At 47.9% G+C, this 72,089-nt stretch overlaps 2 pseudogenes; both read right to left on the reverse strand.

Moving 5' to 3' along the window:
• Positions 1-43,550: 43,550 nt before the first annotated feature.
• LOC111302143 (aminoaldehyde dehydrogenase 1, peroxisomal pseudogene) lies at positions 43,551-44,407 on the reverse strand (annotated as a pseudogene).
• A 6,851-nt stretch (positions 44,408-51,258) lies between these two features.
• LOC149517986 (aminoaldehyde dehydrogenase 1, peroxisomal pseudogene) lies at positions 51,259-52,423 on the reverse strand (annotated as a pseudogene).
• Positions 52,424-72,089: the final 19,666 nt, after the last annotated feature.

Genomic DNA, 72,089 nt, shown 5'->3' on the forward strand with positions numbered 1-72,089 from the left:
GCTTTAATGGCTACTGGCAGCAAACCTATAAAATCTCAAATGCTCTTTAAGGGGGTGTGAGTTCTCGAGGTTTGATGAGGGATAAGGGGCCAATATAAGGGCCAAGTACCAGCACCCATTGCACATCATGTGCGCACACCCCCTCGGCCCCCCCAATCACCGAAACCCCCAATGCCGTCGATTAGGCTCTCCGGTGATGCTCCAACGATGGTGCCCTAGGTGAAAAAAATGCAGCACCAGCACATGCATGAGCCCAGTGTGTGCACCGTGGCTCAAACTCTTAGACTGGGAATGAACTCCATATGCCTAAGCCAACCCACGAAATGAACATGCGGGCGCTCAGCCGGCAAGATCCCCCTCTGCGTACTGCCGGTCCCACTGCCACAACCTTGGATCCGGTGGGGCTTAGACATGGAATGAATTCCCTATGCCTAAGCCAACCCACGAAATGGGCATGCGGGTGCTCAGCTGGCCGGAGAGGCAAATGTGCAAGCCGGGGATCGGCCCGGTCCCCCTTGCGTGCTATCAATCTTGTTGTCGCAACCCTCTGTCCAGTCTGATCTTAGACTGGGAATGAACTCCGTATGCTTAGACTAGGGATGAACTCCGTATGCCCAAGTCAACCCGCGAAATGAGCGTGCGGACGCTCAGCCGACTAGAGAGGCATGATGCGAAAGTTGGGGATCGAACGGGTGGTAAGTGGGTTCAAGCACATCTTCATATTTCTACCATGCCAATGCCATTTTTATGGCTTGTAAATTCATACAATGGTTCCCTACGCCTTCATGTGAAGTTTCGTGGTGAGACGATCCGTTTTCTATTTTTCACGATTTTCAAAACTTTTTACGGTTTGGGATTTTTTAAAATGTTTTTAGAAAGAGTTTTGTCCCCAAATTTGGTAGAGGTGATCCTTGTATTTTTGTTGGCATGCACAAAAACATTCAGCTAAAAACTCAAAGCGGAGAAGATTTTGTGATCGTTTGAAAAAAGTATCCCCATTTCAGACACTTTAATGGATACTGGCAGCAAACCTATAAAATCTCAAATGCTCTTTAAGGGGGTGTGAGTTCTCGAGGTTTGATGAGGAATAAGGGGCCAATATAAGGGCCAAGTACTAGCACCCATCGCACATCATGTGCGCACACCCCCTCGGCCCCCTAATCGTCGGAACCCCCAATGCCACCGGTTAGGCTCTCCGACGATGCTCTGGCGATGCTCCGATGATGGCACCCCGGGTGAAAGAAATGCAGCACCAGCACATGCCCGAGCCCAGCATGTGCACCGTGGCTCAAACTCTTAGACTGGGAATGAACTCCGTATGCTTAGACATGGAATGAACTCCGTATGCCTAAGCCCACCCACGAAACGAGTGTACGAGCGCTCAGCCGGTCGGAGAGTTAGAATGCGCAAGCCGGGGATCGGGTCGGTCCCCCTCTGCATACTGCCAGTCTCGCTGCCACAACCCTCGATCCGGCTGGGGCTTACACATGGAATGAACTCCCTATGCCTAAGCCAACCCACGAAACGGACGTGCAGGCGCTCAGCCGGCTGGAGAGACAGAATGCGCATGTCGGGGATCTGCTCGGTCCCCCTTGCGTGCTGGCGATCCTGCTACCGCAACCCTCGGTCCAGTCTAATCTTAGACTGGGAATGAACTCTGTATGTTTAGACTAGGGATGAACTCCGTATGCCTAAGTCAACCTGTGAAACGAGAGTACGGACGCTCAGTCGACCAGAGAGGCAGGATGCGCAAGTCGAGGATCGAACGGGTGGTAAGTGGGTTCAAGCACATCTTTATATTTCTGCCATGCCAATGCCATTTTTATCACTTGTAAATTCATACAATGGTTGCCTATGCCTTCATGTGAAGTTTCCTGGCGAGACGACCCATTTTTTATTTTTCACGATTTTTGAAACTTTTTACGGTTTGGGATTTTTTAAAATGTTTTTAGAAAGAGTTTTGTCCCCAAATTTAGTAGAGGTGATCCTTGTATTTTTGTTGGCATGAACAAAAATATTCAGCTAAAAACTCAAAGTGGAGAAGATTTTGTGACCATTTGAAAAAAGTGCCCCCATTTCAGACACTTTAATGGCTACTGGCACCAAACCTATAAAATCTCAAATGCTCTTTAAGGGGGTGTGAGTTCTCGAGGTTTGATGAGGGATAAGGGACCAATATAAGGGCCAAGTACTAGCACCCATCGCACATTATGTGCGCACACCCCCTCGGCCCCCCAATCACCAGAACCCCCAATGCCACCGGTTCGGCTCTCCGGTGATGCTCTGGCGATGCTCCGACGATGGTGCCATAGGTGAAAAAAATGTAGCACCAGCACATGCCCGAGCCCAGCATGTGCACCATGGCTCAAACTCTTAGACTGGGAATGAACTTCGTATGCTTAGACATGGAATGAACTCCGTATGCCTAAGGCAACCCACGAAACGAGCGTACGGGCGCTTAGCCGACCGGAGAGGCAGAATGCGCAAGCTGGCAATCGGGTCGATCCCTCTCTGTGTACTGTCAGTCTCACTACTAGAACCCTTGATCCGACTGGGGTTTAGATATGGAATGAACTCCCTATGCCTAAGCCAACCCACGAAATGGACGTGCGGGTGCTCAGCCGGTCGGAAAGGCGAAATGCGCATGCCGGGGATCGGCCCGATCCCCTCTGTGTGCTGTCGATCCTGCTACCGTAACCCTCGATCCGGTCCAATCTTATACTGGGAATGAACTCTGTATGCTTAGACTGGGGATGAACTCCGCATGCCTAAGTCAACCCGTAAAACGAGCGTACGGACGCTCAGCTGACCAACGAGGCAGGATGCGCAAGCCGGGGATCGAACGGGTGGTAAGTGGGTTCAAGCACATCTTCATATTTCTGGCATGCCAATGCCATTTTTCTGGCTTGTAAATTCATACAATGATCCCCTACGCCTTCATGTGAAGTTTCGTGGCGAGACGACCCGTTTTCTATTTTTCATGATTTTTGAAACTTTTTACAATTTCAGATTTTTAAAAATGTTTTTAGAAAGATTTTGTCCCCAAATTTGGTAGAGGTGATCCTTGTATTTTTGTTGGCATGTACAAAAAAATTCAGCTAAAAACTCAAAGTTGAGAAGATTTTGTGACCGTTTGAAAAAATTATCCCCATTTCAGACAATTTAATGGCTACTGGCAGCAAACCTATAAAATCTCAGATGCTCCTTAAGGGGGTGTGAATTCTTGAGGTTTGATGAGGGATAGGGGGCCAATATAAGGGCCAAGTACCAGCACCCATCGCACATCATGTGTGCACACCCCCCGGCCCCCCCAATCGTCGGAACCCCCAATGCCACCGGTTAGGCTCTCCGACGATGCTCCGACGATGATCCAGCGATGGTGCCTCGAGCAAAACTTTGCATGCTAAGACATGTAATGAACTCTGCATGCCTAATCCAACCCATGGAATGAGTGTGCTGGCGCTCAACAGGTCGGAAAGACAGAATGCGTAACCTAGGGACCGGCCCGATCCCCCCTACATGCTGTCGATCCTACTGTCGCAACCCTCGGTCCAGTCCAATCTTAGACTGGGAATGAACTTCGTATGCCTAAGTCAACCCACGAAACAAGTGCTCGGGCACTGAGTCGACCGGAGAGCCATAATGCGCAAGCCGGGGATTGGCCCGGTCCCCCTCTGCGTGCTGCCGGTCTCGCTACCACAAGCCTCGATCCGGTTGGGGCTTAGACATGGAATGAACTCCCTATGCCTAAGCCAACCCACGAAATGGGTGTGCGGGCACTCAGCGGTCGGAGAGGCAGAATGCACAAGCCGAGGATTGGCCCGGTGCCCCCTACGTGCTATCGCAACCCTCGATCTGGTCCGATCTTAGACTGGGACTGAACTCAGTATGCTTAGACATGGAATGAACTCTGTATACCTAAGCCAACCCACTAAATGAGCCTACGGGCGGTCAACTTGCCGCAGAGACAGAATGCACAAGTCAAGGACCAGCCCGGTCCCCCCCTACATGCCGTCGATCGTACTGTCGCAACCCTCAGTCTTGTCCGATCCTAGACTGGGAATGAACTCTGTATGCATAAGTCAACCCATGAAATAAGCATGCGGGCACTGAGTCGATCGGAGAGGCATAATGCGCAAGCTGGGGATCGACCCGATCCCCTTTTGTGTGCTGCCGGTCGCGCTGCCACAACCCTCGGTCCGGCTGGGGCTTAGACATGGAATGAACTCCCTATGCCTAAGCCAACCCATGAAACGGGTGTGCGGGTGCTCAACCGGTCGGAGAGGCAGAATGCGTAAGCTGGGGATCGACCTGGTCCCCCCTACGTGCTGCCGATCCTGCTGCCATAACCCTCGGTCCGGTCCAATCTTAGAATGGGAATGAACTCCATATGCTTAGACTGGGGATGAACTCCATATGCCTAAGTCAACCCATGAAACGAGCGTGCGGACGTTCAGTCGACCATAGAGGCAGGATACGCAAGCCAGGGATCGAACGGGTGGTAGGTGGGTTCAAGCACATCTTCATATTTCTACTGTGCCAATGGCATTTTTATGGCTTTTAAATTCATACAATGGTCCCCTACGCGTTCATGTGAAGTTTCATGGCAAGCCGACCCGTTTTCTATTTTTTCAGTTTGGGATTTTTTAAAATTTCTTTAGAAAGAGTTTTGTCCCCAAATTTGGTAGAGGTGATCCTTGTATTTTTGTTGGCATGGATAAAAAAATTCAGCTAAAAACTCGAAGTGGAGAAGATTTTGTGACCGTTTGAAAAAAGTGTCCCCATTTCAGACGCTTTAATGGCTACTGGCAGCAAACCTATAAAATCTCAAATGCTCTTTAAGGGGGTGTGAGTTCTCGAGGTTTGATGAGGGATAGGGGGCCAATATAAGGGCCAAGTACCAGCACCCATCGCACATCATGTGCGCACACCCCGACCCCCCCAATCGCTGGAATCCCCAATGCCGTCGACTAGGCTCTCTGATGATGCTCCGACAATGGTACCCCGGGCAAAAAAAGTGCGGGACCAGCACATGCCCGAGCCCAGCATGTGCACTGTGGCTAAAACTCTTAGACTGGGAATGAACTCCGTATGCTTAGACATAGAATGAACTCCGTATGCCTAAGCCAACCCACGAAATGAGCGTACGGGTGCTCAGCCGGCCGGAGAGTCAAATGCGCAAGTTGGGGATCGGCCCGATCCCCCTCTGCGTGCTGCTGTCCCGTTGGCACAACCCTCGATCCGGTTGGGTCTTAGACTTGGAATGAACTCCCTATGCCTAAGCCAACCCACGAAACGGGCGTGCAGGTGCTCAGCCAGCCGGAGAGGTAGAATGCGCAAGCCGGGGATCAGCCTGGTCCCTCCTGCGTGCTGTCGATCCTACTACTACAACCCTCTATCCGGTTCGATCTTAGACTGGGAACAAACTTCGTATGCTTAGACTGAGGATGAACTCCGTATGCCGAAGTCAACCCATCAAACGAGCGTTCGGGTGCTCACCCGACCGAAGAGGCCAGTCGGAGAGGCAAAATACGCAAGTTGAGGATCGGCCTGATCCCCTCTTGCGTGCTGCCGATCCTGCTACTAGTCCTGCTTCCGCAACCCTCGGTCCGATCCGATCTTAGACATTGAATGAACTCCGTATGCTTAGACATGGAATGAACTCTGTATGCCTAAGCCAACCCACGAAACAAGCGTGCAGGTGCTCAACCGGTCGAAGAGGTAGAATGCATAAGCTAGGGATCGACCCGGTCCTCCTTTGCATGTTGTCGGTCCCGCTGCCACAACCCTCGATCCAGTTGGGGCTTAGACATGGAATGAACTCCCTATGCCTAAGCCAACCCACGAAACGGGCGTGTGGGTGCTCAACCAATCGGAGAGGTAGAATGAGCAAGCTGGGGATCGGTCCGATCTGCGTGCTGTCGATCCTACTACCGCAACCCTTGGTTCGGTTCGATCTTAGACTGGAAATGAACTCCGTATGCTTAGACTAGGGATGAACTCCGTATGCCTAAGTCAACCCACGAAACGAGCATACGACTGCTCAGCCGGCCGGAGAGGTCAGCCGGAGAGGCAGAATGTGCAAGCCAGGGATCGACCCGATCCCTCCTTTATGATGCAGATCATACTGCTGGTCCTACTGCTGTAGCCTTCAGTCCGGTCCAATCTTAGACTGGGAATGAACTCCGTATGCTTAGACATGGAATGAACTTCGAATGCCTAAGCCAACCTATGAAACGAGCGTACGGGCGCTTAACCGGCCGAAGAGGTAGAATGCGCAAGTCGAGGATCATCCTGGTCCCCTTCTGCGTGCTGCTGGTCCCGCTGCCACAACCTTCAGTCCGACTGGGGCTTAGACATAGAATGAACTCCCTATGCCTAAGCCAACCCATGAAATGGGCGTGGGGGTGCTCAGTCGATCGGAGAGGCATAATGCCCAAGCCGGCGATCAGCTCGGTCCCCCTCTACGTGCTGTCGGTCCCGCTGCCACAACCCTCGGTTCGGTTGGGGTTTAGAGATGGAATGAACTCCCTATGCCTAAGCAAACCCACGAAACGGGCGTACGGGCGCTCAGTCACCCGGAGAGGCAGAATGCGCAAGCCGGGGATCGACTCGATCCCCCCTGCGTGCTGTCGATCTTGCTGCTGCAACCCTCGGTCTGATCTGATCTTAGACTGGGAATGAACTCCGTATGCTTAGACTAGGGATGAACTCCGTATGCCTAAGGCAACCCACGAAACGAGCATCCGGGCGCTCAACCGACCAGAGAGGCAGGATGCGCAAGCCAGGGATCGAACGGGTGGTAGGTGGGTTCAAGCACATCTTCATATTTCTACCATGCCAATGCCATTTTTATGGCTTGTAAATTCATACAATGGTCCCCTAAGCCTTCATGTGAAGTTTCATGGCAAGACGACCCGTTTTCTATTTTTCACGATTTTTGAAACTTTTTACGGTTTGTGATTTTTTAAAATTTTTCTAGAAAAAGTTTTGTCCCTAAATTTGGTAGAGGTGATCCTTGTATTTTTGTTGGCATGGACAAAACAATTCAGCTAAAAACTCAAAGTGGAGAAGATTTTGTGACCGTTTGAAAAAAGTGTCCCCATTTCAGACACTTTAATGGATACTGGCAGCAAACCTATAAAATCTCAAATGCTCTTTAAGGGGGTGTGACTTCTCGAGGTTTGATGAGGGATAGAGGGCCAATATAAAGGCCAAGTACCAGCACCCATCGCACGTCATGTGCGCACACCCCCCGGCCACCCCAATCGTCGAAACCCCCAATGCCGCCGATTAGGCTCTCCGACGATGCTCCAGCGATAGTGCCCCGAGCAAAAAAATGCAGCACCAGCACATGCCTGAGCCCAGCATGTGCACCATGGCTCAAAATCTTAGACTGGGAATGAACTCCGTATGCTTAGACATGGATTGAACTCCATATGCCTAAACCAACCCATAAAACGAGCGTGCGGGTGCTCAGCCAGCCGGAGAGGCAGAATGCACAAGCCGGGGATCGACCTAGTCCCCCCTACGTGCTGTCGATCCTGCTATCACAACCCTCAGTCTGGTCTGATCTTAGACTAGGAATGAACTCCGTATGCATAAGTGAACCCATGAAATGAGCGTGCGGGCGTTGAGCTGGCCGAAGAGGCATAATGCGCAAGCCGGGGATCGGCCCGATCCCCCTTTACGTGCTGCTTGTCCCACTGCCAAAACCCTCAGTCCGACTGGGGCTTAGACATGGAATGAAGTCCCTATGCCTAAGCCAACCCGCGAAACGGGCGTGCGGGTGTTCAACCGGCCGGAGAGGCAGAATGTGCAAGTCGGGGATCGACTCGGTCCCCCCTGCGTGCTGTCGATCCTGCTACCGCAACCCTCGATCTAGTCCGATCTTAGACTGGGAATGAACTTTGTATGCTTAGACTGGGGATGAACTCCGTATGCCAAAGTCAACCCACGAAACGAGCGTGCGGATGCTCAGTCGACCAGAGAGGCAGGATGCGTAAGCCGGGGATCGAACGGGTGGTAGGTGGGTTCAAGCACATCTTCATATTTCTGCCATGCCAATGCCATTTTTATGGCTTGTAAATTCATACAATGGTCCCCTAAGCCTTCATGTGAAGTTTCGTGGCAAGACGACCCATTTTCTATTTTTCATGATTTTTGAAACTTTTTAAGGTTTGGGATTTTTAAAATTTTTCTAGAAAGCGTTTTGTCCCCAAATTTGGTAGAGGTGATCCTTGTATTTTTATTGGCATGCACAAAACAATTCAGCTAAAAATTCAAAAGTGGAGAAGATTTTGTGATCGTTTGAAAAAAGTATCCCCATTTCAGACACTTTAATGGATACTGGCAGCAAACCTATAAAATCTCAAATGCTCTTTCAGGGGGTGTGAGTTCTCGAGGTTTGATGAGGGATAGGGGGCCAATATAAGGGCCAAGTACCAACACCCATCGCACATCATGTGCGCACACCCCTCCAGCCACCCTAATCGTCGGAACCTCCAATGCCTTCGGTTAGGCTCTCCGGCGATGCTGCAGAGATGGTGCCCCGGGCAAAAAAATGCAGCACCAGAAAATGTTTGAGCCCAGCATGTGCCTCATGGCTCAAAATATTAGACTGGGAATGAACTCTGTATGCTTAGACATGGATTGAACTCCGTATGCCTAAGCCAACCCATGAAACGAGCGTACGAGTGCTCAGCCAGTCGAAAAGGCAGAATGCACAAGTCGGGGATCGGCCCGGTCCCCCCTGCGTGCTGTCGATCCTGCTATCACAACCGTCAGTCTGGTCTGATCTTAGACTAGGAATGAATCCGTATGCATAAGTGAACCCATGAAACGAGCGTACGGGCGCTGAACTGGCCGAAGAGGCATAATGCGCAAACCGAGGACTGGCCCGATCCCCCTCTGCGTGCTGCTGGTCCCGCTACTACAACCCCCAGTCCGACTGGGGCTTAGACATGGAATGAGCTCCCTATGCCTAAGCCAACCCACGAAACGGACGTGCGGGCGCTCAACCGACCGAAGAGGCAAAATGCGCAAGTCGGGGATCGGCCCGGCCCCCCCTGCGTGCTGCCGATCCTGCTACCGCCACCCTCGATCCAGTCCGATCTTAGACTGGGAATGCACTTCTATGTTAGACTGGGGATGAACTCCGTATGCCTAAGTCAACCCATGAAACGAGCGTGTGGACGCTCAGCCGACCAGAGAGGCAGGATGCGCAAGCCGGGGATCGAACGGGTGGTAGGTGGGTTCAAGCACATCTTCATATTTCTACAACGCCAATGCCATTTTTTTGGCTTGAAAATTCATACAATGGTCCCCTAAGCCTTCATGTGAAGTTTCGTGGCAAGACGATCCGTTTTCTATTTTTCACGATTTTCAAAACTTTTTACAGTTCGGGATTTTTTAAAATTTTTTTAGAAAGGGTTTTGCCCCCAAATTTGGTTGAGGTGATCCTTGTATTTTTTTTGGCTTGAACAAAACAATTCAGCTAAAAACTCGAAGTGAAGAAGATTTTGTGACCGTTTGAAAAAAGTGTTCCCATTTCAGACACTTTAATGGCTACTGGCAGCAAACCTATAAAATCTCAAATGCTCTTTAAAGGGGTGTGAGTTCTCAAGGTTTGATGAGGGATAGGGGGCCAATATAAGGGCCAAGTACCAGCACCTATCGCACATCATGTGCGCACACCCCCCGGCCCCCCCAATCACAAAAACTTCCAATGCCGCGGGTTAGGCTCTCCGACGATGCTCCGGCGATGGTGCCTCGGGCGAAAAAAATACGGCACCAGCACATGCCTGAGCCCAGCATGTGCACCATGGCTCAAACTCTTAGACTGGAATGTACTCCGTATGCTTAGACATGGAATGAACTCTGTATGCCTAAGCTAACCCACAAAACGAGCGTGCGGGCACTCAGCCGGTCAGAGAGGCAGAATGTGCAAGTCAGGGATCGGCTCGATCCTTCTCTACGTACTGCCAGTCCCGCTGCCACAACCCTCGGTCCGGCTGGGGCTTAGACATGGAATGAACTCCCTATGCCTAAGCCAACCCACGAAACAGGCGTGCGGGCGCTCAGTCGAATGGAGAGGCAGAATGCGTAAGCTGGGGATCGACCCGATCCCCCCTGCGTGCTGCTGATCCTGCTGCCGCAACCCTCGGTCTGGTTCGATCTTAGACTGGGAATGAACTCCGTATGCTTAAACTAGGGATGAACTCTGTATACCTAAGTCAACCCATGAAACGAGCGTTCGGGCACTGAGTTGGCCGGAGAGGCATAATAAGTAAGTCGAGGATCAGCCCGGTCCCTCTCTGTGTGTGTCGATCCCGCTGCCATAGCCCTCGGTCCGGCTGGGGCTTAGACATGGAATGAACTCCCTATGCCTAAGCCAACCCACGAAACGGGTGTGCGGGCGTTCAGCCGGCCGGAGAGGTAGAATGCGCAAGCCAGGGATCGGCTCGGTCCTCCCTGCGTGCTACCAATCCTGCTTCTGGTCCTGCTACCGCAACCCTCGGTCCAATCCGATCTTAGACTGGGAATGAACTCCATATGCTTAGACATGGAATGAGCTACGTATGCCTAAGCCAACCAATGAAATGAGCGTGTGGGTGCTCAGCCGACTGGAGCGGCCGGTTGAAGAGGCAGAATGCATAAGCCAGGGATCGACTCGATCCCCCCTGTGCTATCGATCCTGCTACTGGTCCTGCTGCCACAACCCTCGATCCGGTTGAATCTGAGACTGGGAATGAACTCCATATGCTTAGACATGGAATGAACTCTGTATGCCTAAGCCAACCTACAAAACGAGCGTACGGGCGCTTAGCCGGTCGGAGAGGTAGAATGCACAAGCTGGGGATCGACCCGGTCCTCCCATGCATGCTGTCAATCCTGCTATCGTAACCCTCGGTCTGATCTGATCTTAGACAGGGAATGAACTCCGTATGCCTAAGTCAACCCACGAAACAAACGTGCGGGTGCTGAGCGAGTCGAAAAGGCATAATAGGCAAGCCGGGGATCGGCCCGGTCCCACTCTGCGTGTTGTCGGTCCCGCTGCCACAACCCTCGGTCTGACTGGGGCTTAGACATGGAATTAACTCCTTGTGCCTAAGCCAACCCATGAAACGGGCGTGCGGGCGCTCAGTCGGCCAAGAGGCAGAATGCGCAAGCCGAGGATCGGCCCGGTCCCCCCTGCATGCTGCCGATCTTACTATTGCAACCCTCGATCCGGTCTGATCTTAGACTGGGAATGAACTCCGTATGCTTAGCCGACAAGAGAGGCAGGATGCGTAAGCCGAGAATCGACCAGGATGAGTGTGCGGCATATCTTCATATTTTTGCCATGCCAATGCCATTTTTATGGCTTGTAAATTCATACAATGATCCTACTGCTGTCATTTTTTATTTTTCATGATTTTTGAAACTTTTTACGATTCGAGATTTTTTAAAATTTTTTTAGAAAGAGTTTTGTCCCCAAATTTGGTAGACATGGAATGAACTCCGTATGCCTAAGCCAACCCACGAAACGGGCGTGCAGGCGCCCAACCGGTCGGAGAGACAGAATGCGCAAGCCGAGGATCGGCCTAATCCCCCCTGCGTGCTACCGATCTTGCTACCGTAACCCTCAGTTCGGTCTGATCTTAGATTGGGAATGAACTCCGTATGCCTAAGTCAACCCACAAAACAAGCGTTCCGGCGCTGAGCCAACCGGAGAGGCATAATGTGCAAACCGGGGATCGGCCTGGTCCCACTCTACGTGCTGTCGGTCCCGCTACCATAACCCTCAATCCGGCTAGGGCTTAGGCATGGAATGAACTCCCTATGCCTAAGCCAACCCACGAAACGGACGTGCGGGCGCTCAACCGATCGGAGAGGCAGAATGCGCAAGCCGGGGATCAGCCTGATCCCCCCTGCGTGCGGTTGATCCTGCTGTCACAACCCTCAGTCTGATCCGATCTTAGACTGGGAATGAACTTCGTATGCTTAGACATCGAATGAACTCCGTATGCCTAAGCCAACGCATGAAATGAACGTGTGGGCGCTCAGCCAATCGGAGAGGTAGAATGCGTAAGCTGGGGATTGGGCCGATCCCGCCCTACGTGCTGTCTATCCTACTATCGCAACCCTCGGTCTGGTCCAATCTTAGACTGGGAATGAACTTCGTATGCCTAAGTCAACCCACGAAACAAACGTTCAGGCGCTGAGCCGACCGGAGAGCCATAATGCGCAAGTCAGGGATCGGCCTGGTCCCCCTCTATTTGCTGCCGATCTCGCTACCACAAGCCTCGATCCGACTGGGGCTTAGACATGGAATGAACTCCCTATGCCTAAGCCAACCCATGTAATGGGTGTGCGGGCGCTCAGCGGCCGGAGAGGTAGAATGCACAAGCCAAGGATCAGCCCGGTCCCCCCTACGTGCTGTCGATCCTGCTGCCACAACCCTCTACCCGGTTTGATCTTAGACTGGGAATGAACTCCGTATGCTTAGTCTCGGGATGAACTCCATATGCCTAAGTCAACCAACAAAACGAACGTACGGGCGCCCAGCCGATCGAAGAGGCAGAATGCATAACCCGAGGATTAGCTTGATCCCCCCTATGTGCTGCCTATCCCGCTACTGCTCCTGTTATCACAACCCTCGATCTGGTCCGATCTTAGACTGGGAATGAACTCCGTATGCTTAGACTGGGGATGAACTCTGTATGCCTAAGTCAACCCATGAAACGAGCATGGGGGCACTCAGTCGACCGGAGGGGCATAATGCATAAGCCGAGGATCAGCTCGGTCCCCCTCTGCATGCTGTCGATCCCGCTGTCGGTCCTGCTACCATAACCCTCGGTCTGGCTGGGGCTTAGACATGGAATGAACTCCGTATGCCTAAGCCAACCTACGAAATGAGCGTACAGGTGCTCAGCCGATCGGAGAGGCAGAATGCGTAAGCCGAGGACCGACCCAGTCCCCCCTGCGTGCTGTTGATCTTGCTACCGTAGCACTTGGTCTGGTTCGATCTTAGACTGGGAATGAACTCCGTATGCCTAAGTCAACCCATGTAACCAGCATTCGGGCATTGAGCTGACCGTACAGGCATAATGCACAAGTCGGGGATCGACCCGATCCCCCTCTGTGTACTGTCGATCCCGCTGCCACAACCCTCGATCTGTCTGGGGCTTAGACATGGAATGAACTCCCTATGCCTAAGCCAACCCACGAAACGGGCATGCGGGCGCTCAGCCGGTCGCAGAGGCAGAATGCGCAAGCTGGGGATCGGCCCGGTGCACCCTACGTGCTGCTGATCCTGCTGCCGCAACCCTCAGTTCGGTCCGATCTTAGACTAGGAATGAACTCCATATGCTTAAACTGGGGATGAACTCCATATGCCTAAGTCAACCCATGAAACGAGCGTGCGGACGCTCAGCCGACTAGAGAGGCAGGATGCGCAAGCTGGGGATCGAACGGGTGGTAGGTGGGTTTAAGCACATCTTCATATTTCTGTCATGCCAATGCCATTTTTATGGCTTGTAAATTCATACAATGGTCCCCTAAGCCTTCATGTGAAGTTTTGTGGCAAGACGACCCGTTTTCTATTTTTCACGATTTTTGAAAGTTTTTATGGTTTGAGATTTTTTGAAAATATTTTTAGAAAGAGTTTTGTCCCCAAATTTGGTTGAGGTGATCCTTGTATTTTTGTTGGCAACCACAAAAAAATTCAGCTAAAAACTCGAAATGGAGAAGATTTTGTGATCGTTTGAAAAAAGTGTCCCCATTTCAGACACTTTAATGGCTACTAGCAGCAAACCTATAAAATCTCAAATGCTCTTTATGGGGGTGTGAGTTTTCAAGGTTTGATGAGGAATAAGGGGCCAATATAAGGGCCAAGTACCAGCACCCATCACACCTCATGTGCGCACAACCCCCCGGCCCCCCCAATCGCCGGAACCCTCAATGCCGCCGGTTAGGCTCTCCGGTGATGCTCTGACGGTGCTCCGACGATGGTGCCCCGGGCGAAAAAAATATGGTACCAGCACATGCCTGAGCCCAGCATGCACACCGTCACTCAAAATCATAGACTGGGAATGAACTCCATATGCTTAGACATGGAATGAACTCCGTATGCCTAAGCAAACCCACGAAACGAGCGTGCGGGTGCTCAGCCGGTCGGAGAGGCAAAATGCGCAAGCCGGGGATGGCTCGGTCCCCCCCTGCGTGCTGTCGATCCTACTGCCGTAATGCTCAGTTCAGTCTGATCTTAGATTGGGAATGAACTCCGTATGCTTAGACTAGGGATGAACTCCGTATGCCTAAGTCAACTCACGAAATGAGCGTACGGGTGCTCAGTCGACTGGAGAGGCCGGTCAGAGAGGCATAATGTGCAAGCCAGGGATCAGCCCAATCCCCCTCTATGTGCTGCTGATCCCACTGCCAGTCCTGCTACCACAACCCTCGGTCCGGCTGGGGCTTAGACATGGAATGAACTCCGTATGCCTAAGCCAACCCACAAAATGAGCGTTCGGGTGTCACGGGCTCCGACCTTAGACTCAGAAACCGTGCGGCCTTAGGCTTGGAATCTTCTCCTTTATGCCTAAGTCAGCCTAAAACACAAGCGTACGGGCACTAGAATAATGGGAAGGGCTGATTACGCAAGTTAAAGAGAAATAGGATAAGAAGACAGAATTCTGGAAATGCTCTTGTATTCACTGAAACAGAAGTGTTTGATGGTGTACAAATGAGGGTGGAGCTGCCCTTTATTTATAGTTGAGGCTCTAGCTACAACTTAATGGCATATCCCTAGAATAAAGGCTAAAATCATGGGATTATACAGATTACAATCAATCAAGATGCTAACTCTTGATTTTCAAGGGCAACCAAATCTGCCAGGATGCTCCAGCTGATCCTGCCTGCTTCCAAAAGCTTCCCTTACGTGTCTAGCACCTTGGGCCCTTTTGGATAAGGTGCGGGCAGCTTGTATGCTAGGCCTTGGTCTCACAGGCTGGCCTGCAAGTTGGGCGGGCGTTCTAAACTCGTTTACTAGGCTTTGCGCATAGATACCCGCCAACACGCTTGGTCTGCGGGCCTTAACCTCTGGCTCGCCTGCTCAGCCGATCAGAGAGGTAGAATGTGCAAGCTGGGGATTGGCCCAGTCCCCCCCTGTGTGCTGCTGATCCTACGCTGGTCCTGCTGCCACAACCCTTGGTCCGATCCAATCTTAGACTGGGAATGAACTCCGTATGCCTAACTCGACCCATGAAACGAGTGTGCGGGCGCTGAGTCAGCCGGAGAGGCATAATGCATAAGTTGGGGATCGGCCCAGTCCCTTTCTACGTGCTACCGGTCTCGCTGCCACAACCCTCAATTCGGTTGGGGCTTAGACATGGAATCAACTCCGTATGCCTAAGCCAACCTACGAAATGAGCATGCGGGCGCTCAGCCAGCTGGAGAGGCAGAATGCGTAAGCCAGGGATCGGCCCAGTCCCTCCTGCATGCTGTCGATCCTGCTGTCACAACCCTCGGTCTGGTCCGATCTTAGACTGGGAATGAACTCCGTATGCATATGTCAACCCACGAAACGAGCGTGTGGGTGCTGAGCGGGCCAAAGAGGCATAATGCGCAAACCGGGGATTGGCCCGGTCCCCCTCTTCGTGCTGTCGGTCCCGCTGCCACAACCCTCGGTCCGGCTGGGGCTTAGACATGAAATGATCTCCCTATGCCTAAGCCAACCCAGGAAATGAGCGTACAGGTGCTCAATCAGTCGAAGAGGCAGAATATGCAAGTCGGGGATCGACCCGGTCCCCCCTGTGTGTTGTCGATCCCGCTGCACAACCCTCGATCCGACTGGGGCTTAGACATGGAATGAACTCCCTATGCCTAAGCCAACCCATGAAACAGGCGTGTAGAGCACTCAGTCGACCGGAGAGGCAGAATGTACAAGCCAGGGATTAGCCCGATCCCCCCTGCGTGCTACCGATCCTACTGTTGTAACCCTCGGTCCGATCCGATCTTAGACTGGGAATGAACTCCGTATGCTTAGATTGGAGATAAATTTCGTATGCCTAAGTCAACCCATGAAACGAGCGTGCGGGCACTCAGCCGATCGGAGAGGTCGTCCGAAAAGGCATAATGCACAAACTGAGGATCAGCTTGGTCCCCCTTTACGTGCTGTCGATCTCGCTGCCAGTCCTACTGCCATAACCCTCGGTCCGACTGGGGCTTAGACATTGAATGAACTCTGTATGCCTAACCCAACCCATGAAACGAGCGTACGGGCGCTCAGCCGGTCGAAGAGGCAGAATGCGCAAGCCGGGGATCGGCCTGGTCCCCCTTGCGTGCTACCAATCTTGCTGCTGGTCCTACTGCTGCAACCCTTGGTCCAGTCTGATCTTAGACTGGGAATGAACTCTGTATGCTTAGACATGGAATGAACTCCGTATGCCTAGGCCAACCCACAAAACGAGTGTGTGGGCGCTCAACTGGCCAAAGAGGCAGAATGTGCAAGCCGGGGATCGGCCCGATCCTCCTTGCGTGCTATCGATCCTACTGGCGCAACACTCGGTCCGGTCGGATCTTAGACTAGGAATGAACTGCGTATGCCTAAGTCAACCCACAAAACGAGCGTGTGGGCGCTGAGCCGGCCGAAAAGGCATAATGCACAATCGAGGATCGGCTTGGTCCCCCTCTGCTTGTTGCCGATCCCACTGCCACAACCCTCGGTCCGGCTGGGGCTTAGACATGGAATGAAACTCCCTATGCCTAAGCCAACCCACGAAACAGGCGTGCGGGCGCTAGGCAGGTCGGAGAGGTAGAATGCGCAAGCTGGGGATTGGCCCGGTCCCCCTTGCGTGCTATCGATCCTGCTACCGCAACCTTCGGTCCGGTCTGATCTTAGAATAGGAATGAACTCCGTATGCTTAGACTAGGAATGAACTTCGTATGCCTAAGTCAACCCACAAAACGAGCGTGCGGGCGCTCAGCCGACCAGAGAGGCAGGATACGCAAGTCGGGGATCGAACGGGTGGTAGGTGGGTTCAAGCACATCTTCATATTTCTGCCATGCCAATGCCATTTTTATGGCTTCTAAATTCATACAATTTTCCCCTAAGCCTTCATGTGAAGTTTCGTGGCAAGACGACCCGTTTTCTATTTTTCATGATTTTCAAAACTTTTTACGATTCAGGATTTTTTAAAATTTTTTTAGAAAGAGTTTTGTCCCCAAATTTGGTAGAGGTGACCCTTGTATTTTTGTTGGCATGCACAAAACAATTCAGCTAAAAACTCAAAGTGGAGAAGATTTTGTGACCGTTTGAAAAAAGTGTCCCCATTTCAGACACCTAAATGGCTACTGGCAGCAAACCTATAAAATCTGAAATGCTCTTTAAGGGGGTGTGAGTCTCAAGGTTTGATGAGGGATAAGTGGCCAATATAAGGGCCAAGTGTCACGCCCTGGGCGGGCACGCCAGGCACATCAAGTGCACCAGCAAGCCAGCCAGAGGTTGAGGCCCGTAGACCAGGCGTGCTAGTGGGTATCTGTGCGCAAAGCCTAGCAAACGAGTTCAAAACGCAAGCCCAACTTGCAGGCCAACCTGTGAGACCAAGGCCTGGCATACAAGCTGCCTGCACCACATTCGAAAGGGCCCAAGGTGCTAGACATGCAAGGGAAGCTTCTGGAAGCAGGTAGGATCAGCAGCAGCATCCTGGCAGATTTGGTTGACCCTGAAAATTAGGAGTTAGCATCCTGATTGATTGTAATATGTATAATCCCATGATTTTAGCCTTTATTCTAGGGATATTGCCTTTAAGTGTTTGCTGGAGCCTCAACTATAAATAGAAGGCTGCTCCTCCCTCATTTGTACACCATTAAACACTTCTGTTTCAGTGAATATAAGAGCATTTCCAGAATTCTACCTTCTTATCCTGTTTCTCTTTAACTTGCGTAATCAGCCCTTCCTGTTGTTCTAGTGCCCGTACGCTTGTGTTTTAGGCTGACTTAGGCATAAAGGAGGAGATTCCAAGCCTAAGGCCGCACAGTTTCTGAGTCTAAGGTCGGAGCCCGTGACAGTTGGTATCAGAGCAAGTTTGATTCTACGTGTTTGTGTTGTGCAGGTTAGAGGAGATGGCATCCCAAAGTGACGCTGCTAACCAACAACCAGAGGCCCACGAGCATGGGCGTGGAAGAAGGAGGAAAGCCAGTTCTAGAGATATCTGGTCTACCATGGAAGGTAGGTTGGCCAAGGTGAAGGTGACCATGGGCGACATGGGGGAGAAGCTTGAGGGGGTAGAGACTCACATTGCATCGCTAGACTCCATGGGGGAGGAGATCCAAAGTGAGCTGCAAGCTGCTCTTAACAAAGGCTTGGATGTGTTCACCCAAAAGAAACAAACCTTGGAGGCTGAAGTGCTGACCTTTAGCGATGGCATGGAGGCCATGCACCAGCGGATGGAGGAGCTTACCAGTGAGCTTGTTGCTTGCAAGACTACCATTGGGAATGGCATGTTTGCTGGAGTGTCCAAGTCCAGATTGGATGTCCCCAAGCCTAAAGAGTTCAAGGGGACTAGGGCAGCCAAGGAAGTAGATAACTACCTTTGGGGTATGGAGCAATACTTCCAGGCCATGGGCATACAAGACGAGGCAATAAAGGTAAGTACCGCTGCTATGTATCTCATTGATGTAGCCTTATTGTGGTAGAGGCACAGGTGTGATGATGTCAGGCATGGGAGCGCCAAGATTGGAACCTTGGCAGAGTTCCAAAAGGAGTTTAGATAACAATTTTACCCGGAGTATGTCGATGATGAGGCACAGGCAAAGTTGCACAGGCTGAGCTAGCAAGGGGACATAAGGGAGTATGTCCAAAAATTCTCTGAACTGATGCTACAGATCCCAGATCTAGTTGAGAAGGATGCCTTATTTGCTTTCATGGATGGGCTGAAGCCATGGGTGAAGCATGAGCTACAAAGGATAGGAGTTCATGACTTGGCTAAAGCCATGACTACTGCTGAGGCCTTGATAGAGTTCAAACCTTTGAACAAGTTCGAGTCTACCAAGCCCAAGGGTAAGGGCAAAGACGATAGGGATCGAAAGAAGCAATCCAAGGGGAAGGGTCATGATCGGAAGTCCAAAGATGGAGATCGAGACCATTCAACCAAGGATGATGAGAGGAAGCCACCAGCAGGCAAGTGGAAAGCAAAGGGGGACCAAGAGCCACTAGCATGCTACCTATGTGGAGGGAGCCACATAGCGTGCAATTACCCACAGAAGGGCAAGCTGGCTGCTGTAGACAAGGAGTCTGAAGAGGAGCCAGAGTCAGGGGCAGTAAAGCTTAGGTCATTAATGCTCAATGCTATCCAGAGTAAGGGGAGCCGCAAGCCAAAAGGCTTGATGTTTGCGGATCTGATGGTTACGGGTCAAAAGGTGAGTGCATTGGTGGACACATGTGCCTCACATCTTTTTATTTCAGGTGATAGAGCCCGGAAGCTCGATCTAAAGGTGCAGAAGGGATTGGTACCATCAAAACAGTGAACTCCAAGGAAGTTCCAGCCATTGGAGTAGCGCGGGGAGTGGAGTTGCAGCTTGGAGACTGGAAAGGCAAGGACACCATTGAGGTAATACCCCTTGACGATTATGAGTTTGTGATTGGGTTAGATTTCCTTGTTCAGATTAACGCCCTCCTTATGCATTTTACCGATTGTGTTTGCATCTTGGATGCACAGTGCCAATGCCTAGTGCCATTGAAAAGAGGGTATGAAGTTGGGTCGTGGGTGGTGTTAGCCATCCAATTTGCCAAAGTGGTAAGCAAATAAGAAGACACCTTCTTGGCAGCCCTGAAATATGATGAGCCAAGGGAGAAGGAGACCGAGTCACCCTTAGAGGTGCTAAAGGTGCTGAAGACCTTTAGTGATGTGAAGCCCGCAAAGCTACCTAGCAAGCTACCACCTAAGAGAGAGGTGGACCATAAGATCGAGCTGGTGTCTGAGGCCAAGTCACCAGCTAGAGCCTCTTACCGAATGTCTCCACCAGAGTTGGAGGAGTTGAGGAAGCAGCTCAAAGAGTTAGTTGATGCTGGCTTTATCAGGCCATTGAAGGTACCCTATGGTGCACCGGTTCTATTTCAGCGTAAGCATGATGGGTTGTTGTGGCTGTGCATAGACTATCGGGCTTTGAACAAGCTGACCATCAAGAACAAGTACCCCATCCCACTCATTGCGGACTTGTTCGATCAACATGGGAGCGTAAGGTGGTTCACCAAGCTGGATTTGAAGTCAGGCTACTATCAAGTCAGGATCACATAAGGAGATGAGCTAAAGACAGCATGTGTCACTCGGTATGGTTCATATGAGTTCTTGGTGATGCCTTTCAGACTCACGAACGCCCCAGCAACATTCTGCACCCTTATGAACAAGGTTCTTCAGTCATTCCTTAATCGGTTTGTTGTGGTTTATTTGGATGACATTGTGATCTACAGCCAGACTTTGGGAGAGCATGTAGACCACTTGAGGTAGGTGTTCGAGGTGTTGCGGGCACACATGCTGTTTGTCAAGAGCGAGAAGTGCTCATTCGCCCAACAGGAGATCTCGTTCCTTGGCCATATAGTGGGAGGTGGCAGGATATGCACGGATGAAGGCAAGATACACGCCATGCTGGAGTGGCAACCACTAGCCAAGGTCACTGAGTTGAGATCGTTCCTTGGGCTGGTCAACTACTACAGCTGCTTCATCAAAGGTCACTCAGCAATAGCCACACCATTGACTGACTTGCTCAAGAAAGGGAAAGCATGGGAGTGGAGCGCAGGGTGCCAGGAAGCCTTTGACAAGTTGAAGTGGGCTATGATCGAGGAGCCAGTCTTGGCCTTGCCAGACCATGCCAAGCCATATGAGGTGTATACGGATGCATCAGACTTTGCCATAGAGGGTGTGTTGATGCAGGAGGGATGTCCAGTCATATTCGAGAGCAAGAAGCTGAACGAGACTGAGCACAAGTACACGGTCCAAGAGAAGGAGATGACTGCAGTGGTGCACTGCTTGTGCACTTAGTGCCATTACCTGTTGGGGTCGAGGTTCGTGGTTAGGACGGACAATGTGGCGACCAGCTACTTCCAAACGCAAAAGAAGCTGTCCCCTAAGCAGGCGAGATGGCAAGATTTTCTCGTGGAATTTGATTTCCATATGGAGTACAAGCCGGGACGGGTGAACCTAGTGGCAGACGCCTTGAGCAGGAAGGCTAACCTTGCTGCCATTAGCCAACCAAAAGGGTCACTGGTGCCGCACATCAAAGAGGGACTTGTGCATGATCCTACACCCAAGGTTTTGATAGAGTACGCCCAGTAAGGTAAGACTAGGCGGTTTTGGTTGCAGGATGGCTTGCTATACACCAGGGGAAGTAGATTATTTATGCCGCAGCACGGGAAGCTCCGCAAGGAAGTTTTGCAAGAATGCCATGATTCAAGGTGGGCTGGACACCCCGGAGTGAGCTGTACCTTGGCGTTGATCGAGGACTGGTACTACTGGCCACACATGAGAGATGATGTGGAGGCCTATGTAAAGACTTGTCTTGTGTGCCAACAGGACAAGGTGGAGCTCAAGAAACCAGACGGTCTCTTGGAGCCATTGCCAATGCCAGAGCGACCATGGGAGAGTGTTTCTCTGGACTTTATAGTCGGTCTACCCAAAGCAAAAGGGTTTGGAAGCATCATGGTAGTGGTGGATAGGTTTTCCAAGTATGGAATTTTCATTCCAGTAACCAAGGAGTGCCCAGTCGAGGAGGCAGCTCCATTGTTCCTGAAGAACATGGTTAAGTATTGAGAAGTGCCGAGGACCATTGTTAGTGATCGAGACGGGCTTTTCACGGGCAGGTTCTGGACTGAGTTGTTCAAGTTGTTGGGGTCAGACTTAAACTTTTCCACCAGCATGCATCTGCAGACCGATGGGTAGACAGAATGAGTGAATGGACTATTAGAGGTCTACCTCAGGCACTATGTGAGTGCCACACAAAAAGACTGGCCAAAGCTGCTAGATATTGTGCAGTTTTCCTAAAACTTGCAAAGGAATGAGGTAACAAACTAGAGCCCATTTCAGGTTGTGACAGGGCAACAACCACTAACACCTAATTCGATTGCTGCAGGTTATACAGGGCTGAATCCAGTAGCATACAAGTTTGCCAAGGCATGGCAGGAGCAAACTAACTTGGCTAGAATTTGTCTACACAAGGTGACCAAGAGGTCGAAGAAGTGGGCAGACTAGAATAGGCGGGACGTGCAGTTCCAGGTTGGAGACTTGGTATTGGTGAAGCTGCATCCCATTGTGCACCATAGGGGGCTACACAAAGGCCTAGTTTGGAGGTATGAGGGACCTTTCTGAGTAGTCAAAAGGGTAGGCAAGGTTGCCTAGAAGCTGGATATGCCACCCAAGCTGAGGGTACACCCGGTGTTCCATGTGAGCATGTTCAAGCCGTTCCATGAGGATGAGAGAGATCCAGGATGGGCAGAGTCAAAGCGTGCACAATTGGGAGCAAGGGCCTCATATGAGAAGGAGGTCCACAGCATCATAGCTGATCGAGAGGTAAGACGAAAGAACCATCAACCAAGACAAGAGTACTTGGTGCGCTAGAAGGGACTTCCAGACAGTGAGGCGAGCTGGGAACCAGCAGATGACTTATGGTAGTTCAGGGACCAGATCAGGTAGTACCATGCAAAAGACACAATGAGGGCATTGTGCAATCAAGTGGGGGAGAATGTCATACCCTGGGCGGGCACGCCAGGCACATCAGGTGCACCAACAAGTGAGCCAGAGGTTGAGGTCCGTAGACCAGGCGTGCTGGTAGGTATCTGCGTGCAAAGCCTAGCAAACGAGTTCAAAATGCCTGCCCAACTTGCAGGCCAGCCCGTGAGACCAAGGCCTAGCATACAAGCTGCCTGCACCACATCCAAATGGGCCCAAGGTGCTGGACACGCAAGGGAAGCTTCTAGAAGCAGGCACGATCAGCAGTAGCATCCTGGCAGATTTGGTTGACCCTTAAAATCAGGAGTTAGCATCCTGATTGATTGTAATTTGTATAATCCCATGATTTTAGCCTCTATTCTAGGGATATTGCCATTAAGTGTAAGCTGGAGCCTCAACTATAAATAGAGGGCTACTCCTCTCTCATTTGTATACCATCAAACACTTTCGTTTTAGTGAATACAAGAGCATTTCCAGAATTCTACCTTCTTATCCTGTTTCTCTTTAACTTGCGTAATCAACCCTTTCCATTATTCTAGTGCCCGTACGCTTGTGTTTTAGGCTAACTTAGGCATAAAGGAAGAGATTCTAAGCCTAAGGCCGCACAGTTTCTGAGTCTAAGGTTGGAGCCCGTGACACAAGTACCAGCACCCATCGCACATCATGTGCGCACACCCCCCTGACCACCTAATCGTCAGAACCCTCAATGCCGCTGGTTAGGCTCTCCGGTGATGCTCCGGCGATGGTGCCCTGGGCGAAAAAAAAATGCGGCACCAACACATGCCCGAGCCTAGCATGTGCATCGTGGCTCAAAATCTTAGACTGGGAATGAACTCCGTATGCTTAGACATGGAATGAACTCCGTATGCCTAAGCCAACCCATGAAACGAACATGCGGGCACTCAATCGATCAGAGAGGTAGAATTCATAAGCCAGGGATTGACCTGGTCCCCCCCTGTGTGCTGTCGATCCTGCTGCCGTAACCCTCGGTCTGATCTGATCTTACACTGGGAATGAACTCCGTATGCATAAGTCAACCCATGAAACGAGTGTGTGGGCGTTGAGCCGATCGAAGAGGCATAATGCGTAGGTCGAGGGTCAGCCCGGTCCCCCTTTGCATGCTGCCGGTCCCGCTGCCACAACCCTCGATCCGACTGGGGCTTAGACATTGAATGAACTCCCTATGCCTAAGCCAACCCATGAAACGGGCGTGCGGGCGCTCAGCCAGCTGGAGAGGCAGAATGCACAAGTCAAGGCTCAGCCCGATCCCCCCTACGTGTTACCGATCCTACTGCTGTAACCCTCAGTTCGATTTGATCTTAGACTGGGAATGAACTCCATATGCTTAGACCGGGGATGAACTCCGTATGCATAAGTCAACCCACGAAACGAGCGTACGGGCATTGAGCTGGCCGAAGAGGCATAATGTGCAAGCCGGGGATCGACCCAGTCCCCATCTGTGTGCTACCGATCCCGCTACCACAACCCTTGGTCCGACTGGGGCTTAGACATGCAATGAACTCCCTAAGCCTAAGCCAACCCACGAAACGGGCGTGCGGGCGCTCAGCCGGTCAGAGAGGCAGAATGCGCAAGCCGGGGATCGACCCGGTCCCCCTTGCGTGCTGCTGATCCAGATGCCCAACCCTCGGTCCGGTCCAATCTTAGATTGGGAATGAACTCTGTATGCTTAGACTGGGGATGAACTTTGTATGCCTAAGTCAACCCAAGCGAGCGGGCGCTCAGCCGACCAGAGAGGCAAGATGCGCAAGCCGGGGATCGAACGAGTGGTAGGTGGGTTCAAGCATATCCTCATATTTCTGCCATGCCAATGCCATTTTTATGGCTTGTAAATTCATACAATGGTCCCCTAAGCCTTCATGGGAAGTTTCATGGCAAGATGATCTGTTTTCTATTTTTCACGATTTTCCAAACCTTTTGCGGTTGGGGATTTTTTAAACGTTTTTTAGAAAGATTTTTTTCCCCAAATTTGGTAGAGGTGATCCTTGTATTTTTTTTGGCATGCACAAAAAAATTCAGCTAAAAACTCGAAGTGGAGAAGATTTTGTGGCCGTTTAAAAAAGTGTCCCCATTTCAGACACTTTAATGGCTACTAGCAGGAAACCTATAAAATCTCAAATGCTCTTTAAGGGGGTGTGAGTTCTCGAGGTTTGATGAGGGATGGGGGGCCAATATAAGGGCCAAGTACCAGCACCCATCGAACATCATGTGCGCACACCCCCCGGCCCCCCAAATCGCCGGAACCCCCAATGCCGTCGGTTAGGCTCTCCGGCGATGCTCCGACGATGGTGCCCCGGGCGAAAAAAATGCGGCACCAGCACATGTCTGAGCCCAGCATGTGCACCGTGGCTCAAAATCTTAGACTGGGAATGAACTCCATATGCTTAGACATGGAATGAACTCCGTATGCCTAAGCCAACCCATGAAACGGGCGTGCGGGTGCCCAGCCGACCGGAGAGGCAGAATGCGCAAGTCGGGGATCGACCCGGTCCCCCCCTGCGTGCTGTCGATCTTGCTATCACAACCCTCGGTCCAGTTTGATCTTAGACTGGGAATGAACTCCGTATGCATAAGTCAACCCACAAAACGAGCGTACGGGTGCTGAGCCGGCTGGAGAGGCATAATGCGCAAGCCGAGGATCGGCCCGGTCCCCCTCTACGTGCTGCCGGTGCCCATGCCACAACCCTTTGTCTGGCTGGGTCTTAGACATGGAATGAACTCCCTATGCCTAAGCCAACCTATGAAACAGGCGTACGGGGGCTCAACCGACTGGAGAGGCAGAATGCGCAAGTCGGGGATAGGCCCGATCCCCCCTGCATGCTGTCGATCCTGCTACTGTAACCCTCGGTCCGGTCTGACCTTAGACTGGGAATGAACTTCGTATGCTTAGACTGGGGATGAACTCCGTATGCCTAAGTCAACCCATGAAACGAGCGTGCGGGCACTGAGCCGACCGAAGAGGCATAATGCGCAAGTCGGGGATTGACCCAGTCTCCTTCTGTGTGTTGTCGATCCCGCTGCCACAACTCCTGGTCCGACTAGGGCTTAGACATGGAATGAACTCCCTATGCCGAAGCCAACCCACGAAACGGACGTGCGGGCACTCAGCCGACGGGAGAAACAGAATACGTAAGCTGGGGATCGGCTCAGTCCCCCCTGCGTGCTGTCGATCTGACTGTCGCAACCCTCGGTCCGGTCTGATCTTAGACTGAAAATAAACTCCGTATGCTTAGACTAGGGATGAACTCCGTATGCCTAAGTCAACCAACGAAATGAGCGTGCGGGCGCTCAACCGAACGGAGGGGCGGCCGGAGAGGGATAACGCGTAATTCAGGGATTAGCCCGGTCCCCCACTGCGTGCTGTCGATCCCGCTACTGGTCCTGCTGCCACAACCCTCGGTTCGGCTAGAGCTTAGACATGGAATGAACTCCACATGCCTAATCCATCCCACGAAACAAGCGTGTCGGCCCGGTCCCCTCTACGTGCTGTCGATCCTGCAGCCGTAACCCTCGGTCTGGTCCGATCGAGGTGATCCTTGTATTTTTGTTGGCATGCACAAAAAAAGTCTGGTAAAAACTTGAAGTGGAGAAGATTTTGTGACTGTTTGAACAAGTGTCCCCATTTCAGACACTTTAATGGCTACTGGCAGCAAACCTATAAAATCTCAAATGCTCTTTAAGGGAGTGTGAGTTCTCGAGGTTTGATGAGGGATAGGGGGCCAATATAAGGGCCAAGTAACAGCACCCACCGCACATCATGTGCGCACACCCCCGACCCCCCCAATCGTCGGAACCCCCAATGCTGCCGGTTAGGCTCTCCGACGATGCTCTGGCGATGGCACCCTGGGCAAAAAAAATGTGGCAACAGCACATGCTCGAGCCCAGCATGTGCACCATGGCTCAAAATCTTAGACTGGGAATGAACTTCGTATAACTAAGCCAACCCACGAAACGAGCGTACAAGCACTCAGCCGACCGGAGAGGCAGAATGTGTAAGCTGAGGATTGGCTCGGCCCCCCCTGCATGCTGTCGATCCTACTGCTGCAACCTTCGGTCCGATCCGATCTTATAGTGGGAATGAACTCCATATGCATAAGTCAACCCATGAAACGAGCATGCGGGCGTTGAGCAGGCCGAAGATGCGTAATGCGCAAGCCGAGGATCGGCTCGATCCCCCTCTGCGTGCTGCCGGTCTCGCTACCACAACCCTCTATCCAGCTGGGGCTTAGACATGGAATGAACTCCCTATGCCTAAGCCAACCCATGAAACGGGCGTGCGGGCGCTCAGCAGGCCGGAGAGGTAGAATGCACAAGTCGGGGATCGGCCCGATCCCCCCTGCATGCTACCGATCCTGCTACCGTAACCCTCGGTCCGGTCCTATCTTAGACTAGGAACGAACCCTGTTTACGTAGACTAGGGATGAACTCCGTATGCCTAAGTCAACCCACGAAACGAGCGTGTCGACGCTCAGCTGGCCGGAAAGGCATAATGCACAAGCCGAGGATTAGCCCGGACCCCCTCTGCATGTTACCGATCTCGCTGCCAGTCCTGCTGCCACAACCCTTGGTCCGACTGGGGCTTAGACATGGAATGAACTCCGTATGCCTAAGCCAACCCATGAAACTAGAGTGCGGGTGCTCAACCGATCGGAGAGGTAGAATGCATAAGCCGGGGATCGACTCGATCCCCCCTGCATGCTGTCGATCCTGCTGCTGATCCTACTACCACAACCCTCAGTCCGGTCTGATCTTAGACTGGGAAAGAACTCTATATGTTTAGACATGGAATGAACTTCGTATGCCTAAGCCAACCCACGAAACGAGCGTACGGGCACTTAGTCGATCGAAGAGGCAGAATGCACATGCCGGGGATAGGCTCGGGCCCCCCTGCATGCTGTCGATCCTGTTGTTGTACCCTCGGTCTAGTTCGATCTTAGACTGGGAATGGACTCCGTATGCCTAAGTTAACCCACAAAATGAGCGTGCGGGTGCTGAGCCGACCGGAGAGGCATAATGCACAAGCCGGGGATCCGTCCGGTCCCTCTCTACGTGCTATCGGTCCCGCTGCCACAACCCTTGATCCGATTGGGGCTTAGACATGGAATGAACTCCCTATGCCTAAGCCAACCCACGAAACGGGCGTGCGGGCGCTCAGCCGACCGGAGAGGTAGAATGCATAAACCGAGGATCGACCCAGTCCCCCCAGTGTGCTATCGATCCTGCTACCGCAACCCTTGATCCGGTCCGATCTTAGACTAGGAATGAACTTCGTATGCTTAGACTAGGGATGAACTCCGTATGACTAAGTCAACCCACGAAACGAGCATTCGGGTGCTCAGCTGACCAGAGAGGCAGGATGCGCAAGCGGGGGATCGAACGGGTGGTAGGTGGGTTCAAGCACATCTTCATATTTCTGCCATGCCAATGCCACTTTTATGGCTTTTAAATTCATACAATGGTCCCCTATGCCTTCATGTGAAGTTTCGTGGCAAGACGACCCATTTTCTATTTTTCACGATTTTTGAAACTTTTTGCGGTTTGGGATTTTTTTGAATTTTTTTAGAAAAAGTTTTGTCCCCAAATTTGGTAGAGGTGATCCTTGTATTTTTTTTGGCATGCATAAAACAATTTAGCCAAAAACTCGAAGTGGAGAAGATTTTGTGATCGTTTGAAAAAAGTGTCCCCATTTCAGACACTTTAATGGCTACTGGCAGCAAACCTATAAAATCTGAAATGCTCTTTCAGGGGGTGTGAGTTCTCAAGGTTTGATGAGAGATAGGGGGCCAATTTAAGGGTCAAGTACCAGCACCCACCGCACATCATGTGCGCACACCCCCCGACCTCCCCAATCGTCCGAACCCCTAATGCCGTCGGTTAGGCTCTCCGGCGACGCTCCGACGATGGTGCCCCAGGCAAAAAAAATGCAGCAGCAGCACATGCCCAAGCCCAGCTTGTGCACCATGGCTCAAAATCTTAGATTGGAAATGAACTTCGTATGCTTAGACATGGAATGAACTCTGTATGCCTAAGCCAACCAACGAAATGAGTGCGCGAGCGTTCAGCCGGCCGGAAAGGCAGAATGCACAAGCTGGGGATCAGCTCGATCCTCCCTGCGTGCTGTCGTCCCTGCTGCCATAACCCTCGGTTTGGTCCAATCTTAGACTGGGAATGAACTCCCTATGCATAAGTCAACCCATGAAATGAGCGTGCGGGCGCTGAGCCGGCCAAAGAGGCATAATGTGCAAGCTGAGGATCAACCCGGTCCCCCTCTGCATGCTACCGGTCCCACTGCTACAACCCTCAGTTCGACTAAGGCTTAGACATGGAATGAACTCCCTGTGCCTAAGCGAACCCACGAAACGGGCGTACGGGTGCTTAGCCGACCGGAAAGGCAGAATGCGTAAGTCGAGGATCGACCTGATCCCCCCTGCGTGCTATCGATCCTGCTGCCGCAACCCTCGGTATGGTCCAATCTTAGACTAGGAATGAACTCCGTATGCTTAGACTGGGGATGAACTCTGTATGCCTAAGTCAGCCCACAAAATGAGCGTGTGAGCGCTCAGCCGATTGGAGAGGCTGGTCGAAGAGGCATAATGCGCAAGCTGGGATCAACCCGATCCCCCTCTACATACTGAGGATCCCGCTGCCAGTCCTGCTACCATAACCCTCGGTCTGGCTGGGGCTTAGACATGGAATGAACTCTGTATGCCTAAGCCAACCCATGAAACGAGCGTGCAGGCGCTCAACCGGTCAGAGAGGCAGAATGCACAAGTCGGGGATCGGCCCGATCCCCCCTGCGTGCTATCGATCCTACTGCTGCAACCCTCTATCTGGTTCGATCTTAGACTGGGAATGAACTCTGTATGCTTAGACATGGAATGAACTCCGTATGCCTAAGCCAACCCATGAAACGAGCGTGCGAGCATTTAGTCGACCGGAGAGATAGAATGCACAAGTCGAGGATCGACCCGATCCTTCTGCGTGCTGTCCATCCTACTACCGCAACTGTCAGTTCGATCCAATCTTAGACTGGGAATGAACTTCATATGCCTTATCAGCCCACGAAATGAGCATGCGAGCGTTGAGCCAGCCAAAAAGGCATAATGTGCAAGCTGGGTGTCATGAGCCAACCTTTTATAGGGCCATGACCAGGACTTAGGTTGCCGTAAGCCACCCATGTATAGGGCCATGGCCGGGTAGATCCCTTGTGATAGGAAAAATGTCCCCATTTCAAACATTGTAATGGTTACTGGTAGCATAGCTCTAAAATTCTAAGGCTCTTTAGGGGGTGAGCCGGTAGCGTAGTGTTGGGCTATCTCACCGGTTGCTATGCGAGCCTAGGCCACCCACCAAGAGCTACCCCTTGGCCCTGGTGATGATGGGAGGTCCTGATGTATGATTTCTGACTATAATAAAACTCACCCCGATTGAATGTCCTAATTGTTGCCTCGATGTGTTTTTCTTTTTCTCGATGCGAATATGCCTTCTTGTGTGTGTGCTTGAGATCGATCTTGATATATTGTGTCTTATTGTGAATGCTTGGGACTAACCATGGCTTATGGTTTTTTGTTCAGATATCGATCTATTAAAGGCTAACTTAGTTGGGAGCACCCATTCAAGTGCCGCACGGTCTATTGCTTGCTGAGAGAAAGCTTAGTCCGTGACACGTGGTATCAGAGCACGGTTGAGAAGTGCTAGAAAAATGGATGAGATGGCCACAAGTGGTGGACCCAATCATCAACAGAGAATTGAGGAACTTGAGGCCGTGCTGGCCGCAATGAAAACTCATATGACGACTAAAGATCGAGTGAAAGAGATCGAGACAACCCAACAGGAGTTGTCCGATACTCTCCATAATGTGAGCAAAGAGGCTAGAGATGCCTTGAACATTCTCCAAAAAGAGTTTGAGGAGCTCAGAGCACAGGTGAGCATCCTACAAATGGCTATGGCCAGATTGGGTTCGAGCTCAATGGAAAGGGGAAAAAGGCCCAAGGTGCCGGAGCCTCGATGCTATGAGGGGGCAAGGGATGCTAAGGAACTTGAAAATTTCTTGTTTGACATGGAGCAGTACTTTCGAGTTGTTTAGAGGAAGACAAGGTAGCAATGGCGTCAATGTACCTCGCAGGGGATGCCAAGTTGTGGTGGCACTCCAAGTTTGTCGATGACGAGTGCCCGATTAAGACTTGGACGGATCTGAAGCGAGAATTGAAAAACCAATTTTTCCCTGAGAATGTGGAGTATATGGCTCAAAGGAGACTTCAAGAATTGGTGGAAATAGGAATGATGCGAGAGTTTGTAAGGAGCTTTTCTACCCTGATGTTGGATATTCGGGACATGTCCGAAAAGGACAAGATGTTCTATTTTTTTGAGGGCCTCAAGCCTTGGGCGAGGACAGAACTACAAAGGCAGAAAGTGCAAGATGTGGCCACGACCATGGCTGCAGCTGAACGTCTCCATGATTACAATGATGGCTGTTTAAAATGGAAAAATCCTCCATCAGCTGGCAATAGCTTCAACTTTGGGAGTGGGGGAAGGATGACCAGGTTGGATCGGCCCTTCAGTAGGGGATCAGACAGGAGGTCCTTTGGTCGAGATAGTACCCAACCCAAGACAAGCAACGCAGGGATTTTCAAGCCTAGGCAACTGCTAGGTTGCTTTCTTTGCAAGGGGCCGCATCGGGTAGCTGAATGCCCGCACAAGGGAGCCCTTAATGCCTTAAAGACCTCATCTCAAGAGTCCGCAAAAGCATCAGAGAGCGTTGAAGAAGCTAAAGAGGAGCCAACCAAGATGGGTTCAATAAGGTTCCTCAATGCCCTTTGCACCCAACTGAACACTATAAAGAAAGAGCAAAATAGAGGCTTGATGTATGTGAACTTGACGATCAATGAGAAAGCCACTAAGGCTATGGTGGATATGGGTGCAACCGACACTTTCATCACATCAGAAGAAGCAAAAAGGTGTGGTCTTCAGATTAGTAAAGACTATGGATGAATGATGGCGGTCAACTCGCCAGCCTTTACGATCAGTGGAAACTCCAAAAGTGTGACAACCAGATTGGGGCCATGGGAAGGGAAGGTAGACTTTACAGTTTCCTCCATGGATGACTTTGATGTTGTTCTCGATTGGACTTCATGATGTTGGCTCAGGTCATCCCTATCCCCGCCGCTAGCTGCTTGTTGTTCTTAGGGGAAAACTCATGTGTAGTGCCAGCCAACATCTTACCAAAGAGTGGGAAGAAAATGATTTCAGCTTTATAGTTTAAGAAAGGGGTAAAGAGAGGGGAACCCTCTTTTATGGATGTGCCGATCTATAAAGAAGGGTCAAAAATAGAACCAATACCTGATGGTGTGGGAAAAGTGTTGGAAGAATTCGAAGAGGTGATGCCAGAGATGTTGCCTAAGGTTCTACCCCCTCGACGAGCAGTGGACCATGAAATTGAGCTCCTCTCAGGAGCGAAACCCCCTGCTAGAGCTCCTTACCGTATGGCCCCACCAGAGTTGGCCGAACTAAGAAAATAGTTAGATGAGTTGTTACAAGTCAAGTTCATCAGACCATCAAAGGCTCATTTTGAAGCACCAGTGCTATTTCAGAAGAAGCATGATGGAAGTTTGTGATTATGTGTTGACTACAAGGCCCTGAACAAAGTCACCATAAGAAACAAATATCCCATCCCCCTTATAGCAGACTTGTTTGATCAATTAAGCTGGGCCAAGTACTTTTCCAAATTGGACCTGAGATCTAGCTACCATCAGGTCAGAATCGTTAAGGGAGATGAGCCAAAGACCACTTGTGTGACACGGTATGGTGCACTTGAATTTCTTGTTATGCCCTTTGGATTGACCAATTCTCCTGCCACATTTTGTACATTGATGAATCAGGTATTCCATGACTACCTAGACAAATTTGTAGTCATCTATTTAGACGATATAGTGGTATATAGCTCCACCTTGGAAGAACATCAAGAACACCTATGCCAGGTACTTTAAAGATTACAGGACCACCAGTTATACGTAAAAAGGGAGAAGTGTGCATTTGCTCAGACCCAAATCCATTTTCTCAGTCACATTATCGAACATGGCCACATTCGAATGGACATGGAAAAGGTTAGGGCCATCAAGGAGTGGACAACACCGAAGAACGTTAGTGAGCTCTGCTCATTTTTAGGACTAGCCAACTATTATAGAAGGTTTGTGGAAGGGTACTCTCGCAAGACCATGGCCCTCACGGAGTTATTGAAGAAGGAGCATAAATGGTGTTGGACGAGTGAGTGCCAAGAGGCCTTCGAGGGATTGAAAGATGCTATTATGAAGGATCCCATCTTAGCTCTCCCTGATATTGAAAAGCCTTTCAAAGTTCAGATGGATGCATCTGATTTTGCTATTGGAGGAGTGCTTTTGCAACAACATCAACCGGTAGCGTTTGAAAGTAGGAAGCTAAGTGAAGCTGAAAGGAAATATACGGCCCAAGAAAAAGAACTCCTAGTGGTGGTTCACTGCTTGAGGGCTTGGCGACATTACTTGTTGGGTTCACACTTTGTCGTGAAGACAGACAATGCGGCCGTTAGCCATTTTCTCACCCAACCAAGGCTTACAGCAAAACAAGCTAGGTGGCAGGAATTTTTAGCGGAGTTCAACTTTTGTTTTGAGCACACCACTAGAAAGACCAATCAAGTGGCCGATGTATTGAGCAGGCGAGCAGATTTAGCAGCCCTTAGAAGAATTGCCCCAATGGCGGCTAGCAGAGCCACTATAGACATTCACAAGTTGATTGCAAATCACTTAGGGAAGGACCCGCAAGCTTGTGCCATCCTGAAGCTTGTAGAAGAAGGGAAGTCCAAGTACTTTTGGCAAGAAAATGGGATCTTATGGACCAAGGGGCCTCAAGTGTTTGTGCCAACAGCAGAAGGTCTGAAACAGATGCTGATGAGGGAATGTCATGACATATCATGAGTGGGACACCCGGGCTAGCAACGTACTTTGACGTTATTGAAATAGGGATACTATTGGCCTCACATGCGACAAGATGTGATGGACTATACGAAGACTTACCTCATTTGCCAACAAGACAAGGTTGAAAAGAGGAAACCTGCAGGCATGCTTGAACCACTACCAGTACTCGCTAAACCATGGGAAAGCATCTCCCTCGATTTAATTTTGAGCCTACCTAAGGTTGGTGACCTTGGAGCTATTTTGGTGGTGATTGATCGGTTCTCTAAGTACACCATATTCATTCCCACTCACAAGTATTGCACAGCGAAAGACACAGCTTAACTATTGATCAAATAAGTGTTCAAATACTGGGGCCTCCCTCAAAACATTATCAGTGATCGAGATCCGAGATTCACGGGGTCCTTCTGAAGAGAACTTTTTAAGATATTGGGGTCCCAACTCAACATCTCTTCAAGCTATCACCCTCAACTGATGGTCAAACGGAATGGTTCAATGGATTATTAGAGGAATACTTGAGGCACTTTGTTCAAGCCAATCAAAAAGACTGGCCTTCATTATTGGACATGGCTCAACTCTGCTTTAATTCCAACAAAAGCTCTTCCACCAATAAGAGCCCATTTGAGGTGGTCACCAGACATTTACCAAGGCTACCCCACACTTTCTTGGAAAATATGGAGGAAAGAATCAGAGAGCCTTCAATCTCAGCAAGGAGTGGAAACAAAACACAGAGATTGCACAAGCCTACCTGGAGAAAGCATCAAAGCGGATGAAAAAATGGGCAGACAAAGGTCGTAGGGCTCAATAATTTCAAGTTGGTGATTTGGTTCTTGTCCAACTAGTTCTTGAACAAATCAAGTTCTTGAGAAAGAGAGATCGTAGACTGGTGCACAAATATAAAGGTCCAGTAAGGGTCTTTTCCAAGGTGGGGAATGCTTCTTACAAAATCAACCCACCAAAGTGGATGAAGGTGCACCCAGTACTTCATGTGAGCAACCTGAAACCTTTCCATGTAGATCCTATAGATGCTAGCCAAAAGGAGCCAACCAGAGCCGCCATCACCATGAAACCACCCTCAGAGCATCGAGTCGAAGAGATCTTAGCTGATAGGGAAACCAAGATATCTCAAAGTCTAGTTCGGGAGTACTTAGTGAAGTGGGAGGGATTAGGACTAGAAGAAACCAGCTGGGAGAGAGAACACGACCTCCACAGATTTTAAAGGAAGATCAAAGAATTTCAAGCCAGCAAGTCGATGAGGACATCGATAGAATAAGTGGGGGAGGATGTCATGAGCCAACCTTTTATAGGGCCATGACCGAGACTTAGGTTGCCATAAGCCACCCATGTTTAGGGCCATGGCCGGGTAGATCCCTTGTGCTAGGAAAAGTGTCCCCATTTCAAACATTGTAATGGTTACTGGTAGCATAGCTCTAAAATCTCCAAGGCTCTTTAGGGGGTGAGCCGACAGCGTAGTGTTGGGCTATCTCACCGGTTGTTATGCGAGCCTAGGCCGCCCACCAAGGGCTGCCCCCTGGCCCTAGTGATGGCGGGAGATCCCGATGTATGATTCTTGACTATAATAAAACTCACCCCGATTGAATGTCCCGATTGTTGCCTCGATGTGTTTTTCTTTTTCTCGATGCGAATATGCCTTCTTGTGTTTGTGCTTGAGATCGATCTCGATATATTGTGTCTTATTGTGAATGCTTGGGACTAACCATGGCTTATGGTTTTTTGTTCAGATATCGATCTATTGAAGGCTGACTTGGTTGGGAGCGCCCATTCAAGTGCCGCACGGTCTATTGCTTGCTGCGAGAAAGCTTAGTTTGTGACACCGGGGACAGGCCCGGTCCTTCTCTACGTGCTACCGGTCCCACTGCCACAACCCTCAATCTGACTGGGGCTTAGACATGGTATGAACTCCCTATGCCTAAGCCAACCCATGAAACGGGCGTGGGGGCGCTCATCCGACCAGAGAGACAGAATTCGCAAGTCGGGGATCGGCTCAGTCCCCCCTGCGTGCTGTCGATCCTGCTGTCGCAACCCTCGGTCCGATCCGATCTTAGACTGGGAATGAACTCCGTATGCTTAGACTGGGGATGAACTCTGTATGCCTAAGTCAACCCGTGAAACGAGCGTGCAGGCGCTCAGCCGACCAGAGAGGCAGGATGCGCAAGTCGAGGATCGAACAGGTGGTGGGTGGGTTCAAGCACATCTTCATATTTCTTCCATGCCAATGCCATTTTTATGGCATGTAAATTCATACAATGGTCCCTAAGCCTTCATGTGAAGTTTCGTGACAAGATGACCCGTTTTCTATTTTTCACGATTTTTGAAACTTTTTGCGGTTCGAGATTTTTTCAAATTTTTTTAGAAAGAGTTTTGTCCCCAAATTTGGTACAGGTGATCCTTGTATTTTTTTTGGCATCCACAAAAATATTCAGCTAAAAACTCAAAGTGGAGAAGATTTTGTGACCGGTTGAAAAAACTGTCCCCATTTTAGACACTTTAATGGCTACTGGCAGCAAACCTATAAAATCTCAAATGCTCTTTAAGGGGGTGTGAGTTCTTGAGGTTTGATGAAGGATAGGGGGCCAATATAAGGGCCAAGTACTAGCACCCATCGCACATCATGTGCGCACACCCCTCCAATAGTCGGTCGGAGAGGCAAAATGCGTAAGCCGGGGATTGGCCCGACCCCCCCTGCGTGCTATCGATCCTGCTACTGTAACCCTCGGTCCAATCTGATCTTAGAATGGGAATAAACTTCGTATGCCTAAGTCAACCCACAAAATGAGCGTACGGGCGCTGAGCTGGTCGAAGAGGCATAGTGCGTAAGTCGGGAATCGGCCTGGTCCCCTCGGCGTGCTGCTGGTCTCGCTGCCACAACCCTCGGTCCGACTGGGGTGTAGACATCGAATGAACTCCCTATGCCTAAGCCAACCCACGAAACAGGCATGTGGGCGCTCAGCTGGCCGGAGAGGCAGAATGCGCAAGCCGGGGATCGGCCTGGTCCCCCCTATGTGCTGATGATCCTGCTACCGTAACCCTTGGTCTGGTCCGATCTTAGACTGGGAATGAACTCCGTATGCTTAGATTAGGGATGAACCCCGTATGCCTAAGTCAACCCACGAAACCAGCGTGCGGGCGCTCAGCCGACCGGAGAGGCAAGATGCGCAAGCCAGGGATAGAACGGGTGGTAAGTGGGTTCAAGCATATCTTCATATTTCTGCCATGCCAATGCCATTTTTAACACTTGTAAATTCATACAATGGTCCCATAAGCCTTCATGTGAAGTTTCGTGGCAAGACGACTCGTTTTCTATTTTTCTTGATTTTTGAAACTTTTTACGGTTTAGGATTTTTTAAAATTTTTTTAGCCGGACTTTTGTCCCCAAATTTGGTACAGGTGATCCTTGTGTTTTTTTTGGCATGCACAAAAACTTTTAGCTAAAAACTCGAAGTGGAGAACATTTTGTGACCCTTTGAAAAAAGTTCCTCATTTCAGACACTTTAATAGCTACTGGCAACAAACATATAAAATCTCAAATGCTCTTTAAGGGGCTGTGAGTTCTCGAGGTTTGATGAGGGATAGGGGGCCAATATAAGGGCCAAGTACCAGCACCCATCGCACATCATGTGCGCACACCCCCGGCCCCCCCAATCGTCGGAACCCCCAATGCCGTCGGTTAGGCTCTCCAGCAATGCTCTGGTGATGGTGCCCCGGGCGAAAAAAATGTGGCACCAGCACATGCCCGAGCCCAGATGTGCACCGTGGCTCAAAATCTTAGACTGGGAATGAACTCTGTATGCTTAGACAAGGAATGAACTCCGTATGCCTAAGCCAACCCACGAAACGAGAGTGTAGGCGCTCAGCCAGTCAGAGAGGCAGAATGCGCAAGCCAGGGAACGGCTTGGTCCCCCTTGCGTGCTGTCGATCCTGCTACCGCAACCCTTGATCCAGTCTGATCTTAAATTGGGTATGAACTCAATATGCATAAGTCAACCCACGAAACGAGCGTGTGGGCACTGAGCCGACCGAAGAGACATACTGCGCAAGCTAGGGACAGGCCCGGTCCCCCTCTGTGTGTGGTCGGTCCCGCTGCCACAACCCTCAGTCCGACTGGGGCGTAGACATGGAATGCACTCCCTATGCCTAAGCCAACCCACAAAACGAGCGTGCGGGCGCTCAGTAGGCCGAAGAGGCAGAATGCGCAAGCCGGGGATCGACACGGTCCCCCTTGTGTGCTGTCGATCCTATTGCCGCAACCCTCAATCCGATCCGATCTTAGACTGGGAATGAACTTCATATGCTTAGACTAGGGATGAACTCCGTATGCCTAAGTCAACCCATGAAACGAGCATGCGGGCGCTCAACCGGCTGGAGAGGCATAATGCATAAGCCGAGGATCAGCCCGGTGCCCCTCAGCGTGCTACCGATCCCGCTGCCGGTCCTGCTACCACAACCCTCAAACCGGCTAGGGCTTAGACATGGAATGAACTCTGTACGCCTAACCCAACCCACGAAACAAGCGTGCGGGTGCTCAGTCGATCGGAGAGGCAGAATGCGCAAGCCGGGGATCGAATGGGTGGTAGGTGGGTTCAAGCACATCTTCATATTTCTGCTGTGCCAATGCCATTTTTATGGCTTTTAAATTCATACAATGGTCCCCTAAGCCTTCTTGTGAAGTTTCGTGGCAAGACAACCCGTTTTCTATTTTTCACGATTTTTGAAACTTTTTACGGTTCGGGATTTTTTAAAATTTTTTTAGAAAGAGTTTTGTCCCCAAAATTGGTAGAGGTGATCCATGTATTTTTGTTGGCATGCACAAAAACATTCAGCAAAAAACTCGAAGTGGAGAAGATTTTATGACCCTTTGAAAAAAGTGTCCCCATTTCAGACACTTTAATGGCTACTGCAGCAAACCTATAAAATCTCAAATGCTCTTTAAGAGGGGTGTGAGTTCAAGGTTTGATGAGGGATAGGGGGCCAATATAAGGGCCAAGTACCAGCACCCATCACACATCATGTGCGCACACCCCCCGACCCCCCAAATTGTCGAAACCAGTAATGCCGCCGGTGCCTTAGGTGAAAAAAATGTGGCACCAGCACATGCCTGAGCCCAGGATATGCACCGTGGCTCAAAATCTTAGACTTGGAATGAACTCCGTATGCTTAGACAAGGAATGAACTCCGTATACCTAAGCCAACCCATGAAACGAGCATGTGGGGGCTCAGCTGGTCGAAGAGGTAGAATCGCAAGCCGGGGATCGGCCCGGTCTCCCCCTATGTGCTATCGATCTTGGTGTTGCAACCCTCGGTCTGATCTGATCTTAGACTGGGAATGAACTCTGTATGCATAAGTCAACCCACGAAACGAGCGTGCGGGCGCTGAACCAACCGAAGAGGCTTAATGCGCAAGCCGAGGATCAGCCCGGTCCCCCTCTGCATGCTGTCGGTCTTGCTGTGACAACCCTCGGTTCAACTGGGGCTTAGACATGGAATGAACTCAATATGCCTAAGCCAACCCATGAAACAGGTGTGTGGGGGTTCAGCCGGCTGGAGAGGCAGAATGCGTAAGTCAGGGATCGACCCGATCCCCCATGCGTGCTATCGATCCTTCTGCTGGTCCTGCTATCGTAAACTTCGGTCCGATCCAATCTGAGACTGAGAATGAACTTCGTATGCTTAGACATGGAATAAACTCCGCTTGCCTAAGCCAACCCATGAAATGAGCATGTGGGCGATCAGCCGGCTGGAGAGGCCGAATGGGCAAGCTAGGGATCGACCCGATCCCCCCTGCGTGCTGTCGATCCTACTGCCACAACCCTTGGTCTAGTCTGATCTTAGACAGGGAATGAACTTTGTATGCCTAAGTCAACCCACTAAACTAGCGTGCGGGCACTGAGCCAGTCGGAGAGGCATAATGCGCAAGCCGGGGATCGACCCGATCCCCCTCTGCGTGCTGTCGATCCCACTACCACAACCCTAGGTCTGGCTGGGGCTTAGACAAGGAATGAACTCCCTATGCCTAAGCCAACCCATGAAACGGGCGTGCAGGCACACAGCTGGCCGGAGCAGCAGAATGCGTAAGCTAGGGATCAACCCTATCCCCCCTGCATGCTGTTGATCCTGCTACCGTAACCCTCGGTCTGGTTTGATCTTAGATCGAGAATGAACTCCGTATGCTTAGACTGGGGATGAACTCTGTATGCCTAAGTCAACCCACGAAACGAGCGTGCGAGTGCTCAGTCGGTCGAAGAGGCATAATGCACAAGCCGAAAATCAGCCCGGTCCCCCTCTACGTGCTGTCGATCCCGCTGCCGGTCCTGCTGCCACAACCTTCGGTCTGGCAGGGGCTTAGACATGGTATGAACTCCGTATGCCTAAGCCAACCCATTGCACATCATGTGCGCACACCCCCCTGGCCCCTCTAATGCCACCGGTTAGGCTCTCCGACGATGCTCTGATGATGGTACCCCGTGTGGAAAAAATGTGGCACCAGCACATGCCCGAGCCCAGCATTTGCACTGTGGCTCAACCTCTTAGACTGGGAATGAACTTCGTAAGCTTAGACATGGAATGAACTCTGTATGCCTAAGCCAACCCACAAAATGAGCGCCCATACGCTCAACCAATCGGAGAGGCAGAATGCGTAAGCCGGGGTTCGACCCGCTCCCCCTCTGCGTGCTGTCGATCTCACTGCCACAACTTTCGGTCTGACTGGGGCTTAGACATGGAATGAACTCCCTATGCCTAAGCCAACCCACGAAACGGGCATGCGGGCGCTTAGCCGGCCGAAGAGGCAGAATGTGCAAGTCAGGGATCGGCTCGGTCCCTCCAACGTGCTGTCGATCCTGCTATCGAAACCCTTGGTCCTGTCCAATCTTAGACTGGGAATGAACCTATATGCTGAGATTACAGATGAACTTCGTATGCCTAAGTCAACCCACAAAACGAGCCTGCAGGTGCTCAGCCAGCCGAAGAGGCCGGTCGGAGAGGCATAATGTGCAAGCCGAGGATCAGCCCGATTCCCCTCTGCGTGCTATCGATCTCGCTGTCGGTCCTACTGCCACAACCCTCAGTCCGACTAGAGCTTAGACATGGAATAAACTCTGTATGCCTAAGCCAACCCACGAAACGAGCGTGCGAGCACTCAGCCGATCGATGAGGCAGAATGCGCAAGTCGAAGATCGACCCGGTCCCCCCTACGTGCTGTTGATCCTGCTGCAACAACCCTCGGTCTGATCCGATCTTAGACTGGGAATGAACTCCGTACGCCTAAGCCAACCCACGAAACGAGCGTGCGGGCGCTCAGTCGGTCGGAGAGGCAGAATGCGCAATCCGGGGACCAACGCGGTCCCCCTTGCATGCTGTCGATCCTACTGCCGCAACCCTCAGCCCAATCCGATCTTAGAATGGGAACGAACTCCGTATGCCTAAGTCAACCCATGAAATGAGCGTGCGGGCGCTGAGCTAGCCAAAGAGGCATAATGCGCAAGTCGAAGATCGGTCCGGTCCCCCTCTACGTGCTACCGGTCCGACTGCCACAACCCTCGGTTTGGCTGGGGCTTAAACATGGAATGAACTCCCTATGCCTAAGCCAACCCATGAAATGGGCGTGCGGGTGCTCAACCAGCTGGAGATGCAAAATGCACAAGTCGGTGATCAGCTTGGTCCCCACTGCATGCTACAGATCCTTCTGTCGCAACCCTCGGTCCGGTCTGATCTTAGACTGGGAAAGAACTTCGTATGCTTAGACTGGAGATGAACTCCGTATGCCTAAGTCAACCCATGAAACGAGCGCGCGGGCATTCAGCCGACCAAAGAGGCTGGTCGAAAAGGCATAATGCGCAAGCCAGGGTTCAGCCCGATCCCTCTTTGCGTGTTACCGATCCTATTGTCGGTCCTGCTGCCACAACCCTCGGTCCGGTAGGTGCTTAGACATGGAATGAACTTCGTATGCCTAAGCCAACCCATGAAAGGAGTGTGTGGGTGCTCAGCCGACTGATGAGGCAGAATATGCAAGCTGAGGATCAACCTGGTCCACCCTGCATGCTGTCGATCCTGCTGCTTGTCCTGCTGCCACAACCCTCGATCCGGTCCAATCTTAGACTGGGAATGAACTCCGTATGCTTAGACATGGAATGAACTTCGTATGCCTAAGCCAACCCACAAAACGAGCGTGCGGGTGCTCAGTCAACCGAAGAGACAGAATGTGCAAACCGAGGACCGACGCGGTCCCCCCTGCGTGCTGTCGATGCTCCTGTTGCAGCCCTCGGTCCAGTCTGATCTTAGACTGGGGATGAACTCCGTATGCCTAAGTCAACCCACGAAATGAGCGTGCGAGCACTCAGTTGGCCCTCTGCCACAACCGTTCCTCCTCTGCGTGCTCCCGATCCCACTGCCACAACCCTTGGTCTGGCTAGGGCTTAAACATGGAATGAACTCCCTATGCCTAAGCCAACCCACAAAACGGGCGTGCGGGCAATCAGCCGGCAGGAGACGCAGAATGCGTAACCCGAGGATCAGCCCGATCCCCCCTGTGTGCTACCGATCCTATTATTGTAACTTTCGATCCGGTCTGATCTTAGACGGGGAATGAACTCCGTATGCTTAGACTTGGGATGAACTGCGTATGCCTAAGTCAACCCACAAAACAAGCGTGCAGGCGCTCAGTCGGCCAGAGAGGCCGACTGAAGAGGCATAATGCCTAAGCCGGGGATCAGCCCGATCCCCCTCTGTGTCTTGTCGATCCCACTGTCGGTCCGGCTGGGGCTTAGACATGGAATGAACTCCGTATACCTAAGTTAACCCAGGAAATGAGCATGCGGGTGCTCAGCCAGCCAGAGAGGCAGAATGCGCAAGTCGGGGATCGGCCTGGTCCCCCTTTGCATGCTGTCGATCCCACTGCCACAATCCTCGGTCCGACTGGGGCTTAGACATAGAATGAATTCCCTATGCCTAAGCCAACCGACGAAACGGGCGTGCGGGCACTCAGTCGGTCGGAGAGGCAGAATGCGCAAGCCGGGGATCAGCACAGTCCCCCCTGCGTGCTACCGATCCTTTTACCGCAATCCTCGGTCTAGTTAGATCTTAGACTGGGAATGAACTCCATATGCTTAGACTAGGGATGAACTCTGTATGCCTAAGTCAACCCACGAAATAAGCGTACGGACGCTCAATCGACCAGAGAGGCAGGATGCACAAGCCGGGGATCGAACGGGTGGTAGGTGGGTTCAAGCACATCTTCATATTTCTACCATGCCAATGCCATTTTTATAGCTTGTAAATTCATACAATGGTCCCCTATGCCTTCATGTGAAGTTTCGTGGCAAGACGACCCGTTTTCTATTTTTCAAGATTTTTGAAACTTTTTATGGTTCGAGATTTTTTAAAATTTTTTTAGAAAGAGTTTTGTCCCCAAATTTGGTAGAGGTGATCCTTGTATTTTTGTTGGCATGCACAAAACAATTTAGCTAAAAACTCGAAGTGGAGAAGATTTTGTGATCGTTTGAAAAAAGTGTCCCCATTTCAGCTTACTTTTTGCTCAAATCATCCTCTCATATTAATGTGGATGGGTTCTCAAAAATTAAATCCCAGAATTACTATTATCATTGTCCAAATATTCATCATCCAAATTTTGAGAATGGGAATGTGAAGTTATGAAAGGTAACAGGGCATGGAATAATGGTCGAGTGAAAGAGAAAATGTAATGAAATGCATTAACTTGCCTTTATTAAGATGATAACAAGTGAAATCATATTGCAAAAAAGAAATCCTAACATTATTTTAAAAGAACTTTTAGAATGATAAGTGGCATTCAACCAGTTTTAACATCCTCTTTAAAATCATGCCCCTGGGCAACCAAGTGAAAGATTTTTATCTTGCCCCATTGATTCGTTGTGACTCTTCATATTCTTGATCCTCAAACAAAATGATTGGGCTTTTCCTGTCGAGTTCTAAAGATACAGGCTTGACCATTTGAGCAGCTGCTTCTATTATCATGCTCCCTGTTGTATTGCTTCTGGTGAAGGCAATCTTGTCAACATTTAGATGATATGCCAAAGAAATCATAACTTATGGGCTCGATCCAGTTAGAATGTTCAAGACACCTGGAGGAAAACCAATCGTCCTACACACGTCAGCCAGCTCCAAACAGGTGATAGATACCAACTCGAAAGGTTTCAGTATTGCAGCATAATCTACAGCCAAAGCAAGAGCTACTTTTCAGACGACCATCAACGGTGGATACTTCTATAGAGTAATCAATCCAATTACCCCAAGTGGTTCCTCAAGCACATAACTCTTAAAGGTCTCAATAGGAAGAGAGATGGCAACCTTTTGCTTCGCATCTAAACTTTCGGTAAGGTATGTATAGTACTCAAAACATCCAACAATATCATCAATGTCCCAAGTTGCTTCATCAAGTGGTTTTCCGTAATCAATTGCTCAAGCTTTGCTAATTCAAATTTTCTCTTTGTTGTTTTGGAAACGATGGCCCGTAAATACTTGGAATGAACAGCATCAAAAGCTTAAGCCTAATCTTTGCTTTTGTTTCTAGAAAGAGCTCTCTAAGCAATAGCCACCGCAAGCTTCACATCTTCAGCTGTAGCTGCTGGAATATGATCGATGTTCTGTTCAATTGTAGGCTAGATAATTGAAATTCACTTCTTAAAAATAGGCTCTCTCTGCTTACTGTCGATGAGTAACATTCGACTCAAAATTTGGACCACCATATTAGATCAGTTTGCCCCTAAAATCTTATTCAACTCCTCTTTTAAATTTTTCCTGAGCTTTTTCTATTCTCTCAAGACGACTGAAATTTTTTGTTCCATTAGTCTGGCTTGAGCTCTTGTATTGGTGAGCGGGGTTATTTGGTGGAGCTATCCTTGAACCTTCAGCACCACAATTATGATTAAAAATGCTATGCTATGCTTTATGTATGATGCATCGATGCACGAATGAAATGTACATTTTACTGAATCAAATCTAATATGAAATGGATGCAAATGATTGTGTTAAAACATGATCATGAAAATAATACAGATGCATACAATCAAACAAACAACATAGTTAGTTTCATGGATGAAATGAAAGTGATGCTGATGCATAATGTTACATACGATAATGAAAATGATGCACAAAGTTAAACAATCAAAATGATTAGATAAACACCCTTTTTGGGTCTTAATTTTAGGGCATATCTATCATTAGGTAGAAAGGGCTCTATCCTAGGTTTAGGCACTCTTAAGGTTTACTATATGCGGTTTTAAGGTCAAAATCTAAAGGTTCTCAAATTGCTCCTTACATCTTTGTCCATCACAGACTAGTAAGGCACCCTAATCATCACCCATTATAGGCTACAAGCGGAAAATGTTCAATTTGAGTGGGAGTATTTCGCTAGCCACTGCGGAGGCATTAGACCTCACGAAAGCAATAGGTACTTTACTCCCTCCTAGAGGGACGGAGCTCGGGTGTAGAGCTCATGTTATGCACATGCACATGAATGACATAATTAACAAAGTAAATAAACATGAATAAACAATAATACATATATATACAAAAAGGTTCAATTTTATTAGGCTTTTGGATAACACAAATTATTTGCTAGCCTGACTCTCAAAGTCCCCAGTGGAGTCACCAAGTTAGGTGTCATAACGTCTAGATCTGGGGATCTATCGCTAGACATTGACTTTTAGGGAGTCGCCACCAATCTTTTTTATCTAGGTGTGATTGGCCACCTAAGGAATCTGTCCTTTTAGGGAACACCTAAGTTTAAGGGTTTCTAAAAGAATAGGTTCAGGTCTACTAACCAGAATAGAGTTCGAGAGTTCGGTTACGTGTGAGGAAGGTTATAACACCCTCACAACGCCCATCAAAAGATGGTACCAGCTAAAATTTGCGTTATCCAAAAAGCCTTAAAATTTTACCAAGTAATTAATTATTGGAAATTATTCTCAATTGACTCTAATACTTTTAGTAGAAAATTGAGAAAATTCCCTCACCTCAAGAGTATGCAAGAAAAAACTACTATTTCACTTGCAGAGGCTCCGTCGTCGGATTAGTTAAAGAAAAATCAAAATCAAAATCAAAATAGAAAGGAAGGAAATGATGGTTGTTCTTGTGTAGGGAAAATTGATACTTTCAACTTTTCCTCAAAAATTTATTTTTTCAAAAATTTATTAAGAAAAATTGATACTTTTAACTTTTTCTCAAAAACCCTTTTTTTGAAAATTTATTTTTAAGGAAAATTGATACTTTCAACTTTTTCTCAAAATCTTTTTTTTGAAAATTTATTTTTAAGTAAATTGATACTTTCAACTTTTCCCGAAAAATAATTTTTCGAAAGCTTATTTTCAAGGAAAATTGATACTTTCAACTTTTCCTCAAAAATATTTTTTTTGAAATTTTATCATTTTATTTTTTTATTATTTTGAATTCTCTCGAAAATTAATATATAAATACTAGGCAAAATAACAAAAAAAATCAAAATAAAACATACCTTGACTCAGGATTGTAACTTGACTTCATACATAAGAAATTGTTCGACTTGTGGCTCAAGCTCTATTTGATGATGTGGGCTAACGGCTCGGGTGGCAATGGAACACAGGCCATCGTTTCAATTTCTGCCCCTTTTCTAAAGTTTTTAGAAATACATAGTTGCAAAGTCCCAAAGGTTTCTAGATTCTGGTGCCAGTGTCGCCCCATGCCTCCATCACTGGTCGCCGTCACTGATATCCGTTGACTGTCGCTCCCCGGCCATCATCCAATTACTAGTTTGCTTTGAAACCTTCCGCTGAACTAGTCTTGGCCTTCTCTTTCACGTATTCTAGCTGGAATTTATGAAAAAATCTTGGAATTGGTGTAAATTCGAAATCAAAATCGCAGTCTCCCTTTCTAGAGACCAAAGCCTCATCGTCAGAGATAAACTGGTCTGCCCATTCAGGAAAATCAAGAAAACCTGGGTCTGTAGACCAAGAACCATTATTTTCTTTGTTGTAATGATTCGATATTGTAGATTGAGGCAGTGCTGAATTTGACGATTGTAGTAATGGCAACGCTACAACATTAGTTGGTGACACTTCACTATTGGGGGGTACACGAGTTGCATAGACCAGAGGCTTGTCATCAGTTCCCTTTTGCGGACACCGGTTGAGTGTCAGGCAACTTTAGATATGTCTTTTCCAAATGTGTTGAAACAGCTGGTAAAGATGATGTCATTCCTCCAAACACCCCCAGGTTACCGGGCTGCCTTGCACCTGGTCTCTGAATGGATAAAGTAGGTCGTGCCTCCATGCCAATAAAAGTTCCCGAAACCCCCTTGTTACTGCACCAAATGCCAAAAAAACTAGATAGAAACCTCACAGGATTCAAAACCCACCAAAAAGAATCGAATCCAAAATTTTCACTGCCACCCAGTTGGTTGATGGCCTCAACAAAGGCTTCATGAAGTTCGAGAATTGATGCTGGTTTGGTAGTACACTCGTTGGGTTTTTGTGGCAAGAGTGGTGGCGAAGGTAAAGATAGTTCGTGGTTCTTGCCAGTTGGCTGATGGACTTTGGGGTGTGCTCAAGCAAAATTAGTAGCGGGATTAGGGGAATTTTTTTGTCAGTTTCTGATCTCTGGATCTTTCTTCCTGTTACTGCTCCTTAGCTTCTTGTAATTTTTGGAAAAGAGTGATCAGCGATATAAGAGAAGGAATCGAAAGATGAACCAAACACTGTTCACGGTTGCGTTCCAGCAATAAATCAGATGCAAAATTATATTTAGTATCCTCGTCAACAAGATAATCAAAGGACGAAGTAAACTGCAGGTCTCCTTTGGACCCTAGAGCCAGCGATGAAGTCGTTCGAACACTGGTAAGAATTAAGTGGAAGAGGCCAGGAGTCCAACCATATACTGGCCAATAAGCAAGAGCTGATGCGCCAAGTTGGCAGACGACTTCAAAACCAGGGATAGAATTAGGATAGGAAGAGGATAAATCAGCTGCCCAAGCTGCAACCTTGGGGCTTACTTCTCCATGCCATCGTAACAATGCCTTTCAGTTTTTTTTTCCCTTCCTATTCGGATTCCTCCTACTATTCAGATTCCTCCTCTATCATTTTTTTTGTTTTTTTTTTTCTCTCCTATTCGGATTCTTCTTCTATCTTTTTCTCCTCCCCCTTCTCTCTAAAAGACTGAAGAACTCCGGTTGAATGTTCGCCGGATTTTGGAAAATGTCACCGAAATATGGGAAATTACGTCGGAAGTTCACCGAAAGTTGGTCGGAAGATTGTCGGTTTCTGGAAAAGGTCACCGGAAACTGGGTAACTCGCCGAAAACTTCAAATTTGGTCGGAATCATCGTCGGAAAATTCAAACTTCACCGGAAAATTCAACCGAAATCTGAAATTTTCCAAAACTTCTAAAAAAAAAATCACCAAAAATTCTCAAAAAATTTCTGCTAACTCCCAGAACACTCCTAAACCTTTTCTTAGCTTCCTATACGCCTCCTTTTCTCTCAAATCAGTAGCTTTGCTCACTATTTTTTATGTGTGTGTTCAGCATTTGTTCCAGGAGGTCCCTTTTATAGGGATTAATCAAGAGTTCCTGATCAATCCTAATTCCTCCTTGGACGGGAATTCAATCTTTGAGTGCAATCTGGACTCTTCTAATTGAATTCCCATTCACAATGGGATTCTTCAACTTTCAATCGTAGCCATAAAAAAAAAAAAAGAAAAAAATAATAATAATCAGATAATCCAAAAAGAATCAGATAAAATTAACAGATAACTTAAAAAATAAAATAAGATAAACCCAAAAATATATTACAAAACAAAAAAAAACAAAACAAAAAAAAATAATAATAAATATATAACTACATAAATAAAATACATATAAATCTATTCTAAATAAAATAAATAAATCAATATAGATATACATATATTAATACATAATAATAATAAATAATAAAATACATAAAATACAAAAGAAGAAAAAAAAATAATACAGGATAAAAATTGAATTGGGCCTTACCCATTTGGGCCAGGCCCAATTGATCTGAGCCTGGACCCAATTGGGTGTCTACAACTACCCCTCTTTACACATTTTCTGTGAAACAGAAATTGCGCAAAGACGTAGACACCCAATCAAGACTCAACTCAACATTGTCATTTTTTTGTTTTTTTTTTTGTTTTTTGTGTTTTTTTTTGTGTTTTTTTTTTGTTTTTTGTTTTTTGTTTTTTTTTTTTACCAAAGCTCCTCTAAACAGAGGCTCAACGACTTTGAGAAACATAAATTGCTCCTCTAAACAGAGGCACCACGACTTTGGAAAAGTAAATTGCTCCTCTAAACAGAGGCACCACGACTTTGAAAAAATAAATTGCTCCTCTAAACAGAAGCACCACGACTTTGAAAAAGTAAATTTCTCCTCTAAACAGAGGCACCACGACTTTGAAAAAGTAAATTGCTCCTCTAAACAGAGGCACCACGACTTTTGGAAAGTAAATTGCTCCTGTAAACAGAGGCACCACGACTTTGGAAAAGTAAATTACTCCTCTAAACAGAGGCACCACGACTTTGAAAAAGTAAATTGCTCCTCTAAACAGAGGCACCACGACTTTGCAAAAGTAAATTGCTCCTTGACAATCATGTCCAAAGGAGTTGAGAATTGTGTTTGAAGGAATTTCAGGAGATTATGCCCAAAGGTCTTATAAATCGATCCTGATACCAAAAGACATCCTAGTTCAAGGATTAGGAACTTACCTAACAAGCTTTTTTTTTTTCAATTTTAGAAAATATCTTCATATCTGTCTTCTCTATGTGGGATGTTGGAACACCCTTGCTTCTTGAATTTATACACTCTACTTTCTTGAAAGTAGTGTATGCTATGCAAATGCATATGAATTTCAATGCATGCTATGCAAATGTTGGCCAATTAATTCCTATTCGATGTATGGTACTCAAGTTTCTCAAGCTCTTTTTCCTTTCTTGGGTATCAAGCCCTTTGATTCTTCAAGGATTCAATTGCACTGCTCTTCTAAGATCGAACCAGTGTAGCTTTTAATTGTTTCTTCCACTCATATTCTTCCTTGTTCAGTTTCTCAATACTTTGGAATAAGCTTCATCAATCGATCATCACTTGACCATCATTCAATGAATTTCTCAGCACTAACAAATTTTAAAACAAGTTTCATCCACCATCACTGGGTCATTACTCATAGATATCTCAGCATTAACCATTCCAAAACAAACTTGTCCACTGATTGTTTCTCATCATTCAATCATAACTGACCAATTCATCCTTGCACTCATCACTTGGTTATATCACTTTTCAAAATTTGCCCTATCATAGTCTCTATTTGGTCACATCATATATCCTTCCAAATCATCTCTTTGAGGTCTCTACCATTTCTTCATTTTGTCACCACCATCATCTTAGATTTTCTTTTCAAATGAATGCAAGACTCTTTTAAGCACATATTCATTCATTCATTATCATTTCAAATCTTGACAAATACAATGCAATCAGGCATTTTCTCAATTCATTTTAGGGGTGAAATAATAAGAGAACACAAGGTGAATTATCAATGAAGATCTATTTTGGTATAAAAAAATGGGAAAGGAAATAAGTTGGATATATGCCATTGGGATGGATCGTATATCCAAATGATGAATATTCAGACAATTCTCAACATTAATCTAGGATTCTTTTTCAAAAACTCATTCCATTTACTGTTGAAGTCAACTTGAGCTTGCCGAACTTTGCCTCAGTCTTTGAGGGATCTTCAGATGTCTTTGATCTTCCATTCATGTGAGCCATTTGACCTGGATCTTTTTCTACCAAAATCACATTTTCAGGTTTTCAAATTAAATCTCTTTTTTCATTTTTTCATTTTTTCTTCTTTCTTTTTTTTTCTTTTTTTTCTCTTTTTTTTTTCATCATCTTCTTTTTTTTTCATTTTTCATCTATTGGCGATATCTTTCATACATCAAACTTTAGAGCCTGATTCCATTGCTTCCTCATGAGCATACCTTTATTCAACATATAATCATTCAAGTTGAGTATTCACATTTGATCCAAATGGACTTTTCAAGGTTGTAATGTAGGCCAAGGTGAAGGGTCATAAAAAAAATGGATATAATAGGCTCAAAACATGTATTAAAAAGGTTCAAAACCAAAGGATCATTTGATACAACTTGGCATTTTACCCCTCATCATTTCACTGCTTTTTCTTTCCTCACACAAAGGATTCTCATTACTTTGCCCCAAGTCATGTGTGGCATTTATTTTTCTTTTTTTTTTTCAATTTTGAGACCTTTTGTGAAATTTTTTTTTTCAAAAATTGCCCCCCAATGTAGAGGGTGATCCTTGGTTAGGGTTCCTCTGAAAAAGGAAATCATAATAGGCTCAAAGGGGTAGCAATAAATGGTTTTTTGAATGGTAAAAGAAAGATGGCCATTTTTCATCTCAATTGTGAATACCTTTCTTGAACATCATCTATTGAACAAAGCTCATGAATCTGTATAAAAGATTGCACATCTTCAAGACATCTATTTCACCTCCGGTAACAGCTTACTTTTTGCTCAAATCATCCTCTCATATTAATGTGGATGGGTTCTCAAAAATTAAATCCCAAAATTACTATTATCATTGTCCAAATATTCATCATCCAAAATTTGAGAATGGGAATGTGAAGTTATGAAAGGTAACAGGGCATGGAATAATGGTCGAGTGAAAGAGAAAATGTAATGAAATGCATTAACTTGCCCTTATTAAGATGATAACAAGTGAAATCATATTGTAAAAAAGAAATCCTAACATTACTTTAAAAGAACTTTTAGAATGATAAGTGGCATTCAACCAGTTTTAACATCCTCTTTAAAATCATGCCCCTGGGCAACCAAGTGAAAGATTTTTATCTCGCCCCATTGATTCATTGTGACTCTTCATATTCTTGATCCTCAAACAAAATGATTGGGCTTTTCCTATCGAGTTATAAAGATACAGGCTTGACCATTTGAGCGGCTGCTTCTATTATCATGCTACCTGTTGTATTGCTTCTGGTGAAGGCAATCTTGTCAACATTTAGATGATATGCCAAAGAAATCATAACTTATGGGCTCGATCCAGTTAGAATGTTCAAGACACTTAGAGGAAAACCAACCGTCCTACACACATCAGCCAGTTCCAAACAGGTGATAGATACCAACTGGAAAGGTTTCAGTATTGCAGCATAATCTGCAACCAAAGCAAGAGCTACTTTTCAGACGACCATCAATGGTGGATACTTCTATAGAGTAATCAATCCAATGACCCCAAGTGGTTCTTCAAGCACATAACTCTTAAACGTCTCAATAGGAAGAGAGATGGCAACCTTTTGCTTCGCATCTAAACTTTTGGTAAGGTATGTATAGTACTCAAAACATCCAACAACATCATCAATGTCCCAAGTTGCTTCATCAAGTCGTTTCCCTAATCAATTGCTCAAGCTTTGCTAATTCAAATTTTCTCTTTGTTGTTTTGAAAACGATGGCCCGTAAATACTTGGCATGAACAGCGTCAAAAGCTTAAGCCTAATCTTTGCTTTTGTTTCTAGAAAGAGCTCTCTGAGCAACAGCCACCGCAAGCTTCACATCTTCAGCTGTAGCTGCTGGAATATGATCGATGTTCTGTTCAATTGTAGGCTAGATAATTGAAATTCACTTCTTGAAAATAGGCTCTCTCCGCTTACTGTCGATGAGTAACATTCGACTTAAAATTTGGACCACCATATTAGATCAGTTTGCCCCTAAAATCTTATTCAACTCCCTTTTTAAATTTTTCCTGAGCTTTTTCTATTCTCTCAAGACGACTGAAATTTTTTGTTCCATTAGTCTGGCTTGAGCTCTTGTATTGGTGAGCGGGGTTATTTGGTGGAGCTATCCTTGAACCTTCAGCACCACAATTATGATTAAAAATGCTATGCTATGCTTCATGTATGATGCGTCGATGCACGAATGAAATGTACATTTTATTGAATCAAATCTAATATGAAACGGATGCAAATGATGTGTTAAAACATGATCATGAAAATAATGCAGATGCATACAATCAGACAAACAACATAGTTAGTTCCATGGATGAAATGAAAGTGATGCTGATGCATAATGTTACATACGATAATGAAAATGATGCACAAAGTTAAACAATCAAAATGATTAGATAAACACCCTTTTTGGGTCTTAATTTCAGGGTATATCTATCATTAGGTAGAAAGGGCTCTATCCTAGGTTTAGGCACTCTTAAGGTTTACTATATGCGGTTTTAAGGTCAACATCTAAAGGTTCTCAAATTGCTCTTTACATCTTTGTCCATCACAGACTAGTAAGGCACCCTAATCCTCACCCATTATAGGCTACAAGCGGAAAAGGCTCAATTTGAGTGGGAGTATTTCGCTAGCCACTGCGGAGGCATTAGACCTCACGAAAGCAATAGGTACTTTACTCCCTCCTAGAGGGGCAGAGCTCGAGTGTAGAGCTCATGTTATGCACATGCACATGAATGACATAATTAACAAAGTAAATAAACATGAATAAACAATAATACATATATATACAAAAAGGTTCAATTTTATTAGGCTTTTGGATAACACAAATTATTTGCTGGCCTGACTCTCAAAGTCCCCAGTGGAGTCGCCAAGCTGTCATAACGTCTAGATCTGGGGATCTATCACTAGACATTAACTTTTAGGGAGTCGCCACTAATCTTTTTTATCTAGGTGCGATTGGCCACCTAAGGAATCTATCCTTTCAGGGAACACCTAAGTTTAAGGGTCTCTAAAAGAATAGGTTCAGGTCTACTAACCAGAACAGAGTTCGGGAGTTCGGTTACGTGTGAGGAAGGTTATGGCACCCTTACCACGCCCATCAAAAGATGGTACCAGCTGAAATTTACGTTATCCAAAAAGCCTGAAAATTTTATCAAGTAATTAATTATTGGAAATTATTCTCAATTGACTCTAATACTTTTAGCAGAAAATTGAGAAAATTCCCTCACCTCAAGAGTATGCAAGAAAAAACTACTATTTCACTTGCAGAGGCTCCGTCGTCGGATTAGTTAAAGAAAAATCAAAATCAAAATCAAAATCAAAATCAAAATCAAAATAGAAAGGAAGGAAATGATGGTTGTTCTTGTGTAGGAAAAATTGATACTTTCAACTTTTCCCCAAAAATGTTTTTTTTTTTTTGGAATTTTAATTTCGAGGAAAATTGAAACTTTCAACTTTTCGTCAAAAATTTATTTTTTCAAAAATTTATTAAGGAAAATTGATACTTTCAACTTTTCCCCAAAAATAGTTTTTGAAAAAAAAATTTGATTTTTGAGGAAAATTGATACTTTCAACTTTTCCTCAAAAACCCTTTTTTTGAAAATTTATTTTTAAGGAAAATTGATACCTTCAACTTTTCCCCAAAAATAATTTTTGGAAAGCTTATTTTCAAGGAAAATTGATACTTTCAACTTTTCCTCAAAAATATATTTTTTTGAAATTTTATCATTTTATTTTTTTATTATTTTGAATTCACTCAAAAATTAATATATAAATAATAGGCAAAATAACAAAAAAAAAAATCAAAATAAAACATACCTTGACTCAGGATTGTAACTTGACTTCACACATAAGAAACTGTTCGACTTGTGGCTCAAGCTCCATTTGATGATGTGGGCTAACGATTCGGGTGGCAATGGAACACAGGCCATCGTTTCAATTTCTGCCCCTTTTCTAACGTTTTTAGAAATACATAGCCGCAAAGTCCCAAAGGTTTCTAGATTCTGGTGCCAGTGTCGCCCCACGCCTCCATCACTGGTCGCCGTCACTGATATCCGTTGACTGTCGCTCCCCGGCCATCATCCAATTACCAGTTTGCTTTGAAACCTTCCGCCGAACCAGTCTTGGCCTTCTCTTTCACGTATTCTAGCTGGAATTAATGAAAAAATCCTGGAATTGGTGTAAATTCGAAATCAAAATCGCAGTCTCCCTTTCTAGAGACCAAAACCTCATCGTCAGAGATAAACTGGTCTGCCCATTCAGGAAAATCAAGAAAACCTGGGTCTGTAGACCAAGAACCATTATTTTCTTTGTTGTAATGATTCGATATTGTAGATTGAGGTAGTGCTGAATTTGACGATTGTAGTAATGGCAACGCTGCAGCATTAGTTGGTGACACTTCACTATTGGGGGGTACACGAGTTGCATAGACCAGAGGCTTGTCATCAGTTCCCTTTTTGCGGACACCGGTTGAGTGTCAGGCAACTTTAGATATGTCTTTTCCAAATGTGTTGAAATAGCTGGTAAAGATGATGTCATTCCTCCAAACACCCCCAGGTTACCGGGCTGCATTGCACCTGGTCTCTGAATGGATAAAGAAGGTCGTGCCTCCATGCCAATAAAAGTTCCCGAAACCCCCTTGTTACTGCACCAAATGCCAAAAAAACTAGATAGAAACCTCACAGGATTCAAAACCCACCAAAAAGAATCGAATCCAAAATTTTCACTGCCACCCAGTTGGTTGATGGCCTCAACAAAGGCTTCATGAAGTTCTGGAATTGATGCTGGTTTGGTAGTACACTCGTTGGGTTTTTGTGGCAAGAGTGGTGGCGAAGGTAAAGATAGTTCGTGGTTCTTGCCAGTTGGCTGATGGACTTTGGGGTGTGCTCAAGCAAAATTAGTAGCGGGATCAGGGGAATTTTTTTGTCAGTTTTTGATCTCTGGATCTTTCTTCCTGTTGCTGCTCCTTAGCTTCTTGTAATTTCTGGAAAAGAGTGATCAGCGATACAAGAGAAGGAATCGAAAGATGAACCAAACACTGTTCACGGTTGCGTTCCAGCAATAAATCAGATGCAGAATTATATTTAGTATATCCTCATCAACAAGATAATCAAAGGACGAAGTAAACTGCAGGTCTCCTTTGGACCCTAGAGCCAGCGATGAAGTCGTTCAAACACTGGTAAGAATTAAGTGGAAGAGGCCAGGAGTCCAACCATATACTGGCCAATAAGCAAGAGCTGATGCGCCAAGTTGGCAGACGACTTCAAAACTAGGGATAGAATCAGGATAGGAAGAGGATAAATCAGCTACCCAAGCTGCAAGCTTGGGGCTTACTTCTCCATGCCATCGTAACAATGCCTTTCAGTTTTTTTTTCCCTTCCTATTCGGATTCCTCCTACTATTCAGATTCCTCCTCTATCATTTTTTCTGTTTTTTTTTCTCTCCTATTCGGATTATTCTTTATCTTTTTCTCCTCCCCCTTCTCTCTAAAAGGCTGAAGAACTCCGGTTGAATGTTCGTCGGATTTTGGAAAATGTCACCGGAATCTGGAAAATTACGCCGGAAGTTCGTCGGAAGATTGTCGGTTTCTGGAAAAGGTCGTCGGAAACTAAGCAACTCGTCGAAAACTTCAAATTTGGCCGGAATCATCGTCGAAAAATTCAAACTTCACCGGAAAATTCAACCAAAATCTGAAACTTTCCAGAAATTCTAAAAAAAAAATCACCAAAAATTTTCAAAAAATTTCTGCTAACTCCCAGAACACTCCTAAACCTTTTCTTAGCTTCCTATACGCCTCATTTTCTCTCAAATCAGTAGCTTTGCTCACTGTTTTTTTTTGTGTGTGTTCAGCATCTGTTCCAAGAGGTCCCTTTTATAGGGATTGATCAGGAGTTCCTGATGAATCCCAATTCCTCCTTGGATGGGAATTCAATCTTTGAGTCCAATCTAGACTCTTCTGATTGAATTCCCATTCACAATGGGATTCTTCAACTTTCAATCATAGCCATCAAAAAAAAAAAAGAAAAAAAATAATAATCAGATAATCCAAAAAGAATCAGATAAAATTAACAGATAACTTAAAAAATAAAATAAGATAAACCCAAAAATATATTACAAAACAAAAAAAAAAACAAAACAACAAATAATAATAATAATAATAATAATAATAATAATAAATATATAACTACATAAATAAAATACATATAAATCTATTCTAAATAAAATAAATAAATCAATGCAGATATACATATATTAATACATAATAATAATAAATAATAAAATACATAAAATACAAAAGAAGAAAAAAAAATAATACAGGATAAAAATTGAATTGGGCCTTGCCCATTTGGGCCAGGCCCAATTGGGTGTCTACACTAGGGATCGGCCCAGTCCCCCTCTACGTGCTGTCGGTCCCGCTTCCACAACCCTCGGTTCGGCTGGGGCTTAGACATGGAATGAACTCCTTATGCCTAAGCCAACCCATGAAACGGGCGTGTGGGCACTCAGCCGACCGGAGAGACAGCATATGCAAGCCGGGGAACGGCCTGGTCCCCTCTGCATGCTATCGATCTTACTGCTGCAACCCTCGGTCTGGTCTGATCTTAGACTGGGAATGAACTCTGTATGCTTAGACTAGGGATGAACTCCATATGCCTAAGTCAACCTATGAAACGAGCGTGCGGACACTCAACCGACCAGAGAGGCAGGATGCGCAAGTCGGGGATCGAACGGGTGGTAGGTGGGTTCAAGCACATCTTCAAATTTCAGCTATGCCAATGCCATTTTTATGGATTGTAAATTCATACAATGGTCCCCTATGCCTTCATTTGAAGTTTCGTGGCAAGACGACCCGTTTTCTAATTTTCATGATTTTTGAAACTTTTTGCGGTTCAAGATTTTTTTAAATCTTTTTAGAAAGAGTTTTGTCCCCAAATTTGGTAGTGGTGATCCTTTTATTTTTGTTGGCATGTACAAAAAAATTCAGCTAAAAACTCGAAGTGGAAAAGATTTTGTGGTCGTTTGAAAAACGTGTCCCCATTTCAGACACTTTAATTGCTACTGGCAGCAAACCTATAAAATCTCAAATGCTCTTTAAGGGGGTTTGAGTTCTTGAGGTTTGATGAGGGATAAGGGGCCAATATAAGGGCCAAGTACCAGCACCCATCGCACATCATGTGCGCACACCCCCAATTGTCGGAACCCCCAATGTCGTCGGTTAGGCTCTCCGATGATGCTTCGGTGATGCTCCGACGATGGTGCCCCGGGCGAAAAAAAATATGGCACCAGCACATGCCCGAGCCTAGCATGTGTACCATGGCTCAAACTCTTAGACTGGGAATGAACTCCATATGCTTAGACATGGAATGAACTCCGTATGCCTAAGCCAACCCACGAAACGAGCGTATCCGCCCTCAACCGGCTGGAGAGGCAGAATGTGCAAGCCGGGGATCGCTCCGACGCCCCTTTGTGTGCTGCCGGTCCCGCTACCACAACCCTCGATCCGGCTGGGGCTTAGACATGGAATGAACTCCCTATGCCTAAGCCAACCCATGAAACGGGCGTGCGGGCACTCAGCCGGTCGGTGAGGTAGAATGCGTAAGCCGGGGATAGGCCCGATCCCCCCTGCGTGCTGTTGATCCTGGTATCGCAACCCTCGATCCGGTTTGATCTTAGACTGGGAATGAATTTCGTATCCTTAGACTGGGGATGAACTATGTATGCCTAAGACAACCCACGAAACGAGCGTGCAGGTGCTCAACCGACCGGAGAGGTAGAATGCGTAAGCCGGGGATCGACTCGATCCCCCCTGCATGCTGTCGATCCTGCTACCCCAACCCTTGGTCTAGTCCGATCTGAGAATGGAAATGAACCCGTATGGCTAAGTCAACCCATGAAACGAGCGTTTGGGCGCTGAGCCAACCGGAGAGGCATAATGCACAAGCCGGGGATTGGCTTGGTCCCCCTCTGAGTGCTGCCAGTCCCACTGCCACAACCCTCGGTCTAGCTGGGGCTTAGACATGGAATGAACTCACTATACCTAAGCCAACCCACGAAACGGGCATGCGGGCACTCAACCGACCGGAGAGGCAGAATGCGCAAGCCGAGGATCGGCCCGGCCCCCCTGCGTGCTGCCGATCCTACTGTCGCAACCCTCGGTCCGGTCTGATCTTAGACTGGGAATGAACTCTGTATGCTTAGACTGGGGATGAACTCCGTATGCCTCAGTCAACCCATGAAACAAGCCTGTGGGCGCTTAGCCGTCCGGAGAGGCATAATGCACAAGCCGGTGACCCAACCGATCACCCTCTGCGTGCTGTCGTTCCCGCTGGCGGTCTTGCTGCCACAACCCTCGGTCTGGCTGGGGCTTAGACATGGAATGAACTCCCTATGCCTAAGCCAACCCATGGAACGAGCATGCGGGCGCTCAGTCGGCCTGAGAGGTAGAATGCACAAGCTGGGGATCAGTCTAGTCCCACCTGCGTGCTGCCAATCCTACTGCGGGTCTTGCTATCGCAACCCTCGGTCTGGCTGGGGCTTAGACATGGAATGAACTTCGTATGCCTAAGCCAACCCACGAACCGAGCGTGCGGGCGCTCAACCGATCGGAGAGGCAGAATGCACAAGCCAGGGATCGGCCCGGTCCCCCCTGGTGTTGTCGATCCGATTGTTGGTCCTGCTGCCACAACCCTCGATCCGGTCCGATCTTAGACTGGGAGTGAACTCCATATCCTTAGACATGGAATGAACTCCGTATGCCTAAGCCAACCAACGAAACGAGCGTGTGGGTGCTCAGCCGATCGGAGAGGCAGAATGCGCAAGTCGGGGACCGACCCGGTCCCCCCTTATGTGCTGTCGATCTTGTTGCCACAACCCTCGGTCCGATCTGATCTTAGACTGGGAATGAACTCTGTATGCCTAAGTCAACCCACGAAACGAGCGTGTGGGCACTGAGCCGGTCGGAGAGGCATAATGTGCAAACTGAGGATCGGTCCGATCACCCTCAGCGTGCTACCAGTCCCACTGCCACAACCCTCGGTCCGGTTGAGGCTTAGACATGGAAAGAACTCCCTATGCCTAAGCCAACCCACGAAATGGGTGTGCGGGTGCTCAGCTGGCCGGAGAGGTAGAATGCACAAGCCGGGGATCGACTCAGTCCCTCCTGCGGGCTGTCGAACCTGCTGTCGCAACCCTCGATCCGATTCGATCTTAGACTGGTAATGAACTCTGTATGCTTAGACTGGGGATGAACTCTGGATGCCTAAGTTAACCCACGAAATGAGCGTGTGTGTGCTCAACCGACCAGAGATGCTGGTCGAAGAGGTAGAATGCGCAAGCTAGGGATCAACCTGGTCCCCCCTGCATGCCGTCGATCCTGCTGCTGGTCTTCCTGTTGCAACCCTCGATTCGGTCCGATCTTGGACTGGGAATGAACTACGTATGCTTAGACATGGAATGAACTCTATATGCCTAAGCCAACCCACGAAACGAGCGTGTGGGCACTCAGTCGGTCGGAGAGGCAGAATGCGTAAATTAAAGATTGACCCGATCCCCCCTACGTGCTGTCGTTCCTGCTGCAGTAACCCTCGGTCCGGTCTGATCTTAAACTGGGAACGAACTCCGTATTCTTAGACTGGGGATGAACTTAGTATGCATAAGTCAACCCACGAAACGAGCCTGCGGGCGCTCAGTCGGTCGGAAAGGCCGGCCGAAGAGGTATAATCGCAAGTCGGGATTAACCCGGCCCCCCTCGACGTGCTGTCGATCCAACTGGCGGTCCTACTGCCATAACCCTCGGTCCGACTGGGGCTTAAACATGGAATGAACTCTGTATGCCTAAGGTAACCCACAAAACGAGCGTGCGGGCACTCAACCGACCCAAGAGGCAGAATGCGTAAGCCGAGATCGACCTGGTCCCTCCTACATGCTGTCGATCCTACTGCTGGTCCTGCTGTCGTAGCCCTCGGTCTGATCCGATCTTAGACTAAGAATGAACTCCATATGTTTAGACATGGAATGAACTCCGTATGCCTAATCCAACCCACGAAACGAGCATGCGTGTGCTCAGCCGGCTGGAGAGGCAAAATGTGCAAGCTGGAGACTGGCTCGGTCCCCCCTACATGCTGCCAATCCTATTACCGCAACCCTCGGTCCGATCTGATCTTAGACTGGGAATGAACTCCGTATGCCTAAGTCAATCGACTAAACGAGCGTGTGGGCGCTGAGCTAACCGGAGAGGCATAATGCTCAAGCCGAGGATCGGCTCAATCCCCCTCTGTGTGCTACCGACCTCGCTGCCACAACCTTCGGTCCGGTTGGGGCTTAGAAATGGAATGAACTCCCTATGCCTAAGCCAACCCATGAAACGGGCATGTGGGCACTCAGCCGGCCGGAGAGGCAGAATGCGCAAGCCGGGGATCGACCCGGTCCCCCATTACGTGCTGCAGGTCCCGTTGCCATAACCCTCCATCCGGTTGGGGCTTAGACATGGAATGAAGTCCCTATGACTAAGCCAACCCACGAAACTGGTGCGCGAGCACTCAGCAGGCCGGAGAGGCAGAATGTGCAAGCCGGGGATTAGCCCGGTCCCCCCTGTGTGCTGTCAATCCTGCTGCTGGTCCTGCTGTCACAACCTTTGGTCCAGTTCAATCTTAGACTGGGAATGAACTCCGTATGCTTAGACATGGAATGAGCTATCTATGCCTAAGCCAACCCATGAAACGAGCGTGCGGGTGCCCAACCGACCGGAGAGGCAGAATACGCAGGTCGGGGATCGGTTCGGTCCCCCTCTACGTGCTGTCCGTCCCGTTGCCACAACCCTCGATCCGGTTGGGGCTTAGACATGGAATGAACTCCCTATGCCTAAGCCAACCCACGAAACGGCCGTGCGGGTGCTCAGCCGACCGGAGAGGCAAAACGCGTAAGCTGGGGATCGACCTGGTCCCCCTGCGTGCTGTCGATCCTGCAGTCGCAACCCTTGATCCGATCTGATCTTAGACTGGGAATGAACTCTGTATGCTTGGACTAGGGATGAACTCTATATGCCTAAGTCAACCCACGAAATGAGCGTGTGGGCGCTCAGTCGACCGGAGATGCTGGTCAGAGAGGCATAATACGTAAGCCGAGGATCAACCCGATCCCCCTCTTTGTGCTGCCGATCGCACTACCGGTCCTGCTACCACAACCCTCAGTCCGGCTGGGGTTTAGACATGGAATGAACTCTGTATGCCTAAGCCAACCCATGAAACGAGCGTACGGGCATTCAGTCAACCGAAAAGCCAGAATGCGTAAGCCAAGAATCGGCCCGGTCCCCCTTTGCGTGCTGCCAGTCCCGCTGCCACAAACCTCGATCCGACTGGGGCTTAGACATGGAATGAACTCCTTATGCCTAAGCCAACCCATGAAACGAGCATGCGGACGCTCAGCCGGCTGGAGAGGCAGAATCTGGAAGCTAGAGATTGGCTCGATCCCTTCTGTGTGCTACCGATCCAGCTGCCGCAACCCCCGGTCCGGTCCGATCTTAGACTGGGAATGAACTCCGTATCCTTGGATTGGAAATGAACTCCGTATGCTTGGACTGGGGATGAACTCCATATGCCTAAGTCAACCCACGAAACGAGCTTGCGGGTGCTTAGCCAACCAGAGAGGCCGACCAGAGAGGCATAATGCGTAAGTCGAGGATTAGCCCGATCACCCTCTACGTGCTGCCGTTACCGCTACCAGTCCTACTGCCACAACCCTCGGTCCGACTGGGGCTTAGACATGGAATGAACTCCGTATGCCTAAGCCAACACATGAAATGAGCATGTGGTGCTCAGTCGGCCGGAGAGGTAGAATGCGCAAGCCGGGGATCAGTTTGGTCCCCCCTACTTGCTACCGATCTTACTGCTGGTCCTACTGCCACAACCCTCGATCTGATCTGATCTTGGACTGGGAATGAACTCCGTATGCTTAGACATGGAATGAACTCCGTATGCCTAAGCCAACCCATGAAATGAGTGTGCGGGCACTCAGCCGACCGGAGATGCAGAATGCGCAAGCCGGGGATCGGTCCGGTCCCCCTTACGTGCTATCGATCCTGCTACCGCAACCCTCGGTCTGATCCGATCTTAGACTGGGAATGAACTCTGTATGCCTAAGTCAACCCATGAAACGAGCGTGCAGGTGCTGAGCCAGTCAGAGAGGCATAATGCGCAAGTCGGGGATCGGCCCGGTTCCCCCTACGTGCTATCGATCCTATTACCGCAACCCTCGGTCCGATCCGATCTTAGACTGGGAATGAAGTCTGTATGCCCAAGTCAACCCATGAAACGAGCGTGCAGGCGCTAAGCTGGCCGGAGAGGCATAATGCGTAAGCCGGGGATCGACCCAGTCCCCCCCTGCGTGCTATCGATCTTGCAACCACAACCCTCAGTCCAATCCGATCTTAGACTAGGAATGAACTCTGTATGCCTAAGTCAAACCATGAAACGAGCGTACAGGTGCTGAGCCGGTCGGAGAGGCATAATGCGTAAGTCGAGGATCGACCCGATCCTCCCTACGTACTGTCGGTCCCGCTACCACAACCCTCGGTCCGATTGGGGCTTAGAATGGAATGAACTCCCTATGCCTAAGCCAACCCATGAAACGGACGTACGGGTGCTTAGCCGACCGGAGAGGCAGAATGCACATGCCAGGGATGGGCTCGATCTTCCCTGCGTGCTGTCGATCTTACTGTCGCAACCCTCGGTCTAGTCTGATCTTAGATTGGGAATGAACTCCATATTCTTAGACTGGGGATGAACTCTGTATGCCTAAGTCAACCCACGAAACGAGCGTGCGGACGCTCAGTCGACCAGAGAGGCAGGATGCGCAAGCTGGGGATCAAACGGGTGGTAGGTGGGTTCAAGCACATCTTCATATTTCTGCCATGCCAATGCCATTTTTATGGCTTGTAAATTCATACAATGGTCGCCTACGCCTTCATGTGAAGTTTCATGGCAAGACGACCTGTTTTCTATTTTTCATGATTTTTAAAAATTTTTGCAGTTCGGGATTTTTTAAAAATTTTTTAGAAAGAGTTTTGTCCCCAAATTTGGTAGAGGTGATTATTATATTTTTGTTGGCATGCACAAAACAACTCAGCTAAAAACATAAAGTGGAGAAGATTTTGTGATTGTTTCAAAAAAGTGTCCCTATTTCAGACACTTTAAGGGCTACTAGCAGCAAACCTCTAAAATCTCAAATGCTCTTTAAGGGGGTGTTAGTTCTCGAGGTTTGATGAGGGATAGGGGGCCAATATAAGGGCCAAGTACCAGCACCCTTCGCACATCATGTGCGCACACCTCCGGGCCCCTCCAATCGTCGGAACCCCCAATGCTGCTGGTTAGGCTCTCCGACGATGCTCCAACGATGGTGCCCCGGGCAAAAAAAATGCGGCACCTGCACATGCTCGAGCCCAGCATGTGCACCGTGGCTCAAACTCATAGACTGGGAATGAACTCCGTATGCTTAGACATGGAATGAACTCTGTACGCCTAATTTAACCCTCGAAACGAGCGTGCGGGTGCTCAGCTGATCGGAGAGGCAGAATGCATAAACCGAGGATCGGCTCGGTCCCCCTCTACATGGTGTCAGTCTAGCTGCCACAACCCTCGGTCCGGTTGGGGCTTAGACATGGAATGAACTCCCTATGCCTAAGCCAACCCATGAAACGAGAGTGCAGGTGCTCAGCCGGTTGAAAAGGCAGAATGCGCAAGCCGGGGATCGACCCGATCCCCCCTGTGTGTTGTCGATCCTACTGCCGCAACCCTCGATCTGGTTCGATCTTAGACTGGGAATGAACTCCGTATGCTTAGACTGGGGATGAACTCCGTATGCCTAAGTCAACCCATGAAACGAGTGTACGGATGCTTAGTCGGCCGAAGAAGCCTGCCAGAGAGGCAAAATACGTAAGTCGGGGATTGACTTGGTCACCCCTGCATGCCGTCGATCCTACTGCTGGTTCTGCTACCGAAACCCTCAGTCCGGTCCAATCTTAGACTGGAAATGAACTCCGTATGCTTAGACATGGAATGAACTTTGTATGCCTAAGCCAACCCACGAAACGAGCGTGTGGGCACTCAGCCGGTCGGAGAGGCAGAATTCACAAGCCGGGGATCGGCCCGATCCCCCCTGTGTGCTGTCGATCCTACTACCGCAACCATCAGTTCGGTCCAATTTGAGACTGGGAATGAACTCTGTATGCCTAAGTCATCCCATGAAATGAGCGTTCGGGCATTGAGCCGATCGGAGAGGCGTAATATGCAAGCTGGGGATTGGCCCGGTCCCCCTCTGTGTGCTGCCAGTCCCGCTGCAACAACCCTCGGTCCGACTGGGACTTAGACATGGAATGAACTCCCTATGCCTAAGCCAACCCACAAAACAAGCGTGCAGGCGCTCAGCCGACCGAAAAGGCAGAATGCACAAGTCAGGGATCGGCTCGATCCCCCCTACGTGCTGCCTGTCCTACTATCGTAACCCTCAATTTGGTCTGACCTTAGACTAAGAATGAACTCCGTATGCTTAGACTAGGGTTGAACTCCGTATGTTTAGACTGGGGATCGGTCCAGTTCCCCTTTGCGTGCTGTCGGTGCCGCTACCACAACCCTCGGTCTGGCTGGGGCTTAGACATGGAATGAACTCCCTATGCCTAAGTGAACCCACGAAACGGGGGTACGGGTGCTCAGTTGGCTGGAGAGGCAGAATGTGCAAGTCGGGGATCAGCCTGGTCCCCCCTTCGTGCTACCGATCCTACTACCGCAACTCTCGGTCCGATCTGATCTTAGACTAGGAATGAACTCCGTATGCTTAGACTGGGGATGAACTCCGTATGCCTAAGTCAACCCACGAAACGAGCGTGCAGGTGCTCTGCCGACCGGAGAGGCATAATGCGCAAGCTGGGGATCAACCTGGTCCCCCTCTTCATGTTGCCGATTTCGCTGCCGGTCCTACTGCCACAACCCTTGGTTCGGTTGGGGCTTAGACATGGAATGAACTCCGTATGCCTAAGCCAAGCCACAAAACGAGCGTACGGGCGCTCAGTCGGCTGAAGAGCCATAATGCGTGAGCCGGGGATTGACCCGGTCCCCCCTGCATGCTGTCGATCCTGCTGCTGGTCCTGGTGCCACAACCCTCAGTTCGATCTGATTTTAGGCTGGGAATGAACTACGTATGCCTAACCCAACCCACGAAACGAGCGTGCGGGCGGTCAGCCGATCGAAGAGGCAGAATGCGTAAGCCGGAGACCGACCCGATCCCCCCTGCGTGCTGTCAATCCTGCTATCACAACCCTCGGTCCGATCCAATCTTAGACTGGGAATGAACTCCGTATGCCTAAGTCAACCCACGAAACGTGCGTGCGGGCGCTAAGCCGATCGGAGAGGCATAATGCGCAAGCCGGGGATCGGCCTGATCCCCCTCTGTGTGCTATCGGTCCTGCTGCCACAACCCTCGGTCTGACTGGGGCTTAGACATGGAATGACCTCTCTATGCCTAAGCCAACCCACGAAATGGGCGTGCGGGCACTCAGTCGACCGGAGAGGCAGAATGCACAAGCCGAAGATCAGCCCGATCCCCCCTACGTGCTGCCACTCCTGCTGCTGCAACCCTCAGTCTAATCTGATCTTTGACTGGGAATGAACTCCGTATGCCTAAGTCAACCCACGAAATAAGCGTGCAGACGTTCAGCCGACCACAGAGGTAGGATGCGCAAGCCGGGGATCGAACGAGTGGTTAGTGGGTTCAAGCACATCTTCATATTTCTACCATGCCAATGCCATTTTTATAGCTTGTAAATTCATACAATGGTCCCCTACGCCTTCATGTGAAGTTTCGTGGCAAGACGACCCGTTTTCTATTTTTCATGATTTTCAAAACTTTTTGCAGTTCGAGATTTTTTAAAATTTTTTTAGAAAGATTTTTGTCCGCAAATTTGGTAGAGGTGATGCCTGTATTTTTGTTGGCATGCATAAAAAAATTCAGCTAAAAACTCGGTCCGGTCACAAAACACGAAGTGGAGAAGATTTTGTGACCGTTTGAAAAAAGTGTCCCAATTTCAAGCACTTTAATGGCTACTGGCAGCAAACCTATAAAATCTCAAATACTTTTTTAGGGGGTGTGAGTTCTCAAGGTTTGATGAGAGATAGGGGGCCAATTTAAGGGCCAATTACCAGCACCCATCGCACATCATGTGCGCACACCCCCCGACCCCCCCAATCGCCGAAACACCCAATACCGTCGGTTAGGCTCTCCGGTGATGCTCCGACGATGGTGCCCCGAGTGAAAAAAATGTGGCACCAGCACATGCCCGAGCCCAGCATGTGCACCGTGGCTCAAACTCTTAGACTGGGAATGAACTCCGTATGCTTAGACATGGAATGAACTCTGTATGCCTAAGCCAACACACTAAACGAGCGTATGGGCGCTCAGCCGGCCAGAGAGCCAGAATGTGCAAGCCGAGGATCGGTCTGATCCCCCTATGTGTGTTGCTAGTCTCACTGCCACAACCCTCGGTCTGGCTGGGGCTTAGACATGGAATGAACTCCCTATGGCTAAGCCAACCCATGAAACGGGCGTGCGGGCGCTCAGCCGGACAGAGAGGCAGAATGCGCAAGTCGAGGATCGGCGCGGTCCTCTCTGCGTGCTACCGATGCTGCTGCCACAACCCTCAGTCGGATTCGATCTTATGCTTAGACTAGGAATAACTTTGTATGCCTAATTCAACCCACGAAATAAGCGTATGGGCGCTCAACCGACCGGAGAGGCCAGCCAGAGAGGTAGAATGCGCAAGCTGGGGATCGGCCCGGTCCCTCCAAGGGTACTACCGATCTTACTGCTGGTCCTACTACGGTAACCCTCGGTCCGATCCAATCTTAGACTGGGAATGATCTCTGTATGCTTAGACGTGGAATGAACTCAGTATGCCTAAGCCAACCCACGAAACGAGCGTACGAGCGCTCAGCCGTCCGGAGTGACAGAATGCACAAGCCGGGGATCGGCCCAAACCCCCCTGCGTGTTGTCGATCCTGCTTCTACAACCCTCGGTCTGATCCGATCTTAGACTAGGAATGAACTCTGTATGCCTAAGTCATTCCACGAAACGAGTGTCCAAATGCTGAGCTGGCCGGAGAGGGATAATGCTTAAGCTGGGGATTGACTCGATCCCCCTCAGCATGCTACCGATCCCGTTGTCGCAACCCTCGGTCCGGCTGGGGCTTAGAAATGGAATGAACTCCCTATGCCTAAGCCAACCCACGAAATGGGCAGACGGGTGCTTAGCCGGTCGGAGAGGCAGAATACGCAAGTCGGGGATCTGCCCAGTCCCTCCTGCATGCTGTTGATCCTGCTGCCACAACCCTCGATCCGATCCGATCTTAGATTAGGAATGTGCTTAGATTGGGGATGAACTCCGTATGCCTAAGTCAACCCACGAAACGAGCGTGCGGGCGCTCAGCCGGCCAGAGAGGCCAATCGGAGAGGCATAATACGCAAGCCGGGGATCAGCCCGATCCCTCTCTGCGTGCTGTTGATCCCGCTGCAGGTCTTGCTGCCACAACCCTTGGTCCGGCTGGGGTTTAGACTTGGAATGAACTCCGTATGCCTAAGCCAACCCACGAAACGAGCGTGCGGGCGCTCATCCGGTCGGAGAGGCAGAATGCGTAAGTCGGGGATCGACCCGGTCCCCCCTGCGTGTTGCCGATCCTGCTGCCACTATAGACACCTAATTTGGTCTAGGCCCAGATCAATTAGGCCTGGTCCAAATGGGTAAGTCCAATTTTATTTTTGTTATTTTTTATTTTTTTATTATTTTATTCTATATTTTATGTATATATTTTCCTTTATATCCTATGTATTTATTATTTATTTATTATTACTATTATTAATATATATATATTTTTTATTTTATATTTTATTTATTTTTGTATTTTTATTTATCTAATTATATATCTGTTATTATTATTATTTTTTTATTTATCCTATAATATTTTTTTGATTTATCTTTTCTAATTATCTATTATTTTTTTATTTGATTTTTATTTTGGAAGGTTGAGATTGAAGGCTGAAGAATCCTACTGGAATGGGGATTCAATCAGAAGAGTCCAGATAGGATTCAAAGATTGAATCCCCGTCCAAAGAGGAATTGGGATTGATCAGAAACTCTTGATCAATCCCTGTAAAAGGGACCTCCTGGAACAGAAACACATAGAGAGAAAAAACGTGACCAAAGCTACTGATTTGAGAGATAGAAGAGTATAGAAGGCTAAGAAGTATTCTAGGAGTTAGTAGGAATTTTTTTGAAGATTTTGGGCGATTTTTTTCTTAGAATTTCTGGAAAATTCCAGATTTCGATTGAATTTTCTGACGAAATTTGAATTTTTTGATGAAAATTTCGGCCAACTTTGAAGTTTCCGGTGAGCTGCCCAGTTTTCGACGACCTTCCCCAGAAACCGACCACCTTCCGACCAACTTTCGGCTAACTTCTGGCCAAAAATCTAGATTTCAGTGAAATTTTCCAGAATCTGACGTACATTCAACCGGAGTTCTTCAGCAGTTTAGAGAGAAAGGGAAGAAGAGAGAGAGAGGGAAGGAGCTTTCTACCGAAAAATAGAGGGAAGAGCCTTATATACCCTCCCAAAACGACGTCGTTTTTGCCTTAAGTGACCCAGAGGATCCGTATGTTTTACCGAGATCCGACCCGACCCGAGCGTCGACCCGTTTCTTGACCCGCCCGTGTCTGCCCCCTCCGAGCCAAGCCGAGCTCCAAAATCGCTTCTCCGAGCCGTTTTTTCTTCCTTGAGCCTAGCCGAGCCAAGCCGTACTACGAGCTGCTCCAAGATTTTTTTTTATTATTTGTTTTTTTATTTATTTATTTTTTATTTATTAGATTAGGTTTATTTAGTATCCTTTTTACCCTTATTTTATTTTTTATCTTGGTTTTACTTTTCTTTATTTTATTTTATTTTTTATTTTCACTTTTATTTTGTTTTATTATTTTATTTTCTTTAAATAAAAATAAAAAATGAATATTTTTGGGGAAAAGTTGAAAGTATCAATTTTCCTTAAAAATAAAATTTCAAAAAAGGGTTTTTTTTAAGGAAAAGTTGAAAGTATCAATTTTCCTTGAAAAACAATTTTTGGGGAAAAGTTGAAAGTATCAATTTTCCTTAAAAATAAATTTTCAAAAAAATCAATTTTTGAGGAAAAGTTGAAAATATCAATTTCCTTTGAAATTAAAGTTTCAAAAAAAATATTTTTAGGGAAAAGTTGAAAGTATCAATTTTCCCTGCATAAAAACAATCATTCTTTCCTTCCTTTTGATTTTGATTTTGATTTCGATTTTTTCTTTAAATAATCCGACGATGGAGCCTCTGCAAGTGAAACAATAGTCTTTCTTGCATACTCTTGAGGTGAGGGAATTTTTTCAATTTTCTGCTAAAAGTATTAGAGTCAATTGAGAATAATTTCCAATAATTAATTACTTGGTAAAATTTTAAGGCTCATTGGATAACACAAATTTCAGCTGATACCATCTTTTGATGGGCAATGTGAGGGTGCTATAACCTTCCTCACACGTAACCGAACTCCCGAACCCTGTTCTGGTTAGTAGACCTGAACCTATTCTTTTAGGGACCCTTAAACTTAGGTGTTCCCTAAAAAGACAGATTCCATAGGTGGCCAATCGCACCTAGATAAAAAAAGATTGGTGGCGACTCCTAAAAGTCAATGTCTAGCGATAGATCCCTGGATCTAGACGTTCTTATACAGCTTGGTGACTCCACTGGGGACTTTGAGAGTCAGGCCAGCAAATAATTTGTGTTATCCAAAAGCCTAATAAAATTGAACCCTTTTGTATATATGTATTATTATTCATTCATGTTTATTTACTTTATTAATTATGTCATTCATGTGCATGTGCATAACATGAGCTCTATACCTGAGCTCCGTCCCTCTAGGAGGGAGTAAAGTACCTATTGCTTTCGTGAGGTCTAATGCCTCTGCAGTGGCTAGCGAAATACTCTCACTAAAATTGAACCTTTTCCGCTTGTAGCCTGTAATGGGTGAGGATTAGGGTCCTTACTAGTCTGTGATGGACGAGGATGTAAGGAACAATTTGAAGACCTTTAGACTTTGACCCTAAAACTGCATATAGTGAACCTTAAGAGTGCCTAACCTATAGATAGAGCCATTACTCTTCCCTTTTAGAATTGACCAAAAGCATAGGATTCATTCCTTTTACTTTGTGTGATGTTTAAATTTACTTAGTTATTTGTTCTTTTTTTTGGGTATACTAACCTTTTTCTTATTCTTTTGCATTGGTTCATACGCATATCATAAAGTTGCATAAAGAACATTTGCTTGAAAAATGATCTTCAACAAATTTTTTTTCATGGATGCCAATGAACGCTTAGTTTGTTCTTCATCAGTATTAGCACCCTGTGGGACACCTAATGAAGTAAGGGCCCAGTCATAAAAGATTCAACTAAAGATGGGAGATTGCTTGCCAATTGGGTATGACTCTACTCTATCTCAAGAAACATCTATCCTCTTCAAACAGAATAAGTTAGAGGATTTAGTTGATATCTGGAAGAAGATGAGTCCGTCAAGACAAGAGCAGTTTTGTCAGAAACATGGGCATATAGCACACCTTCTAGTAGTGGTTGTCGATGATCAACTAATCAGAGCTACAGCACAATTTTGGGATCCTACATACAAGTGCTTTATCTTTAATGAAGCTGATATGACTCCCACCATCGAAGAATACTCGATTTTGTTGGGTCTACACCTCAAGACTCCTGACAAGATATATGTCAAAAAACATAAGTCAGGATTTCGTAAAAGTCTGGCTCAACTCATGGGGATAGACAAGGAAGTTGTGGATTCTCATACAAAGAAGAAACAAGAACAAGTCTGCCTACCTTGGAAGTTCTTTCATGAGTTTCTGATACAGCATGCCAATGAAAAACGGGGGTTAGACATATTTGCCTTGGCTATATACGGACTAGTAATCTTTCCAAAGGTTTTGGGGTATGTTGAAATAGCGATGGTTGACTTCTTCGATAGTGTGATCAATGGTTGTAATCCTTCAACGGTAATATTAGCAGAGACTATCAGATATTTGAGTTATTGTCGTCGGAATGGAGGGCACTTCATAGGATGCATATAGTTATTGTACTTGTGGATGAAAAGCCATTTTGAACAAGGAAATGGTGCTTTCTCGAAGCTTTATATCCATAATCATTTTTGATCAAAGAATTCTGTGAAAGTGGGTGGTCAAAGCGGAAGTCTAAACAAGAATGGATAACTTTCTTACAAAAGTTGGAAAGTGCCAGGGTGAGATGATTGGCCCCATGGATGAATTGTGAGCCTATGTTGTATCAATGTGGGGATAGTACAGTGGTTCCACTTCTGGGTTTATGAGGAGTAACAAATTATGCACCACTCTTAGTGAGAAGGCAATTAGGGGGAGAACAGTTTATTCCTATGACTTATGGGCTTCATCAGTTAGACTTCTCTTACAGTGAGCCTAAAGCATTTCAAAGGATGAATGAGATGATTAAAGCATGGAAAAATCCCCAAAGAGTGAGTCCTGGACCGTTCACTGAAAAAGTCACCCT

Source organism: Durio zibethinus, chromosome 7, assembly GCF_047325235.1.
Source record: "Durio zibethinus cultivar Kanyao isolate XHJ-2024 chromosome 7, ASM4732523v1, whole genome shotgun sequence".
Lineage (NCBI taxonomy): Eukaryota > Viridiplantae > Streptophyta > Magnoliopsida > Malvales > Malvaceae > Durio > Durio zibethinus.